We start from the raw sequence: 70,903 nt of genomic DNA on the forward strand, positions 1-70,903 counted from the left end.
ACTGATCAAGTGCATCCTGAAATTCATTTCTTAACCAAAAAAGCAGGATGTTACAAATGTATTGGATGTACTACTTGCCGATATATGGAAACAGGCCCAGATGTGGTACACCCTCATTCGGGGAGACGCATACCGCTCAAACATGTGCTCACTTGTACCAGCAAGTATATTATTTACATCATTCGCTGCCCTGTGGTCTGGCATATATAGGGAAGACTTCCTGCACAGCCCGGATCAGAATGGCGCAACATCGGACGGCCATCCGACAAGCTTTAGAAGGCAAAGAAGTTGATCAACCTGTGGCACGACACTTTCGAGACTTTTGTCATCCATTAGCTACTTTATTGTATAAGATTATTGATCATGTTCCCCTATCCAGAAGAGGAGGAGATAGGGACAAGCAACTGCTACAATTGGAGGCTTTTTGGATACATCGTATGAACACAGTATCCCCTGGTGGATTGAATGAGAACTTGTCTCTTGCTTGCTTCCTTTGAGGAGTATATTTATTTTTTTCACAGGTTGGAGTGATTTTCACACTCCTGTATGGTCAGTTGTATGGTCCTCCTATGAGTGGAGTTGATACCATTTAGTTATGTAGCCTGATCTGATCGGCCATTCCTTTATCTCTTATACTATCCTCTTTGGGCCAACACGGATGTTTGCAGAAATGCATCCATTACATCCAGTGTTTACAACCATACTAACGCTGAAAATGCCCGATCTCGTCTGATCTTGGAAGCGATACAGCGCTTGGCCTGGTTAGTACTAGGGAGGGTGACCACCTAGGAATACCAGGTGTTGTAACCTTATTTATTGGATTATTTATTGGATCACTTATGCTGCCACATATGGTTTCCTTCCAAAGTCGTTCCGTGATCAATTTCATGTCTCTTCTAATCTTCCTTTTTCTTTTCATTATAGCCGATTAGACAATAGGCCACTATTCATCAACTGACGTGTTTTTCTGATTCTCATGTATTCACAGATATTTTTACAGGTTTACTCAGAACTTGTTTGCATCAATACAGGCTGTCAAGATGGTCAGCCTATTTTTTTATTATATAGGCATCTTTTGATTAATGGTGCCGATCCCCCAAATATATTTATTACATATTTTTTTCAGATTTAATATATTTTTTCTGCACTTATTTATGTGGTCACCATGTTTGCTCTATTTCCGCATGAAAATTATTTTTGTTATAACACTTATGCTTTAGATATTTATTCTCATCATATCATCTTATGTTCATGGCCACCCATCTACACCTTTATTTTTTATATTTTATTTTTTATTCTAAAACTCCAACTTATTTGTGGCACATGTTGCTAGGACGTCCGCTTTATTTGAGTCCTTCATGTTTTGACATTATATTGTCAGTTGTTCACCTTGTTTATATAGTCTTCCTCAGGCATTCCACACTTATTCTAGTATGCGCATGAGTATTAACCATTTTTTATATGTATTGTTTTCATGTTCTATATGTATTGTTTGTATATTTATGTTTCACCTCATGTGGTTTTCTTCTTGTTGTTTTTCTACACATTTACAACATTTTGATGTCTTAGCATCACATTATTCACACTACAAATACACGCACATTTTTCACTTATGTGCCTTGATGTTTATCCACCATGCAGGTATATTCACTGTTACACTATCTCCCTCCTCTGTTGGTTACCCGGGTGACAGCGTCAGGACGTCGGCATTCTACACCTGACGTCAGGACGCTTCCGTCTTCTCGCGGGTCGCATGCCGATGACGTCAGTCGCTCGGCGCCCGGAAGGAGAGACGAACACGCTTCCCAGTACACAAACACATGGGCTCTATAAAGGTATGTTTTTACTGTTCTCACTTTGTGTTCTTGATAAAAGTCTTTGGACTGAAACGTTGGACTGAACTATCCCAGTGTGGTGTGATTCTTACATTTTGAGGTCCTGTGAGTGCCGCTGCTTTTTTCCTGTCTATTTAGTTGCCACAACTACAGAGGGCACCCGGGCAAGTACTCATGATTATGTGGAGTGCTAGCTTTTGTTTTTGCTCATTATATATATATATATATTTACCAGACCACCGGCGGCACTCTAGACTGGAAATAATCACTGAGTCATATCTTAAAGATACTAAATAAACATAGTATAGAAATCGCAATAGCTGATGCAACATGTTGCGATTTCTATACTATGTTTATTTATATCACTATGGTTACGAGTGGGGATGTTGTCACTTCTGGTGAGACAAACCTCCGGCTGATGTACGTAGTGATGGGCGGTTTGTTTGCACGTGGGGTTAGCTATTTAACAGACATGGTATGTGTATTTGCACTTGTTGGCTTGACAAAAATGCTTATAAAGGCACTGAAACGTTGCATCTTGAAGTTATATGACTCAGTGATTATTTCCAGTCTGGAGTGCTGCCGGTGGTCTGGTATATTTCAGCAGGTCTCACAGTGGACTTTCTGTGGAGGGCACCAAGCACAGTTATCACAATAAACCTTGGGAGTGCCGGATCGTGGAACTGTATATATACACCCCCAGCCCAAAACCCGGAAGTGGGAGCATATGTAATGAGCAACAGCTCAAATATATGTAATGACAATACTCACAACTTTTAAAGCATGGCCACCACCTGTAAAGCCGGTGCAGCAGCCCCCAAAGACAATGTAAATACACAGATAGGACCCGCGGCGCCGCAAACTGGAAGTAACATGCGTTCCACAGTGTGGAACGCACCTCAACTGGAGGTGACACGGCAGACCAAGCTGCAAAGTCACATGTGTAGTTGCTAAGCAGCGCTGCTACCCACTGCTGCCAGCGCCATCAAGTGCCCGAATGTAGACAAAGGTCTGAAACAGACCTAGCTCATAGAAACACATGGGCTATAGCTAACTAACACTGGTCACAAAACATCCAGCGCGGAGGCACTAGACAAATGACTAAAGCCAATCGGGCTGCTGATTATAGTAGTGGCTACATCAATAAGCATCAGGAGGAGAGGACATACCCCTATTATTGGACACAACACATAACATATAAAAACACTCAACCAGTAAAATACTGGAACAAACATATATAAATAAGATATACCAACCAAATATAAACTACTAGTGTGCCAACATAGCAAAATACACCATAGAGATGCATAGGAGGCAATCAGCACCAATAATTATCACGTGGTGTTTACGACAACCTTAAAAAATAGTGTAAGTATGCTAAAAAATTATACGCTTCACCGCAAAAAATATATATTAATATGCTCCACCGCAAAAAAATATTCTAAGGATGATATCCATTCAGGCCTTTTGGGGCCACAGTGTCCAGCTTGAATATCCATCTGGCCTCACATTTCTTCAGGAGGAGCTCCCTATCACCACCATGAATCGGCTGTGGGACATGATCGATCAACATGCATTTCAGAGTGTTTGGCCACTGGCTTGTCAGAGGTTTTAGATTGTAAGGCAGCCCTGATCATTGAATGGTGGTTAGCCATGCGATCCATGAACGATCTTGTCATACCAACGTAGTAGAGACCGCATTGACACATCAAGATATAAACAACAAAATCTAAGGTGCAGTGTAGCCTGTGGCGGATCGCTATATTCTTCCCACTATGAGGATGGGAAGAGTGAGTCCCAATTGTCATTGAATGACAGGTGATGCAATCTGTACATCTGTAACAGCTGGTACGGCGAGTTGACAGCCAATGCGTCTGTGGCACCTTAGGTTGTTTCGTGGGCCGCATTAGTAGTTGACGTAAATTTGGACCACTGCGATATGCCATCATAGGTGGTTGTTTACAAATACCCTTAAGGGCAGGATCTGTAGCAATAACAGGCCAATGACGTTTAATGACTTTGTTGGTCGCCGTAGCTGCCAAGTCATAGGTAGCTGGATATATCATTCTTGTTGTATCCATATTTTTCTTAGTGGTAATTTGAAGATGTTGTCGTCGTACTTTTGTCAAGCACCTATAAACTACTGATGGTGAGTACCCTCTTACAAGAAATCTGTCACGCATCTCCAACAGTTGTACTTCAGCTACATCATGAGCTGTGTTTTGTAGGACCCGAACGAATTGTGATATAGGAAGGGACTTCTTCAAATTGCTCGCATGATGACTTGATCCATGAAGCAGTGTGTTACAGTCTGTTAATTTGCGGTATAGAGTAGAACTCAGACCGGTGCATTTACGTGAAATGGTCATGTCAAGAAACTTTATGGAATGTTTATCTATACTAGCAGTGAAGCGCATAGGGCTGTCAAGTGCATTGAGGACAGAGACCATATCCAAAAAATCAACGTCCGGTCCTTTCCAAATTAGGAACAGATCGTCGATGTATCTTTTATAGCAAATAATCTTGGAACCGAAATGACCCAAAATATACTTTTGTTCAGATAGCTGCATATAGAGATTGGCATATGATGGGGCCAAATTGGACCCCATCGCCATACCTGACAGCTGGATATAGTGGTCGCCACCATAGCAGAAGTGGTTAGAACCCAGTATCAAGTAAATCACTGAGCTGGCAGCATACCTCGCGATAGTATGCATGCCAGCCCTGAACCACCACAGCTCCACCATTGTCAGCCGGGCATATTACCACTGCCTCATCATGTATCAATCCTTGTAGAGCTTGTCTCTGTGTGTGCGTTAAGTTATATCTCCTAGTGGCATTGAAAGCAGACATTTCATGTCCTACTAATTGTAGATAAGTTTTAATACTAGCATTGTTTGACTGAGGGTCAAATGAGCTAGGATTTCTAAATTTGCTAGAAGTAGTCATATCTCCAGAATTGGAGAAACATTCACGTAACCGCAATTTGCGTCCAAAATTGTAGTGATCGATAGACCAATTAAATTTATCGTGCTGTACCGTAGGTACGAATGAGAGACCAAGTGAGAGTACCTCAGCTTTGGCCCGAGACAGTGGTCTGCTGGAAAGATTATAAATGGGTTCTACCTCCTTGGTCATCCCCTTCCCCGCTTTTTTATATTTACCACCCTGCCTGCTTGGATATCTGGCGCGCGTCTGGGACTTAACCCCTAGCCTCTGCCTAAAAAAGAGGCTCCACTTGGAGGCCATTGGCTAGGAGATACTCTCTCTCAGTTTGATTGTGAGGACAATGTCTCAAATCGAACAGGGGGTCTATATTTAGGAGTTCCCACTTGCCGTCTGGGACAGTTATCACCCCTAAGCCCCCGATAAACTTGGTGTTGAGTATAGTCAGAGTTGACCGTTGCCAATTTTTTACATTTAAATGTAATCAGGTCCCTCTGGTAAATATTAATCTGATTTCCCCAACCAACCCTCAGTGATATCGTTGGTCAAAGTATTGAGGTGGCTACTGTTAAACAGTCTTATCTCATATCTCACTTTGGGCAGTTCAGTCCCCACCTCCTCGATGACTAATAGGATTAAATCCAGTGAACATTTGTTGAGTCCCCCACACCATTTGGTGCAAAATGCCAAGTTGTTGCGCCCAATGGTGGGGGTGTTGTTCACTCTAAATCCTCGAGGGACTCTTTTATTACGATAATAATCAGAGAGAAATTGACCATGCAAGGTAAGGTCAATTTCTCTTTTCTTAAGCCTTAATAGTTTATGGTACAAGTCTACACTTGATTCATCCGGTAGTTTGGCAAATTCTGTGTGATCAAATAGGACTTTATCAGCATCATCATCTGTAAGTGAGACGAATGTATTTTGTGCTAACTCCCATGCTGCATAGTCCAACATTTGTCCACTCTCATTGGCCATGTCAAACAACGCCAGTATAGAACTAAAAGTGAAAACATGCAGTGCGGTTCAAGGAATAGCAATGTAAGATCAAATAGAACATATCCAGTAGTTGATGACACACACTAAAATAGCACCAACAACACAACTGCTGGGTGAATCAGAGGAAATAAAAAAACAAACAATCTAACATAGAGACTGTCCTTTAAACAAACGCACATGCAAATATTATCACTAAATAGTCAAGATATGTCGAGTCCTCAATGCAATAGTCAGCCCTAAAATACTGTTGGCACACAGATATAACCTTATCATAAATTGAAAAAACAAACAGAACAAAAAATGAAACATCATATATGAACTAGGGACAGTCCATTCATGAAGGAGTCTGGGGACTCCTGGGGTCCAATGTGGGAGGAACAAATATAAAAAAGCAAAAAAAAATCCAACCTCAATCAGAAAAAAAGAGAGTGTTTAGATTTCAGGGTGCTAGCTTAAGGGTGCAAAAAATTCCCCATTATCCATTCAATCCAGTAGGCTGCACTCACTTGTCAGAGTGTATAGTCCGGAGTGCTCCATTAAAAATAATAAAGTCCAAAATACAAGTAGACAAGGATGGGCACTCACCACTCAGTAGAAAGTCTTTTTAATTACTCATGGATCACATAACATAGGTCGACGTTTCGGTCCCACAAGGACCTTTATCAAGACAGATTCACCACCACAAAGCTACCACCAAGGAGATCCATAACCCAACAACCCTCCAGCCGCCTGACGTAGCCACATCAATTAGTCAAGCCCCACCCACAGCTCAAAACCCGGAAGTGGGAGCATATGTACTGAGCAACAGCTCAAATATATGTAATGACAATACTTACAACTTTTAAAGCATGGCCACTGCCTGTAAAGCCGTCGCAGCAGCCCCCAAAGACAGTGTAAATACACTGTATATATATTCATATATATATATAGATATATATATATATAGATCCTCAATCTGGCACTCACTGTGGGAAACAGAAAATGATGGTCCGGGTGCCCTCCAACAGTAATCCTAAGCACTACGAACACTGAACAATATGTAATCCACACGGCGGCACTCCGGGTACAAAACGTAAACACCACACGGCTGATCAGGCAATGTTTCAGTGCTTTTAATAGCACTTTTATCAAGCCAATAACAAGAGACATGAATACACCTAGCCCCTTTATACAGCATAACCAGCAAGAATAGAGGCCCACCCATTCCCGTGTCCGTCGCCCGCAGGCAGTTGCACCGGAAGTGACGTCAACTGTAACCCCCATAATACTGTATATATATATATGCGCTAGGGGGCACCAGACAAAATCTTGCCTAGGGCACCAAATTGGCTAGCTCCAGCTCTGATTGTCCAGCTCTTTCCATGCATGCAAGTCCGGGCAACATACAATGACAACCGGACAAGGTACAACTCTCACCACTGCTTGTGGCTGCAACAGACACTTTTATTTGGATATTTAAAACTCTCTCCCTCCTGCAAATAATTAATGGCGGCTATACAATAGTACAATAGATATCATATTACCGGAGACTGTAAAAACAGTTGACATTTGTGTTTTATATATTTCAATATACGGTGCACTTTATTGAAAAGACTGACTACCACAATTCCGTTTTCCTGATAAAATAAACCATGCTTTAAATACAGGATACAATTGGAGACTAAAGCGATATATTCTTTCAGAGACTTGATACAAACAACATAATTACCGTTCTTGGTATAAGATACTACAGAGCCTCTCAAGCTGGGAGAGGCTCTGGAATAAGCAGTGTTTCTGTTTACAATATATACTCCTTTTTAGGATATTGATGTGTCCTTACAAATGGTTACCTTAAAGGAACCTAACACACACGAACCAAACAATTTAATCTTTAATAACAACCATTGATTGCTCCACGGATGGTGTATTGGTTAGCATTACTGCCTCACAGCACTGAGGTTGTTGGTTCAATTCCCACCATGGCCATAACTGAGTGGAGTTTGCATATTCTCCCTATGCTTGTGTGGGTTTCCTCCCACAATCCAAAAATATACTGGTAGGTTAATTGGTTCCTGTACATGTGGTGGGAAATATAGATTGTGATCTCCACTGGTGCAGGGACTGATGTGAATAGCCAAACATTCTCTGTAAAGCTCTATATAAAATTACTGGTAATAAAATAATAATAATTATACAATAATAATTATCCCTGACAGAATTATAGATGTCTAATCTCTCTGTCTATCCTGTTTGCTAGCACTATGGTTATAGAACCGTATGCTATACTATATAGGACATGGGATCATTTTTATGCTTTATTGGAATACTGGGGCTGATGCAGGGTAAGGATCTGTGCCAGTTTACGTTGCATAAATTGTAAAAAATCACTCTGCATGTGCCAGGAAAGCAGACAGTGGGCATTTGTGCCACTGCAGATTTGCATGAATCTGACACGCTCATTTGCACCTGGAGAGATGGGATGGGGAGGGAAGGTAAGGGATGGGTTAACGTGTTTGTGCAGACCAGCACATATATGCATATATGCTCATCCAAGCTGTATTATTTGCAGGTGGCGGGTGCTCCTGAGCAGGTACAAATACACAATGATGGTGATGACACCAGCAATAGTAATGTACTTGTGACTGACTGTGTGTGACTGCATAGTTAATACTGATTGGAGCATTTCTCAATACTCACGCATAAATTATATTGTTGGGCACGTGCTTTAGCACTTTTTTGTGTACGAGATGAAAAGATGCAATTGCTGTATTAGAGAGGTTTATTGAAGCCTAATAGTGAATGCGTATTAAGCAAGGAAAAAAAATATGGGTGTAATTGATATTGTATGTGACATATGCCTAATGTAAACCTGGTACATTTGATATACAGTATCTGCAATTGAGGCTTTTTAAGTGAACGCCTTTTATACCTCATATTTTAAGTGAAATTGAATGCAACAGCATCAGTTAAGCTTCCTCCTATTTCTACTGTACCCATCTGCACATCTCCTGTATAATTATTATGTTAAACATATGAAGTGCTTTCTTTACTATATCACTATACACTCTATGAAATTAGACTGTTCACACAGGAGCATAAATGGCTTACTGAGCACTAGTGTCTCTTCTAGCCCCAGTGTTAGCACACATGTGCATCTCTCTTTACTACTAGAGAATCAATATCATGGCGTTACAGAATTGACAACATATTATGCACTAGTGCAGCCCTGGACAACCTGTGGCTCTCCAGATGTTGTGAAACTACAAGTCCCAGCATGCTTTACCAGCTGATCAGGTGAGAGGGTATGCTGGGACTTGTAGTTTCACAACAGCTGGAAAGCCATAGGTTGGCCAGGCTTGCACTAATGATAACAATGCACTTGTGGTTAAACTTTGAGTGTCAATGACTTTTCCACCATTTTGAGGGGTACCCCATAAAAGGCTATTGTTTTGGACAATTTGACCATTTAAGCTCCACTGTCCTCACTATTATTTCTCTATACAAACTCTATTGACTAACTTATCTTAATTAATTATCTTAATTAACCAATCGCCATTAAGGGTACATTATTTTATCCACCACTTTATTGGTAGCAACACATCCCCCCTGATGATGTCACATGACTAAGTCCCATGATGAAACGCATTGGAAGGGGTGCTGTTGATTTCTCTTCAACACCTGATGCTATAGATGGAGTGGGCCCTTATCATATAACATAAGATTTTTTTAAATTTACTTCAACGTACATGATTTTAATCTGCTTTTTATATGTTGAGGGGTTTTTTGTTTTTGTTTTGTTTACATAATACACTATTTTGATCTATCATCATACTCCTGATGTACCTTAGGTTTTCATTGGTTGACCAGACCATGTCTGAGACAGTGAAATGTTGCAAAAGTTTAGCATATTTATTAAAAATAAACAAACTATTTAGTGCTATTGATTTATCCTCCATCCCTGATTATAGTACACGAAAGTTAACAACGTAACAACGTGTGTACCCAGCGATCCGACAGGCAACTCCCCTGCCGACGGACCATCATATCGGGCGGTTCATGCACACTGGCTGATCTGGTGCCCGACTGCCCAATATGCCGGCCCCCAATGCATAGCGCTGCATGGTATCGTCAGACGCATCGCTTGATTTTACTGAATGTACAAAGGATCAGGCAATGCAGCTGATGACCCCACGGGAGTGTGCACTACATGATGTAGTGCGTACACACTGCACGATATTAATGATTTGTCATTCTGAGGTATTGAAATCAGTTGAATCGTTAACAATATCGTGTAGTGTGTACCCAGCTTAAAGCTGGGGACACACAATTAATGACGTGTGTACCCAGTGTCGAACTCAAATAATTGGTTATGATCATTTGTAATTATTATCTGACGATCTAGTCATCTGTGGGCCGATAAAGAGTAGATCGGACGCTATTCTGCATCAGCGAAATCCGATTCGCACAAATGTGTATATGTATATCTATATTTATGCATGGTTTAGTCAGTAATGAGAAACAGGTTCTGTATACAAGTCTGTGACTAGTAATTAAAAATACACAAAGATACTGTGAGTGTTTGCCGTATACAGATACAATATGTCTGTGGCAATTGAAGTGTAACACAGAGACTGATATGCTCAGAGGAAGTGTTCTGAATGTAGAGTTAGAAACAATTGTAAGAAGTTTGACTATTGTTAGCAATTGTATGCCTTGTGTTCAATGCTAATGTGGTTAAGAATAACTGACAATTGTATTCTAAATAAGCATAGGAAAGCCTTTGTTGAGTTATCAGACTTCTGGACTCCGGCCAAGGCTTGCTATGCCACCTGTGAGCAGAACAAACTTCATTTTATATGACCTTTTGGAATTGGATTCAGACGGATATAATATCAAAAATACCAGTTACTGGATAAAGCTATATATATATATATATATATATATATATATATATATATAAATATATATACATTAATCCATGACACATATACAGATGCACATTAGCGAATAAAATATAAACTCACATACAGCACGTATTTGCATGATACACGACACATACACGCAGCGCACGTTTGCACTGCGTTCAGATGCACGACGCACACTGATGAATTCCTGTAAATATCTCACATTCATTTATGCAAGCACATATATAAAAGGTTCCCTAGCATTGAGCGTAATATTAGAGGTTTTGTTAGCTAATCATTATGGTGTAAAATGTACATATATGAAATGTAAGGCATAGAACTTAGTAGACATGTCATGTTTGGTATCATACTGACACCCTGTTTAATTCCAGATATCTGAATCTATCAGCGAAGGAGTCGCATCTTGCGTTCGGTGGTTATGGATTATAGGGAATTATTGGTTAGAATATGTAGTTTGTATGTAGTGTTATCTCATCTGGAGGGATGGACCATATCCCTGTTGTCACCATATGAACTGTCCTATGACCTGCATCGTACCAGAATGACAAGAACAAGAACCAAAGGAATTATGCCAGCTCGTTCCTATTGTGTTGTCCACTCTCTGTAAGATATATATTCAAGCGCTCTCAGTCCTGTAGTCAGTCATCTTCTTTCTTTCTTATGATGGAGGCTTCACTTTTGATGCCGGGAATCTGGATTCAGAGCGCTTGTGTATGTATTGGCTGTACCTTTTGTATTTAATTGTCTTTGCGCTAATTGTGATAGATCAAAGCGTGTAACTTACTTTTTGTTGCAATAAGAACTTTTTTTGCTTTGGAACTACAATTAAAGTCTGGAAAGCAATTATTTCTGTTTAGCGATATTGAGGTATTCATACCAGTGATGCGACACACAACCCCAGTGATGACGGGCCGACATATCAGACGGTCCATACACACTCGCTGATCTGGTGCCCGACTGCCGGATATGCTGGCCCCCACCACAGAGCGCTGCATGGGATCGTCAGCCGCATTGCCTGATTTTACTGCATGTACAAGAGATCAGGTGATGAGGCTGACGACCTCACAGGAGCGCGCACTACATGATGTAGTGCATACACACTGCACGATATTAACGATTTGACGTTCTGATGAAGAAAAAGTTTCAGGACTCTGAAATACATGTTTGGAATATAACCTTTTCACATAATTTGGGAGTGCCGCCTAATTCTTTACCAAAGGAACCTTGGACTTTGCATTGTTTTGGGAAGTCACCCCTCTGCTGACCATCTTGTCTGGAGTGCTAGGCCATATTGCACACATAATGACTGGGCATGGGTCTTGGATCCATTAAAGGTTCCTCAGGTCAATCGGAGTAGACAAAATAACGACAACATGTTTAATGCAAATATGTGTGTTTATTATGCAACAATAAAAATGCAGACATTGTCACAGACAGTGATGCATAAGGGATATAAAAGAATTTAGTGAGGAAAGTAATGCTATGGTAAATCATGTTCCTATAAATGTAAATGAATAAAACTCTACAAAAATCATACAAAAATCTTAGAATAGGATAAAGTGAAGACAAATATCATGTTATTGAGTGTTTTGTTCTAAAATTGTCATTTCTCTTAAGGAGGATTTTTATTCCACAAGTCACAGAGCCGCAGTCCTTTTTTTTTTTTAAATAAAAAATTTTGGGCCTGATTCAGAGTTGCGAGCAGTTCCAGTAACTGGTGCGTATGTCTGTGGAGTCAATGCAGCGATCTTATGCAAATGCTACTTACAGCCTTCCCCTCGTGTACTAGCATTCACCTGAGTGAGCAAGCACTGAGACGCCCACTTTCAGTATCTGGGCTATAACACCACCGGTGATTCTTGCCGCATCACCATCAGTGCACCATCGTGCACACCGTCAACACTTGCACCAGCCCTATGGCAGGTACCGTGTCTCCATCTGAACAAGGCCTCTGTGGCTGTGCGTCTAAGAACGTCTAAGAACATAGTCTCTTTCACGCAACAGATTTTTTTTGTGCTTAGTTCAGGCCACCTCCCAGTCCCCACCCAGGGACGCCATGGTTTTCCCTTGCCATTTCTGATACCATCGGTCCCGTATGCAACAGCGCATTTGTGCACACAGTCAGGGTAATGCATGCGTTAACGTGCACATCTGAATGAGGCCCTATGTGTGCAGATTTTACCCTATGTACACCATTGCATGGAGTAAGATGGGATTCTATAAATAGAACCCTGTGTATGGTGGATAACATTACAATAACAATACATAGCTGAAGAAAGGACTACTTCCCTTCTCCCGAGTGTCATTCCAAGGAATGTGCTTTGACAATAGAAATTTACATTTTGTCCATAAGGAACTGCACTTTGAGCTTGTGACTACTCCTATAGAAACATCTATACGGTATTGATAAAATCCAGGATTGGCATCATTTACTCAGAAGAAGCAAAGACAATGAAAAAAATTAGTTATTGTCCCCAAAAGATGGATGACATCTACTAAGACGTGTTCAGAGTCCTCTTAAGTTCATTCTTTCACATTAATTGCTTAAAAGACAACATTAAGATGGCATCCAGCTCGCTCTCTGCATAACAGCCTTTTCAAACAGAATATATGTACAATAAATTCTATCTTACACTAATTGTTGTGTTTCTTCATTTCATTGATCAAACTGCATGTAATACACATTGCTTTTCTCTAATATTCCTAATGGCTGTATATGGACCAGAACCTCATCAGTGGGTACCAATTGTCCAGATCAAGTCAAATATCCTAATCTCGTAGTCATGCATATTGCTGCCAGTAATATCCGGTTTAGAAACAATGTGTTTTTGGGCTCTTTACTAAAACATTATTTTTTGGCTGGTTTGGAATTTCCAAAAGTAACGAATACAACCCCAGTCTCATTTGCTTTGCTGCTGGAGTTTTCCACTGATGATACCAAATGTCTCCTAAGAAGAGGAGAAGCAGTCACTTCATAACGTGGTGGAGCAGATACAAACTGAAAGGTTGAGGAACTCTGAGTGTCCGATTGTTTTGTAACTGTGGTAGATGTTTTGGACCTTATAGTTTTGTTGCCATACTGATCGGATTCTTCATATTTTTCAGTCACAATAGTTGTTCCAATAACTTTGGGACTATCAGGTCCAGTTTTCAACTCAAGAACACTTTTTTGCCGCTGAGAATTGGGACTTGATGGTGAGTTGGGGTACACACTTTGATCATGAACTGCAGCAATGCCGAGTAACTCGGCTGAAGCGCATCGCCCGTTGTCACATGAAGTACTCCATTGGTTGTAAGGATCTGAGCACTCTTGTGGATTTAGTCCCTTCTGTCCATTACCAGTCAGGCCTTGTTTGTGATTACTTAGCAAATTTTGAGACGTGTGTTCATTTTGGTTTGAAATCGCAGCTGAAGGTAAACAGTTACCATTCTGTTGTGTTGGTTTTCTGGCAGCAGATTCTATGGTAATGAACGATGGGGATGTAGGAGAAAGGCGACTGGAAGTACTGGCCACCTCCAGTTCTGTTTTCTTATTCTCTGTTGTTTCTTGATTATTCACTGCGTCACTATACTTCTGTTCAAAAAGTTGAGTTGGTTTCTCGGGTTTTGCTTTACTGGAAACAATGCTAATTTTTCTGATGTTATTGGTTGCAGTAGATGTTCCAAGAGACTCACGGAAGAGACAAGAAAGACCTGCAATGTCAGAATCTGATTTTAAATTTGAAACGGAGAAGAGTGCTTTCTTAATCGTTTCTTCGATATCTAACAGTCTTGCCAATGTCTGCTCTTTCAAGTGTTTGATTTCAGCACTTGCCTTTTCTAGGTCCTCGAAGGCAAGTTCTACAGATGATACACTTTCTGCTTCCTCCTTTAGCGGCTCCAGTTTGTCATCTTTGTGGCTTTCCTTCTGCTTCTGAAGAGGGGTCGCTCTTTCTTTAGTGCTTCCCATCCAATCCGGAACAGTCTCAAATAAACCCCTCATGGACTTCACATCCACGTTTTTAGTCTCTTCTTCTAATTCTTTTACTTTTTTCAAAATCATCTGAAGCTCGTCTTGTTTTCTCAAATTCTCAAAAATATCGGTTGCTGCCTTAAGATTGTCTTTCATTATTTCATCCCTGTGTACCGATAATCTTTTGCGCCTTTCATCTTCCGTTTCCCTTTTCTTCTTGACTCTCATGACCACGCCCGTGCTAATATTGGGATTAAAACTGTTTCTGGATTCTGTCACAGTGACAACTGGCTTCATTGGTGCTTCCTCTTTACTATTTAAATTTTGGCACAATGCCTTTTTATACATATATTCTTCTGCCATTTGCCTCTCTTGTGCTAATGGTGCTGTGCAAGTCTTTAAGTCATTGGTTGGTGTAGTACGACATTCACTTAAGGAGTCTTCTTGGTTTTTAGTGGCTTGGATTGTCCATTCGTCCTGGGAAGTTTGATTTTCAGAGGTAACCATACGCCTTTCATTGCATATCACATGGGCATTGTGAATAAGCATTTCTTTTTCAGATTTTCCAGTCGTGTTGGCAGATGGGTAAATGTAAGTTGGTTTAGGTGCGGCATCATGTGTAGATGGGACCTGTATGGACATGTTGTCTGGATCTGTTAGTGTTTTATAATGCTTTTCATCAGTTGGAGTCATAGGATTAGAAGATGGGGATGATGGTAAGGTCATGGGAGTCTTAGCTTTGTGCCGTGGAGGGGGACCTGTACTTGGTAGCAAGTGCTTTGGTTTTGGGGGCAGGGCTGGCTTTTGTCTTTGTGGCATTTGGGATGTGCTTAAAGCAGGGGTCTTCTCTAGAAGCTTTTCACTTGCCTCTGCTACAGAATCAGGAGTCAATGCTGCAGGATCATTCACCTTTGTAGAGTCATCTTTTGTTGCTTCTACATGACTTGTGTTTGGAGGTTGGCATCTTTCTTGCACAGTCACAGCAGCTGGAGAAGGAGGAGAGTCATTATCAAAAGGTTGAACTGACTTTACCATAGCCTGATCTTTCAACTGCTGCTCATCAGTTTTCCTTTTACATGCCACGTAAGACTGCCCTGCGTTCCTGTATATCATGGCTGCTTTAAAGTCACCCTTTGATACATTTACGTTAGACTTTTGGAGAGATTGAAGGGCAGATGTTAAATTACCTCTTACAACTTCTTCCTTTTCTACTTCTTTCTGCTCTGTTGAAGCACACTGCAGTGCTCTGATCGCTCCCTTTACATCTCCCCTGACAATATCCTGATCTCTTTCTTCTTGCTCTACTTGTGTTTTATATTCACAGTCAACAAAGGGATTTAAATAGTTTTTTGCTTGTTTGGGGAACTCAACACCATCTTTTATACTGCTATTTTCTGCCCTAGATATCTGATTACGCTCCTGTGTAGCTTTCTCCTCCTCAGAAACACTGACCTGTTTGGTGGACGTCGTAGATTTCTGAAGACTTGCATAAGATGACTGTGTGTCTTGAACTTTGGTCATGACACTGGTTGTATGCTTGGCATTGGCATGTTCTTGATATAATTTAGCTTGAACTGGTTTCACAGTGTTTCCTTGTGCTTCCATACTGGAAAGTTGAATTTCCTGGGTACTTTTCTGCATCTTGCATTGTGCCTGTTGTTGAATGCTCTTAGCTTCGGCTGTGGCTTGTTTTAGATCCAACAGTGCAGCTTGTAAATCAGTGCTACTGGCAGAATTGCTCTGAACCATACTAGAGGTGGGACTTCCAACGTGACACTCTTTAAGAAATGTAGAGCTCTCCTGTTCTCCAGATGTCTGTTTGCTGGCTGTGGATTTCTGTAATGTAGTGTTGCTTTGCATTGTGTTACTCACAGTGATGTCCTTTTTTTCTACTTTGCATCCAAGTGAAGCTTTCTGGGTCTTTGTGTCTATTGTAGTATCAACCACAATGCAGCCTTTCACATTTAATTGAGGCTGTAAGGGATGGAGCACAGGGTTGGAAGTAACATACACACATTCTGAACCTGTGCTGCTTTGGTTAACTGGCTGTTTATGCTGTTCCTTTTTTAACTCTACACCTACAGGTTCGCTCTGAAAAAGTGTAAGAGCTTCTATTTCTGATTCTGCTTGGAGACTTTTCAAGTATCCTAAATCTCCTTTTTCAATGCAGCTTTTGTACAAATGGACATTTCCTTTCTCATTTTGCTCACGTGTTACTGAGACCTTTGGTTTGCTTTCTTGGCTGCAAGCGAGGAGACTTCCAATTGTAGATTTGACATCCCCTTTGACAGTATCATCATGAGCCACACTAAATGTACAGTATGATGATATTGAATAGATAATAATTTTCACAGAACCTGTTGCAGATTCCTCCATTATAATACCAGTCTTCATGCAATCATCTTCATTTGACAATATTCTGAAAACTTTAGCTATGTCATCTGTGACATATTCTTCTTCCTGACCTGCTGACTGAACTAGATCCAATAGATTCAGCTTGGTTATATTAAGTTGTCCACTACTGTTTTCTTCCACCAGTAGACTGTGGGGTTCGACATCAGCTCTGTGGAGTAGCTGTAATAATATTCTTTGCAAGTTGCCACCCACAGTTTCTTCCTTTTGAATGTCAGCAGTTGTCTGTGTCGATAAGTGATACTTTATCATGTTTACAGTCTTACCATTGATATTTTCTATGACAATTCCTGCATGCTGAATTATGTGGCAGGAAAAGAAGGCGTTAAGGGTATCTTTTACATTTATTTCTCTTTGTTCAATGCTAGCTGAGTGCTTATGGTCAAATTCATCTAGAGCTGTGCTTTCAAATAGCCAAGTGGTGCTTTTCACATTAGCCTTGGGAATATCTTCCATGGTTTCAGGAGTGGCTGGTCTTTCAGTATCTTTCAAGCTATCTAGTGGTTGAGACTCAAATAACCAAGTGCATCTCTTAACATCTCCTTTTTGATTATCTTCCCTTTGAACTTTTATAATACCACAATGCTCTTGATCCTCTCCTTTTAAACAATCAATAGGTTGATTTTCAAAGAGCCACGTTGAAGTCCTAACATTTCCCTTTTGTACATCACTGACACTAACCAGCCTGACATACTTCTTCTGGTTCACTTGTTGTGATTCAAATAGCTGCTTGTTTAGCTGGATATCACCCTTTTGAATATTGTCAACAGTTCTCCTGATGTTCTTTCCAATATCGGTGATAGAATCCAATGGTTCTGTCTCAAATCTCCACCGTGCAGCCTTGACACAGCCTTTCTCGATATCTTCTTGTGTCACAGCTCTGATGACAAAAACTTCCTCATCCTTATTGATTCTGTCAAGAGGTTTTGTTTCAAACAGCCATTTTGCACCACTCACATCCCCTTTCTGAATTTCCTCCTTCTTTACTGATGTGACCTCATGATAGTCCCCTCCTTGGTCTTGGATAGCATATAGGGGCTTGGTTTCAAAAAGCATAGTACAGGACTTCATGTCTCCTCTGGTGAGAGATTCTTGGACTTTGCTGATGTCTTTACTTTGGGATTCCTGGTGGATTTGATCCAATGAATATGTTTCAAATATAAATTTTTTCCCTCCAACATCCCCACCTTGTATCGTGTTTTCGGGGGGTACTTCTTGAAAACTTTCCTTGTTTATTTTCATAGAGTCCATTGCACAGTTTTCAAAAAGCCAAGTGAATTTATTTACAGAACCAGCCTGTATGTTTTCTTCTGTTGTAATATCTGCTTTCGATACACACTCTTTTGGTTTAGATTCAAAAATCTCCTTCACCCTGGAGACTTCACCTGATTGGATTTCAACTCTGCTTGAATACCTAATCATCTTTTTTAATTCGCTAGTAGAGGAAATGCTGTCCAAAGGTTCAGTCTCAAAAAGGTGTTTGGTAGTTTTTACATTAACACCTTCCAAATTATCTTGAGAAGCAATGTTCATTTTTATATAATGTTCTTCTGAGTCTCTTATGGAATCTAATGGTTGGCTTTCGAACATCCAAGTGTAAGATTTAACATTACCTTGAACAAGAGTTTCCTTTTCTTGGCTTTTCTCAGATTTATCATATAACATGTCAATAGGTTGGGTTTCAAACAGCCATCGACAATTCTTAACATCACCTTTTTGTAAGACTTCTTTCTGAGTTGTGCACGTTTCGTTCTTTTCTTGATGAATGACATCAACAGGTTGCGTTTCAAAGAGCCACCTGGCTGTTGCCACATCACCAGATACAACCTCTTGCTTTGTAATTCCTTTAATGATATCCACTTTGTGAATACTGTCATTACATTGATCTAATGGTTTTGTTTCAAACATCCATTGGTAATTTTTCACATCTCCACTTATTACTTGTTCCCGACTGACAGATGTGACTTCGTGGTAATTGCCCAAACTGTCTTCGATAGCATAAAGCGGTATGGTTTCAAACAAAGTTTGATTTGCCTTTACACTCCCCAACTTTATGTCATCTTGTTTAGAGACATGAACACTCCTGTTGTTTTTAATGCTATCCAAGGGAAGTGTTTCAAACAGGTTTTTAAATAACTTCACATCTCCCTTTACAATTTCTTTTGCATCTATCTCATATTGTTCTCTTGATTCATCTTCTTTGTTGGACAATCTATCTAATGAACATGTCTCAAAAATGTGTTTCCTTTGTTTAACATCCCCCTTTTCTTCGTTTAATAGCTCAACCTTTTTTAACTGACCAACTTCAAAATTGCCTTTGAGTGTTTCCATTGGTTGTGTTTCAAATAGCCACAGAGTGGACTTCACGTCACCAGAAAGTACATCTTCAGTAGTGATTCTACTGCTGTTGTTACTGTTAATGGAGTCAAGAGATTGCTGGTCAAATATACTACTTTGCTTGCTCACATCTACTCCTTGGACAGTGTCCACAGATGCCTGGAATATTCCTTCTTCTATGTGTTCTTTTATTGTGTCCAAGGGTTGAGTTTCAAATATCCATTTGGCTGCATTCACACCCCCCTTTGCTATCTCTTCCAAAGAAATGCCTCTAATAAGCTGAATATTTGAGGTATCCTTGTGAATGGTGTCCAAAGGCTGAGTTTCAAACAACCATCTTGATGTATTTACACTATTGCTCTGTGTTTCCTCTCTACAAATAGATTTAATTTCATGGATATTTCCAGTTGTATCTCTAATCGCACACAGAGGCTCAGTCTGAAAAAGTTTTATGGTTTTGCTCACATCTCCCTTCAGTTCTTGAATTTCAGATTTAAGCTGCAGAATGCTATGTTCTTCCACAGAGTTACAGCGGCCAACTTCATCTAAAGATTGAGTCTCAAAGAGGACTTTGGTGCCCTTCACATCACCTTTTTCAATAGGATCTTTCAAAACTGCTTCCTGAATGTCTGTGTCCTCAGGATAGGTTTTATTTAATGAATGAAGGGGCTGTGTTTCAAATAACCACAAAGCTGTCTTCACATCACCTTTTGTTTGATCATTTCCAAGCACTGCAGAGGAGGACCTGTTGCCATCAATGCATGTCTGGCCTTGAAATATACGAGATGTATTTTTAACATTGCCACCAAGTACATCCTCTTCTTCAGTCAGTTTTCTACTACCTTGGTGTTCACCAATGCTATCCAAATTCCAGTTCTCAAAGATCCAACGCATGGATTGTACCTCACCAGGTAGCACTGCATCCAGATTGACTGAACCTAGTTGATTAGGTTCATCAGTACTTAACAATTCAGAAATGTCTGTTGTCACAACATGCTCCAAATTCTTCCTTAGTTCTGGATGCATGTGGCGATAAAGTCTTTTTAACTCATTTACTTGCCGCTGCTCATAGAACTTGGAAAATGATTCTTTTGGGGGCGGTGGAGGCATAAAACTTTGTTCTTGTGTTCCAGTTACTGTCATTGATGGATGTGATGATTCCGGAGGAGGTGGTAAAGGTAGATCAGCTTCAATCCTTTTTTCATTATTAGCAGCCTTAGATAACTTCATGACGTTGTCTGCCATCTTAAGGAGTAAATAACAGTGTTTTAAGACCTTTTCCAATTCTTGAAGCAATAACTTAGTACTTACAATACACATTGGGGACGATTCAATTTAGTGCAATTTGAATAGCACCGGGAAGAAGTTCCCACAGCTATTCAACTGAATGGGCTGTGCTCTGCACATAGTCGGGAGATGCCGGCTACTGCGCCTTAAGCTGGGTGTGCCGGCCGTGATGCTGTTAGCACATGCGCTAAGCCGGAAACCAGCATTGCGACCCTAGTTTAGTCAGATTTCTGCTCGCACCTTAGGAGGGCATGAGCAGAAATCATCTAGTCGGGAGTTTACAGCACAGTCAATTGAGTAGCTCTGGGAACTCCTTCCCGAAGCTATTTAACATTGCAATGAATTGAATCGTCTCCATGTATTGCTGATGCATTTTTGTTTCAGCACAGAAAAAAAAGTTCTGCCCCATCATAAATGAATACTGCTCACATGAACACTCAAATATTATTGACAACATTACTTAATTTAAAAATAATAATAATAATAATAATAATAATATTAATAATGCCTCTTTAATGTAATAATAATATTGTTTGCTTAATAACATTATACACTAATTTGGACCCCCATAATATAATTATAAAATTATTTTTCCTACCTAAAAGGTAATTATTTTTATCTAGAGATTTGTAGTATACGCTAGTTAACAATATTGAGATTCATTAATTAAAAGTAAATACAGCTTTGCAGCTTGGCAATACCATGCTACACTGCAGGATGGGCAAATTTTAAATGTGAAATAGCGAAGAAGGCATGGGGAGCCACCTCAACCCTAAGGAGTCCATTCATCATCACTTAATTTTAGACATGTGCGGGTTCGGTTTTACATGGATTTACTCTTTTCGCCAAAATTACCGCAAGTTTGGACTAGTTCAGATTTATTTTATTGGCTATCCAAAACACGTGATAGCCAGTAGCCAGTAAAATGCAGTTTTTAAGATCCGAACATATCCGAGTAAATCCGAGTAAAACTGAACCCGCACATCTCTACTTAATTTCTACAAAAGCAGGTGAAAATTATAATTTTCGCCTACTTTTGTAGAAATTAAGTATTGGGACCATTCATTATAAAGGTAACGCAGGAGATATCACTGATATCTCCTGCTTACCTTTCAGCCCCGATCTGTCCCGCAGTCCCCATACTCGCGTATGGGAAAATAAATTCATCAAGCTCCGAAAATACAATATTTTCAGAGCTTGACTGCAGCAGTATTCGCCATCTTAAGATGATGTTTTCTCCCGCACCCCTGCTACCTCCCTATGTGAAGAAGCCGGGTTGCGCAGAGGGATCCTCTCGGACGCTGGAGCTTTGTGTGCCTGCTGAAGACCAGTTCATGCATATGCACGAGCACCGCAGAGCCAGAGTGTGCAGTGCTAAGTTTCATAGCTACGGAAGCAGCAGTGAAGGACATCGTGGAGACAGGTGATTTTCGGGTCAGCTGTCTCTGCACCAGAGCAATGTTGAATTGCTCCAGTGAATTTGTGTCCACTGCTAATGCTTGCAGCGAGTTAGATACTTAATTATTGGGGGCCGCCAGGTTAATAATGAATGGACCAATAAATCACAGAAATAGCATAGTGCTGCCCAGTGTTTGTGTGATATGTGCAAGAGAAGCTGGAATTCATTGCATACAAAAAAAGAGAAATGCAAAAATGTCTACTCTATCTGGGGTTTGTCATAAATCTAAATGGGGTCCGTAGTATTTAAAGTGCACCTGTTATCTAAAATGGAAGCAGGCATTTTATAGGCTGAACCGTTATTGATGAGTATGCTGCCTACTTTGAATTTACTGGAAACCATTTATATTGTAATGTTTAGAGATTTCATGCTGTAGGAACATCGTTAAAATATGCAATTCACAAGCCTCAGCCATTCCATTCACTATCACTGCATAACAAGGCAGGTGGAGCAGACTTAATTGCGTATTCTGTGTCTTTATAAAAATACTACTAATAAACGTAAAAAGAGATTTCTCTTTAAGAGCTTCTAGTAGCAAATCAAGAGCTTGAGGAGCTGAATATATTTAATCCAAGATAAGGCTTTGTTGGTGGGGGCAGTTTTTACACATTTGTAACTAAAAAAACACAACAACCAGACTGACTGACAGGTTTTCAATTACTGCTTATCGCAGCAATAAGAAAATCTGATATAATCGAAATGTATAATAAATATATTTCCAAAGTAGCTAAATGAGACTCAGCTGCCCAGCAAAACTGGATAGCAGTAGTAATAGTAGATTTATCACTTTGCCAGGCCAGTCTTGTTGAATCTATGACCCGGCTTGCCGGTTCACACATATGCAGTGGAATTAGAAGCCCTGACTCAAAAATAGCATTACTAAATATATAAACAATATTTTTTTTACAATTTACAATTTTTTCATAACATTCCAATTTGAAAAATTGCTTTATTAAAATAAACAAAAAATGTTTCATTGAATATTTCCTGCTATCGCCAACCTGACAAGGAATATTATGGCGTCACTTGGACCTCTGCAATCTTTGTTAATTATGACAGCAAGTCCGTAGCACCTGTTAGATAAGGAGAAGCCCTATCTCCAGTGAAAACACTGAATTCACTGTGATCTTTAACTTCCATTTCTGCATGTTAGCAAATTGATGCAATACAGGCTGCTCCACATATGCAGTGGTTACATCAGATAAACACGATCCTACCTTCTCTGTCCAGGGAGCGTGTGTATACGGCTGCCCTCACTCGTCCTCCTTATTGTCTCTAGGATCTCTCTAGTATCTAGGATCTGTAAGCAAAGATTATATTAGCAGACAATCATAACCTCTTACTGTAAAGAATTAATTATAACAGTCTATTCATTTCTCTTCTCTTTCACTCTAACTGACACTACAATTGTTGCTGCATATTAATGAATAGACAATTAGTGGTCTATTTACTAGCCAATCAGCTTCTAACTGTCATGTCACAGGCTGTGTTTGAAAAATGACAGTTAGGAGCTGGTTTGCTGGAACTTTATCTCCGTCCACTTTATCTCCATCAAAGGCTTAGTAAACAGACACCACAATCTTTCCTTGTTCAGTAACTACTATAATAGCCTCCAAATTGCAGGCATCAGTGACTTCCCTGCGAGTCTGGCCGATGTTTTAAAGTAGCAATCATTTAAAAGGCAAAACCAGGTTGGTTTTGCCTTCTAAATGATTGCTACTTTAAAACAACAGCCAGAGTCCAGACTCCCTGAGAAGTGGCGGATACCTGGAATTCGCAGGCTGTTACATTTACCCCTTAGTGTGGATATTGTACTATTCATGCGTTGTAAATGTTCCTTATGATGTGATTCTGAGGTGGATAGAATACTGTAAAGTGAGCAGCACTATAGATAAGAGATGAAGACAGTGGGGGTCATTCAGACCCACTCGTGAGCGGCAGTACGCTCGCAAGCAGGTCGATGTTCCCCCACTGCGCATGCGCACAACGGAGGGAGTTCCGTTGTGCGCATACGCGAGACCCGGCGAGCGACGGGCTCTCCATCGCTCCGGGTCTCGCACCAAAGGGGGCGTGCTGTCGATGTTGATTGACAGCACGCCCCCTTTGGTGGGCGTGCCGGGGGCGTGGCTGCCAGACGGAGGCATTCCCATGGGAACGCCTACCGTCTGAAGCCGGCCCCACTGACATCAGTAATGATAGAGCCAAAATCACTCCTGGGCTTGCAGAAGCGAGACTCTACCGCAGGGTTCTGTTCAAAGACCATCGCAACTATCATCATGGACGCTCGCTATAGCTGTGGGTGGTCACCCACAGCTATACGAGCGTCCAGGAGGACGCTCCATTTTCATGGAGGAGGGCCCTGATTCAGAGCGAGCGCTCTGGTCAGAGCGTTCAGCTCTGAATCAGGCCCAGTGCCCTCTAGTGAAATGTGTTTTTAAAACCACCTGTGGTCTTAAAACAGATTAACCCCCATGAAATTACACCATTCTTATACTCTACTGAGAACACTGATGCTGTGGACCCTGCTGATATTGTGAATTTATACATACTTAAGCTGGGTACACACTACACAATTCATCATATGATATATCGTTCTGATACGGATCGGAACGATATATATTGTAAACATTCTATATTGTAAACATCCTGTATTGGTTTCCTATCCAGTGGAGCTCTGACAATACTGAATCTTGTGACACCCGAGATAAATACAGACTGCACATGAATAGAGTTTTTCATGACATCCTTTATGTCAGATCACATATTATTATTATTACGCATGTCACAATTTGCGATATAAGGATAAATATAATAGCCTCCAAATTGCAGGCATCAGTGACTTCCCTGCGAGTCTTGCCGATGTTTTAAAGTAGCATTCATTTAAGTAGCAAATCATTTAAAAAGCAAAACCAGCAGTGCGCAAGCGCTAGCCCCGAAGCAAGTGACAAATTCACTCGCTCCGGGGCTCACTACAAAAGTTTTTGTAGGCGGGGAGGGGGGTTGGCTGGACAAACGGAGGTGTTCCTGAAGGAATGCCTGCCATTTGTAGGCGGCCCTACTGACATCAGCAGTGATGTCAGTAGGTAGCTTCCTGCTCTGTTAGAGCAGGAAGCTACCTGGGGTTTGCGGGAAATGAGACCTGCCCCCAGTGGCGTAAGTTCATACCAGACCCCCGGAGGCAAGTTATAATTTGGTGCCCCCCCCCCCCCCTGTCACAGTGTGCAATTGACACTGTGAAATGTGCATGCAGACAAGCTATAGATAGATGAAGGCAGCAGCTGATGCTCTGACATGGATCTCTCCACTAGTGTATGGTGGCTTCTCAGGTGCCGGGAAGGAGTGCCATGTATTAGGTGGCCATGATGTTACACTCTGGGTGCACAGTTACTGCCCTAAGATGGGAGGATATGTTGTGGACAATGGAGGAGGTGCCCCCTTCAGACCTGGAGCCCGGGCGGCAGGCGCCTCCGTTGTCTCCCATAGTTCTGCCCCTGCCCGACCCCAAGGGTCTCGTCGCAAGCCCCAATGGTCACGATAGTCTCGACCATCGCGACCATCACCTGTTCACTCGCTAAAGCTGTGGGTGGTCACCCACAGTTTAGCAAGCGGCCAGGAGGACGGATTTTAAAGAAGAAGCGGCCGCCCTCATTCAGAGCGAGCGCTCGCATTTTGCTAGCGACTCTGAATGAGGTCCATTGTACTATTCATGCGTTGTAAATGTTCATTATGATGTGATTCTGAGGTGGATAGAATACTGTGAAGTGAGCAGCACTATAGATAAGAGATGAAGACAGTGCTTTCTAGTGAAATGTGTTCTTAAAACACATGTGGTCTTAAAACAGATTATTCCCCATGAAATGACACCATTCCTTATACTCTACTGAGAACACTTATGTTGTGGACCCTGATGATATTGTGAATTTATACATACTTAAGCTGGGTACACACTATATAATTCATCGTATGATATATCGTTCCGATGCGTATTGGAACGATATATATTGTAAACATTCTATATTGTAAAGATCCTGTATTGGTTTCCTATCCGGTGGAGCTCTGGCAATACTGATTCCTATGACACCCGAGATAAATACAGACTGCACATGAATAGAGTTTTTCATGACATCCTTTATGTCAGATCATTGCTGGATTAGAATGGAAAGTACATAAAAATAACTTGGAAGAGGAATTTAGAGAATGAAATACTTACTGTGTTTGTATCTTTGGTACTATCTACAATAGACTGCAGCTGTCTTTAAGAGTATGACGATAGTTCCTCACAGACAGTTATTCCTCTGGTATGTCTATGACGGCTTTCCTTATCTAAAACATGACATCAAACTGCTTAGTGGAACATTATATTCCTTGCTGTCAGAAATAAGATCAGCTTAAACATAACAGGCCAATATGTATGTGCCGCAACACAACAATACCTTCAGTAGCAGTTCAGATGCATATAAAAAAATATATAAAATAAAAAAAAATGTATAAACTATTAATAAAAGAGAAAATATGGCATTAAGTGATGAATCTGCCAGCCCAGTAATTGTGCAGTCTTAGACCTGATCCCTCCTGATAAATAAAGTGCGTTGTTTGAGGTTTTAGGGCCTATTCATGGGGTAACCTATTTATCAAGTATTTTGTTGGTATTTGTACATGCAATACCTGTCCTGTTAATGCCATGTTAGGTTTACATTAACAAAACATAGAAGACAGAAAACATACTGGGGGAGGTGCCGTGGAGTAAACTGACATTATACAACCTATACCTACTATATGCTATTGCTTTTATATGTAAAAATGACAAAAGGAAAACCCTTTTGATATATATTTTTATTCTGTGCTACCAGCAATGGGCGAAGTGGGGTATGAACTCTGGCATTGCCTTTGAATTATGCATTTAACCTCCTAGCCCCATAGGGGATGGCAGGAAAATGTAGGACTGCCGTACGTTCGCTCTTTGCGGTCTGTTGACGCCTCTATGTCTGAATGAGCGAACAAAAAATGCGAACGTAATTTTGAAAAAAACGCCCCCTGGCCGCTCCAGGAATGATGATGTTCGTCCATGTAAGATGATGTTTAGCCTCTTTCTGAGTTCCGTTTTTTTGGAGGGAAAAATCCGAACTCAACGTGCAAACTCGAACCTATCCGAGCCTGCACATCCCTAGATTAAAGTAACACTTGAAAGACTTTTAGTAGCTTTCAGTAACTAAAGGTTGCTACGATTTTAAAGGCCACTAAGTTAGTTTGGATTAAGCAAATTAGGTGCAAATCTCAGTACGGTATGTATGAGCCAAAAACCATTGTTGTTTATGATGGAAGGTAAATTCCAGTTGGAAGGTTAGTGCATCTGACTATGTATAGTATGGTAATTTTCGACAGCACTGGTAGTGCCCCACCTTCTTATTGAGTGTTGTCTCTGAGGGTATCACAGCCCCAGGGGCATAACTAGGTATTTGAAGGCCCCATAGCAAAAGTTGATAAGGGCCCCTATGTACCACCAATTGTGAAAAATGCATATGACACATGTAACTTTGACAAGGAAATTGGGCCCCTCACAGCTCTGGGCCCCATAGAACCTGCACCCCTTGCACCTATGAGATATATATATATATATATATATATATATATACGCCCATGCCCAGCCCAATTTATTTATATATAGTAGAAGTACATTTTTCATGCTTTGCTTATTATAGTACTCTTAAATTCGATATAACGGATAAAAGGTTTTTTAAAAATAAATATATACCTGTATATATTTTTTTTTCTCCAGAATATTATAGATAAATGGGGAGTTTATTATTATTTTCTGCAAATGTCTCTACTACAAAGTGCTTCTCTTTAGTTGGAAATAATTTAAAAGAATAACAAATTCACCATGCTGTTGTTAACTACTTCACATTGTGATGCTGATTCTGAGTTAGGAACAAAGCAAAAAAGCAAAGGCCCCCATAAACTAGCGACAGACTTCCGCAATTCCCGATCCCCAGATGCCTGGTTAGGGCATTAGTGAAATCAAACATGATGAATTTCACTATATAGATGAAAACATGATTATGATCAGAAAATCTGCATTCTTTCAAAGGATCGGCGATCATTGATGGCCGCCAGTCAACATTTCTAAACGGTGGATCGGCGGTTTTGGCTCGATCAGGGGGTCGGTGAAATGGCAGGCGTATCAGGCCCTTAACTTTGCACCTTGCTAAAACCATGTTACCCTACAGGTGGGGAGATGTGTAATGTGCAGAGGAGAGTAATGGTGCGTACACACGGTATGATAAAAATGCACGATATGAACGATAACGATATCGACCATATCGTTATCATTAAGATCGTTAATTATTTGGTGCCTACCAACCCACAAACAACCAGCGATGCACTGGCACGTATGGACGATAACGATATCGACCATCGCCCGTGCATTCAGGCCAACCTGGTCGATATCGACCAGGATACATAGGGACCCGCGATCGCTTGCCCGTCATTGGTGGTGTGGTGGATGAACGATAGCGATCATCCAGCACACCGGGATGGTGCAGGACAATCAATCAGTGATATCGTTATCGCTGACTGATCATACCGTGTGTACGCACCGCTAGATTTGAGAAAAGGTCAAAAGTCTAAACTGAAGTCTAAATTGCAGTATAAAAAATTAAGCTGACCAGTAGATGAGAGCTACAATTTGTGTGCTACATGCAAAAGCAGACAGTATTTATCATGCATGCAAAAACAATAAATATATGGGCACCCCTTGTATTGCAATATAAATTGTTTTTGTGTGATTTTTTTTTTTTGTAATAAACTGATGTGTTAATCCATTAATAGTGCCTGCATTATATCCATCTGCATTATATCATTGGGCAGTCTGTTATTTTAGTTCAGCCAGCTTGTCCTGCACACATTCCACCAATAGCTAAACAAATTTAGAACAATTCTTTATCACCATCCACAAGATAAGCTGGCCTAAAATAAGCAGCATGTGTCTTTAAAATATTTTAAATATGCATTTCCCCAGCCTGGGTAATGACAGGATGCTCTGCACTGGAGAAACAACAGAGTTACCTCTGAATTCTACTCACTTCATTATAACTGTTCTTGCAGATCTAAAATACAGAATCCCAATGCGTTGTCTGACCCAAAAAATGATTTGATATAAAAAAAAAGCATAAACCAGAGATTATTGAATGTACTGCATCTGTGGCCACTCTTCTTATTATGTATGTATGGAGGTAATAACCAGATGCAGGCAATGTGCTTTACAGAGGCTGGTGAACTAGAAGTCCCTGCATGTCCTGTCAGCCCGAGGCTGATCTGGCTGAGTAACAACAGCTGTACTGCTGCAGGTCAGACTCAAGGTCCACCTACTGTATGAGTATATATATATATTAGTGTTATTCAGGTGCAGACAATTTGTGACTCAACAACAAAACCACTGTTCTAACTTATATAAATATATATCATGGAGACCTTTTACACTAAACAGTAATTGTACAGTAGAAGTTTGAGTGAAATAATGCAAAAACAGTGTAACGTGATGTTATTTGCAAAGTGAAATTATTACTATACATCCTGGAAATATATCTACAATTAAAAATATAGTTGGTGGTTTTCCCTAAATTTTACTATCCCTTCAGTGTAATGCTAAGAATTTCTGTGAGAGACACACACCCACCTGTACAGAGCCATCATGGTCTTGTGTTTTTGTAGAGTGTCTAGGAACACCAACAGTGGTGCCCTGCCTGTGTCCATAACACAAAGTGCAAGCTCAGCACCAGCACACACAGGCTGGGCAACCAGAACTTGTCTGCAGTCACCTCCTGTAATCCCCATCTGAGTGACTGGACACAATGCAGCTCTGCCAGTTCCATGTTATTACTACACCCAGTGTAAGCTCTATGCCTCTGCCAGCCCGAGAACAATGTTATGTGTATCATATGTAGGCTATTAACTCTGATAGAAAGTACTGGTGGGGGGGAACATGGTGTAATTACTTTCTTAGTACACAATACTCTTCTAGATATTCCCAACATTTTCTTTAAATGTATATAATAATTATAATAATAATAATAATAATAATAATAGTAATAATAATAATTTATTATTATTATTATTATTATTATTATTATTATTATTATTCAAGGAATACACTAGGGACATACAATTAGCCATGATCCCCTTAGCCTTGAATCTGCTCCTGGCATTAATAAGTATAAGTAACATATTACCTTAAATATATTATTTGACTAATAGCATTTATTGATTTGTCAAACATACAGTATATACCCTTTCATCAGTGTATAAATTGTATACATTTTTATAAACTATGTGTTTGTGACTTTTTAAAACCACATTTATTTTTACATTTTCTTTCTTTATTGACATGTTTTCCCCCTCATTAGGTAAGTCACAACTTATTCTGGGTTCCGTAAAAGCAAGTGTAAAAACATGCAAGAGCAGGTTCCTAGAGATCATTGGCACCTAGGATCATCTTACAACAGGGGTGGGCAATAAGAGGGGGTCGTTAATTGCCCACCCATATCTTACAGCATGTTAGCATATGCTCCTACATTTCTGTTATATCTGGAGAGAAGTGATGATGTCACTGGATTCTTATATGAAATGGAACTGCAGCCACACACTGCATACACACGTTCTGTACAGAATGTATTGGTGATCTAATGACTTGGAACTCCTACAAACACATCCCAGCTGATGTACACAAAGCACAGACTGTCAATGCCCTGATCAGGAGAGAAGGTGGTGCAAACCTCACCAGGCAGATAAAGACATTTATACAGATGAGTCCTCATACATCTGGCCTCAATACACCATGCAATGTGACTTGCCTGGCGTGAGTGAGCCGCCAGGTCCCGTGCTACTCTGATATCGTTGGGCGTCTTTTTTCAACAAAAATGCATCCAAGTCGCAATGTGATACAACTATGGCGCTAACAAAGTCTCACTGTACCTGGCGCGCAGAGAGGTGCTTTTTAGGTCGACTGCAACAAAGATGTATAAAGAAAAGAGTGGTTTAATAGAGGAGGGGGTCCGTGTGAGGGCCCCTCCTCTCTCGCCGGCGCATGTCTCGAGTAGACTCTGGGACTGTGCTAGAGTCTATTGCTCATGTGCTGATCTCTAGGAAAATGGCACCAACAGCATTTTCCCTGTGATTTCAGTATTGTGCATGCACAGATCTTCGACAAAATGGTTCCCAGTGATTTCTGTGAAGCCCGCAGAGAGGTAACTATCATGAATGAATGCAGAGTGCGCAGTGTATGCCCAGCCGGAAGCAGGGGTCAATGTGCAGCACTGTACACCCTGCGCCCATGAGGTCTGCTAACCTCTCAGACTTCCTGTGTTGTCCACCAGAACCCATTTAGTTAGAATATCTTGAATTATATGTATGAAAAATAAAAAAAATTGAAGATGTTTTAGTGCTAAAGGTGACAGTTTGCCAATATGTGAGCTGGGTGTAATGTGCCTGGCAGTAAGTGATGAATGCAGAGCGGCTGTACACATCCTCCCTCATACTGAATGACAATATCTGCACTGACAAAGGGCCCAGTAATCTCTGGCGCCTCTGATGAGGCCAGTCTTGTGGAATTCTCATAGATGGCTAGGCACTCATAATAGCTGGATAAGAAAGCAGCGTGTCTGTCTAATCTATGAGACTTTATAATGGTGACAGATCCAATTCATGGTCGTAAAACATTTTGTAGGGATGCCTGTAAACCACTGTTACAGATGCAACACATAAATGAGTCCTACAGTGTTTGTATCTGACGCGCAGGACTTCTACTACAAAACTGAAAATGATTCAATCGCATTTGGAAAGATTTATATTTCTTATGGTGTCTGATCATGGGCCTGATTCAGACTTGGGAATAGAGAGAGATATCTCTCTCAACTGATCATCTTGGTAAAACCATGCTGCACTGCAGGTGGGACAGATTTAAAATGTGCAGAGAGATTTAGATTTGGGAGGAGTGTTTCCAACTGACATCTATATTGTAGAGTAATAATAAAGCCTTGCAGTATTTGTGGGCTACATGCAAAATCAGCCAGTATTTACCCCACATGTAAAAAAATGTATGTATTTACACCCCTTGCATTGCAATATGGTTTGTTCAGGTTCACAGTTGAGAGAGATATCTCACTCTATTCCCAACTCTGAATCAGGCCCCATGTGTATAGTGGCCTTTGGAGTCAGCCATAGTGTCACTTTAAACTCCCAAAAGTCTTGACCAATGTTTGCTTCTTTTTTTTTAGTTTAGTGACGCATGTTTTTGTCATTTTGTACTACTTTCTTTCTATACAAAATATGTTTTACAAGATATTGAAAAAACAAAAAAACCTTAGTATTGAACAGCAATCGCCAAATTTCCTCCCAGTACCTTTCAATTTCTGGGTTATTTACTAAAATGAAGGTTTTTTAAATTGGAGATGTTGCTCATAGCAACCAATCATTTCATATCTAGCACCTTCTAGAATATAATAGCTACAATCTGATTTGTTGCTATGGGCAACTTCTAAAAACCTGCACTTTAGTAAATATGGGTGGGTGTCTGTCTATGGGGCATCTACATTATTGTCAGTTTATTGAAAAACATGCGACAAATCGCCATTTCGACATCTTTCGTTGCTTTTCAGAGAGATATTGAAGTTAAAGATTGCAATTTTACTGCAGTTCAGAACTGATGGCAGTGAGTGGCTTGTCAATTTTATCAAGCTCTGAAAATACTATTTTTCTGAGCTTACAGGCTTTAGATGACTTTGGCTTCTTTCCACAGTCGACATGTCAGAGAGGGATCTTTCCAGATTCCTCCCCTGTGACCCTACAGCTCCTCCTTTGCACCTCCATCGACCATGGCTAGCCTTAGCAGCAACAAAGATATATATAGTAATCTTCCGCAATTATATAGATCTTCCTTAATTTAATAGCCTGGACTAATCGTAAAAAAATTTTTTATTAACAACTCATAAGTTAAATAATACTTTTATGGAAATCATGGCAAGGAGTATGTTAAAACAGTAGTAAATACGAAATGGGAATGTTACCCAATACTCTTACTTGTGTCATGGACACTCAAAATAAATGTTAATTAATAATAATCTAGCTGTATGATAATATTAATAAACTGCCTGTATGATAATAATTGATAATAAACTGGCTGTATACACATGATGAAAACATAGTGATGTATTTCGCAATTGCAAGAGACTGAGTTGTGGGGTCTTCACCAGGACAGCGGTTGGAAAGACATTGATAAATACTGCATAATTACATTCTTTGTGACGTATAATGAGGGGAAATATATCAATATTAATAAATAGGCCCCTATATATTATACCAGGGTTTCTGAACTCCAGTCCTCAAGTATTAAGCCGGGTACACATTACCTGACATGCCAATCCGACGCCCGATGGTCTGATGGAACGATATATCGGGCAGGCAGTACACACTGCACGATCCGGTGTGTCCAACTGCCCGATACATCGTTCACCTGCACCATTCACCTTTATGGCGTTGTCTGCTGGGTCGCACCATCTGCCGTGCATGCACCCCCGATGGAACGACCCCATTGCTGTCACTGTTAGGATATTCTATTGTTAAATCATATGTTCAAAAGATATCATATATTGCATGCTAATTCTTATGATGCTGTGTAAACTTGCTGGAGGGTGAATAGAGGGGGAAAAGTGGGCATAATTCTGAAAAATGTGACCCTGTCTATGTTTTGCCCAAATGCTATCCTCATCCTCAGAGAAACAATCACTGGTATGGCCATATGACCACCACAATGGGTCTATCCCGCCATCATGTATGGGCTGCTTTGATTTGCATACTCAGTGATTCAGCATAATTTTACAGTAAAACAATACAATTAATTGCATTTAAATATATCACAGCTCACCAGGTCATGTGAGAAAATACAGTGCAGTGTTTTAAGGCAAGAGATGCAAGGCAAGGTTTAGCAGAAGGGGGAAGCAATCGGGAAGCCGACTGCCTAAATACCGGCAGCCGGCTTCCCGACTGTCTTATCCTGGCATGGGTGAAATGCCGGGCGTCTAGATGTAGACGCCCGCATTTCCCCGATGCCGGGAGACCGGCGCCTGGCATCACGATCGTAGTGATGCCGGGTGCCGCGAGCGGACAGCCGCGGAGGGGAGGGTTAGGTTTAGGGCTCCCGGGGGGGACTTAGGGTTAGGCCCCCCCCCCGGGAGGGTTAGGGTTAGGCTAGGGGGAGGGAGGGTTAGGCACCCCTGGGGGGGACTTAGAGTTAGGCACCCCCCCGGGGGACTTAGGTTAAGGCAGCGGGGAAAGGGGTGGTTAGGGTTAGGCACTTAGAGGGGGGATTAAGGTTAGGCACTTGGGGGGGAAGTTAGGGTTAGGTACCCCTAAGGAGAGTTAGGGTTAGGGGGGTTAGGTTAGCAGATACTTACCTAGCCACGATCGGGATTTCCAGCGCTGTCGAGCTTCCGCTGCTTCGCACTCTGCTCCTGTCGGGCTGCCGCTGACGGGAATCGAACCGCCGGCCGTGTGGCCGGTGGTATATCATACCCATTCCGCAGAAGGACACCCTGGTCGTTGCAAGGCATAATGGGCCTCCTTCATTACTAAATGAATATATCAATTATTGTGTAGTTTATAGCCATTATCAGTGGAAAATTAATATTTGAATTTGCATAGGTTTATTAAATATTGTACATGTTTCAATAACAGGAGATCCGGGCTCTTACAGGCCCATCAGATGGACATGTTGCATCTCATGTATTTGTACTTTCCATAAATGTCTGTCATCTCTCTATTAGTCTTCATGCTTTATTTGAGAAAGGTTTATGGGAGTTTACCAAATCCCCTACTGGCCTGGCTTGCTATGTTGACAACAAAAAAAGCCAGAGTTATGTTGCCTCCCGCCTAGTGACAACTGGTGTCTAAGATGATGGAAGTAAAATAGAGCATACTATATTTTAGTCTTTGCAGAATTATGTCTAACCCTGGAATGTGGGGATGTATTCTAAGAACAGTGCTGCGGGGAGTGCAGCTGTCATGAGGCTCCAGGAAGTGGCCTCTTCTCCCACGAGGCATCTGTCCTTAGCAGGTCCCTCTTCTTCAGGGAAACATCTCAGGCATTTTAAACAGAGCTTTATGTGATTGCCCCCAATTCTGTATTTACCGCACCAATGCCAACTTTAAATCAGTAAGTATCCACAGACATGAAAGATGACCTAAAATATATCCTATGTAGGCATGGGAGAGACATAATGTATGATGCTGAAAACTGTAAATAACTGTACGTGGGGCTCTATATTATAAGATGTAATTGTGGGGCCACTGCAAACATATATCTAAACTAGAAAAAGTCAGTGTCTTTAGTGAAATGTGAAGGGCGAGAGTGAAATGTCATTATACTAAGTAATTTTATTCCTATGACTTTATGTTCCCATTGTTTTTATTCCTTTTAGGTCTACATCCCGAGACTCTCCAGCTGTACTATAAGTCCCAGCATCCTCAGGCTTGTAATACCACAACAGTTGTTATGTTTGTAACCTCTAGTGTAAAGGTCCCTCACGTCTCCTATTTCAATTTATGTTCCTGTATTGTAATCAACAGGTGGTTTTTACTTTGTCTCCCTTATTGTACTGGGTTGTAGAACATACTGTTTTGGTGCTTTATAACAAAAAAAGACATCATACTGTATATTTTGTATAATTTCACTAACGTTTAATTTCCCTATTTTATCCACTTTCCTACTACCTGTCATAATTCCTTCCCACTTACCATGTTGTCTTACTGTATGTCTTTCCAGTACTGTCTGATGCTATAGTCTCTACTTTCCTTTTTCATCGCTTCCTCCTGAGATCTACCCAACACTCTGCTAGTATTTATTACAGCTAGAACTAGTGCAGTACTTTTAAGAAGGGACACTTGGAATGTAATATGTAACACAGTAACTGAGTCTGTGCATGATCTGTAAATAGTGATTCAGGGGTATTTACTGTATGTAATCCATAGCGCGCAATCAGAGCGCATGTCTAGAGAATGAAAACTTGTAAGAGAAAGATATTTTACCCCAGTGCCAGTGATGGTGTGTGATTAACTCCCCTTCTTGTGTACAATGGCAGCATACCCACTGGAAGTATTGCCAAACTTCCAACATAAACAGAGATTAAAAACAAGAATAGTAGGCGGCGCCCATGAACACAATTCAAGGATTGTAATATAAATTAATCTTTAATATAAGATCATATACCTGATTTTAAATAAACATGCAAAAACATGAAAAAAACTCCCGGGAGTATAAAATTCTATACACAGTATCTCTTAGGATCAAATGTAATATGTAACACAATAACTGAGTCTGTGCATGATCTGTAAATAGTGATTCAGGGGTATTTACTGTATGTAATCCATAGTGCCCAATCAGAGCACATGTCTAGAGAATGAAAACTGTCTGGGCAGCACAGATGGTGTAATGGTTAGCATTACTGCCTCACAGTACTAAGTTCATGGGTTCGATTCCCCCTATGGTCCTAACTGTGTGGAGTTTGTATATTCTCCCTGTGTTTGCGTGCATTTCCTCCCACACTCCAAAAATATACTGGTAGGTTAATTGGTCCCAACAAAACTTAACCCTAGTCTGTATGTGTGTGTACAAGTGGTAGGGAATATAGATGGTAAGCTCCACTGGGGCAGGGACAGATGTGAATGGCCAAATCTCTGTAAAGCGCTGTGGAATGTGCGTGCGCTATATAAATAACTGGTAATAAATAATAAATAAATATCATCTTATTGGTTGTTGTTATTGAACACAACGGTGTATCTATGAGCATTTAACTAAATGTTCTCTGCTACCAGCTAATCTTATGACATTACTTCCATCTGAAATTATCAATTTGCATTTTGTGATGGAAATATCATATTTGTAATATCTAAATTTTTTTTATTTCCATTACTATTTTATTATTATATCATATTACTATTATTACCCTAGTTTGACTCATTTATTTTTTTTAATGCAGTGGACCATCTCTTGTCCACTGTTACAGCAGGCAGGACATAAGTAGATGGTTGCATAGTAAGGTAATTGACAGCTATTATTTTATTTCTGGGAGAAATCAATATATTGGCAGTATTTTTTATTTATTAAAAATTGGTTATCATACACATTTTGTAACCCTTTTAAAGTTGTACTTTATAATAGGAATTGTTTAAAACACTACAGTTCATCATTAATTCCCAATAAAATAGTTTGTCTTTGTACTGAAGAGCAAAACACAATACCCTGCAATAAGTACCACATAACCCACATCCATACGTTCTATCTTAGCATATACTTTCATATGTAATAATATTCTGCCTCTTCTTCCGACTGGATGATCTTGACCCTTGTTATGAACTATATCAACTATAAATTTTTCCAAAACAGGCAAAAATATAATTAAATAAATAAATAAATAAATAAAAAATGCCTAATAAGCAAAAGTAGCCCCAAACAATAAGCCAAAAGAACAACTAGTAGATTATCTAAACAATGTTGTAACTATATAATAACTAAACAGAGTCTTCTAAAGACAGCAATTATATGGTCAGTTATTTTAATTTAAAAGTCTTGAATGCTATATAGAATATACTGAAATACAAATGTAACAATGTGGATAACACAATTAGATAATATAATGTTCTGCATATTCCTATTAAACATCAGTGAAATATGAATATAGTAAAGCTTTGTGGACTTACATGAAAGGTGTGGTTCCAGATAATGGTGAATGGAAAGTCCCCGAGAGTGTTGGTCAGTTCCCCTGTTTCCCTAGCAGGGCCTGCTTCCCTCTGTGTCTGGCTCAAGCAAGTCGCAGCTGTTTTTATCAGGGAGCTGAGCTATGTTGGGACTGTGAATCTACAGGTCTATTTTTAGGGAATTGCAAGTACTATTCTATTCTATCTATTTGAGTCAACCATTACTGTGCTGAAACCAAAGGAGGGAGAAGCGTCAAGCAGCAGGTAAGCAGTAAGGAACTTTAGGCTTACGAGTACTCACAAGTAAGGATGTTATGTCTCTCACTGAGTCATTGTCAGGCACCTTGATACATGATGTCACTATTTTATGATCTTCTACCAGGAACCCCATAGAAGAACTTGGGAGCTGCATGAACCAGTGGTTGCTGTAAGAAATACAGTAGAGGGGCCTTCGTAATGATGGGCAGATTTAAAGAAAACATGGAAGGACGTATAGGACGCTGATGCCAGTTTAAATATTTTTACCATCGAATCCTGCTGTAAAAACAGATGTGTATACATACAGCTATATCCTATTCACTCATTTCCCAATTTTTGGCATTATTTGTCAAATTCTCACACGAGCACAAAGGGGTAATTGCAAATACACAGATTGTATGGTGTACATTTTTTTGGAGTAAGCAGAAAAATAATAATAATAATAATAATAATAATAATAATAATAATAATAATAATAATAAACTGTGCCACACTTATTATTATTATTATTATTATTATAATCTTTTATTTATATGGCGCCACTAGGGTTCCGCAGCGCCTTACAAAGTACATAAACAAAGTACAGAAACAGTACATAAACAGTTGAACAAAACAAGAAAACAGTGACATACAGTACAAGACATTGCAGGACAAGTACATGGTATATAAACATTTGGAGTATAGAGTAGATAACGATCTAAGTTAACAATATTTTGTACATGTATGTGAGGGCACCAAACACTATTACTGTATGCTTTTTCGAATGCCAGCCTAAACTTAACCTCCCCCCCCCCGCAGCCTAACCATCCCCCTAGTGAATAACCCTTACCCTAACCCTCCCCCTAACCTCCAGTGGCAAACGCAGGATTTCTAAAGGAGGGTTTCCAAGTGCTTGATTTTAGAGTGAGTGTGGCCAGTCCATGAAGAGGGCAAATTAGCACTTATCCAGCTTTAATATGTTACATACAATGTGTATTGTGTTGCATAATTCCAGCATATACAGGACCAGCGATCACAGTAAGCCATTAGATGCGGCAGTAGGTCCTTCCTATCTGAGCAGAATGTTTTTCTTCAGATGTGGGCATCATTCCAGGGCATGGGAGCAAGTCCGGGAGTCTGAGGGAGCAGCAGAAGAACCTAGCACTGCCCTTAACATATATGTACATATCGGTCTCCTTATGTACTGGATAGTGTATTATTATACAGTATTAATTATTAACCCTATTGATGGTCTATACCAGTGCACCCCTAACAGTGCATGTTTTCCACATCTCCTAGTTGGTGCACAGGTATATTTATTACTAGCTGACACATTTTAAAAGATCTACAGGTGGTGCTAATCATTTCATTTGTGGTACTGAGAAGAACATTAAGCGCTAGTAACATTCTATTATATTACTATTTCTATTGTGTTCATGGTGTGTGCTGGGGAGGGGGCTTTCCAGGCAGATGGAAACCCCCTCTGCGTTTGACTATGACTAACCCCAGTACTTACCTTTGGGATTATGGCGGTCAGGATGCCGGCGACGGTTTTCTCATAAGTGTCTGGGTTCCGGCATCGGCATTCTGACCGCCAGAATCCCAGCAGTCGGCATTCTGACCGCATCCCCAATTCTTCTGCCACTCGTATAGCACTTTACACATTTTATACTGTGAAAGGGCTAACAGTGTACTTTCTCTTGCAGGGCAGGGCGTAATTACTAATCTCCGTTCCCAGGTCACAAAAATTCCTTGTTACGCCTCTGGCTAACCCTAATACCTACCCCTTATGAAGACCTACAAACATTGAAGTCACACAGAAAACACAGAAAGAATTATTTTATTTGAAATTAATCTGTGTTATCTGGATAATTATCAGCATTCCCCATATCTCTGTTGCTAGCCAGGACAAATATGCCACTTTCCCCAAGGATATTTATTGCCCGAATGTAACATGTCCACACATGTTCTACCCGACCGCCTTTCCTGCTGTGAATATTGAGTATTAGGAACTTGGAGTGGACACTGAGCACCAGCTGAGTAACATGAGGCTAAAATAACATATCTGCTACAAGGAATGTAGAGCAGTAAATATGAAAGTTAGAATAATAGTTTAATGAAGAACATGTAAGGGATATTATCAGCGAGTCACTCCAATTTATACAGTAATGTGTTTTTGTTGACTTAAGAACTTTGTGAGATTCCATTTAGGCTTTTCATAGAACATAAATATTACATCTACGACACTCATACTTCAAATATCTGAAACAAACACAGAAATATGTACCAATAGGGGGCATTAAAACTTGAACTTCAGACTCATTAGTTATTAGTTAACATACAGTCAGGTGCATAAATATTGGGACATTGACAGAATTTTCAGATTTTGGCCTCTATTCACCACCACAATGGCTTTGAAATGAAACAAACACGATGTGCTTTAATTGCAGACTTTCAGATTTAATTTGAGGGTAATTACATCCAAATCGAACGGTGTAGGAATTACAACGGTTTCTATATGTGCCTCCCACTTTTTAAGGGGCCAAAAGTAATGGGACAAACTAAACAATCCTAAATCTAACTTTCACTTTTTAATACTTTGTTGCAAATCCTTTGCAGGCAATTACAGCCTGAAGTCTGGAACGCATAGACATCACCAGACGCTAGGTTTCATCCCTGGTGATGCTCTGCCAGGCCTCTACTGCAAATGTCTTTAGTTCCTGCTTGTTCTTGGGGCATTTTCCCTTCAGTTTTGTCTTCATCAAGTGAAATTCATGCTCAATCGGATTCAGGTCAGGGGATTGACTTGGCTATTGCATAACATTCCACTTTTTAGCCTTAAAAAACTCTTTGGTTGCTTTTGCAGTATGCTTCGAGTCATTGTCCATTTGCACTGTGAAGCGCCGTCCAATGAGTTCTGAAGCATTTGACTGGATATGAGCATATAATATTGCCCGAAACACTTCAGAATTCATTCTGCTGCTTTTGTCAGCAGTCACATCATCAATACATACAAGGGAACCAGTTCCATTGGCAGCCATACATGCCCACGCCATGACACTACCACCACCATGCTTCACTGATGAGGTGGTATGTTTTGGATCATGAACAGTTCCTTTCCTTCTCCATACTCTTCTCTTCCCATCACTCTGGTACAAATTGATCTTTGTCTCATCTGTCCATAGGATGTTGTTCCAGAACTGTAATGGCTTTTTTAGATGTTGTTTGGCAAACTCTAATCTGGTCTTCCTGTTTTTGAGGCTCACCAATGGTTTACATCTTGTGGTGAACCCTCTATATTCATTCTTGTGAAGTCTTCTCTTGATTGTTGACTTTGACACATATACACCTACCTCCTGGAGAGTGTTCTTGATTTGGCCAACTGTTGTGAAGGGGTTTTTCTTCACCAGGGAAATTATTCTTCTGTCATCCACCACAGTTGTTTTCCGTGGTCTTCGGGGTCTGTTGTTGTTGCTGAGCTCTCCGGTGCGTTCTTTCTTTTTAAGAATGTTCCAAACTGTTGATTTGGCCACACCTAATGTGTTTTGCTATCTCTCTGTTGGGTTTGTTTTGATTTTTCAGCCTAATGATGGCTTGCTTCACTGATAGTGACAGCTCTTTGGATCTCATATTGAGAGTCGACAGCAACTGATTCCAAATGCAAATGTCACACCTAGAATCAACTCCAGACCTTTTACCTGCTTAATTGATAATGAAATAACGAGGGAATAGCCCACACCTGTCCATGAAATAGCTTTTGAGTTGATAGTCCCATTACTTTTGACCCTTTAAAAAGTGGGAGGCACATATAGAAACCGTTGTAATTCCTACACCGTTCACCTGATTTGGATGTAATTACCCTCAAATTAAATCTGAAAGTCTGCAGTTAAAGCACATCTTGTTTGTTTCATTTCAAAGCCATTGTGGTGGTGAATAGAGGCCAAAACATGAAAATTCTGTCAATGTCCCAATATTTATGCACCTGACTGTATATATGGATTTGTATAGGATCACCTGCACCATCATTTATTATTAATTCATTTATTTATTTATTTATTAAACCTATTGGGAGCATTGGCACAGTGGGTAGCACTACTAACTCACAGCCCTGTGGTCAAGAGTTCAATTTCTGATCAAGGTACAATCTGTGAGGAGTTTGTATGTTTCCTCCTATACTCAAAAAAAACCTACTGTTAGGCTAACTAGCTTCTAAATAAAATTTACCCTAGTGTGTATGTGCGTACATGTCATAGGGAATTAAGATTGTAAACTCTATAGAGGCAGGAATTGATGTGTATTGATTAAATTGGAACTGTAAAACGCTGCAGAATATGTGCACACTATAAATAACTGTTAGATATAGTGCCAGCATACCCTGCAATACTTTATATTTGGAAACAAGTGCAATTTACTAAAGTGTGATTTTGAGTCAGTCAATGTATGGGATTTGGTATATAAATTATAATCAAATTCTGCCCATGTGTGAAACAACACAGACACATTCAAGCTTAAATTGATACATTTTAACTTTTTAAATGGGGAAAATTCTAAGTGTTCGCTGCTTAAATGAAAAAATATTGTTTACATTGTATTTAAAAAATGAAATTTATTATAATTTTTTTTTTAACTTGTACTAGGAACCCTGTACATGAGCTGCACATTTTTAACTGCACAAATCTATTGAAGATTATACCAGGAGCATGTTAACTGTTGACTTTAAGTTACAAAATGTGGTGGATGCCTCTATCCCATTTCGCCAAGCACAAGTGGTTGCAAATATTTGATTGACTCAACTACAAATACAACTGTTTGTCCGAGATATCTCCTGCAATCTCCCATTTGTGCGCGCAAAAGTAGCCCAGATAGCTTTCGCCATTGTAGCCTATAGGCTAGACTTTGCAGTAATTACTGGGAAAGGGATCCGTTGTATCCCTGCGCGGCAATGACTGCCTGCGCATGCCTGGTTCCCGAAGAAGAAGGCTTGCGATCACATGAGTTGCATGGGTTGCAATCACATCTTAAGCCTTTCGGAACCCCTATCCTTGTAGGTCATTTTTAATACATTACCACAATCCTTAATTTCATATAGAAACTGATAATTATTAAATATGCCCCAAACTCACTGATTTTTTTTACACTTCATGAAAACCTAACATTATAATCTAGAGCAGTGTGCCCCACACACATTTATTTCAGATTATTCAGTTTTATGTCAACATCGATTTACTATCACTACCTAGATAAATAGCACAATGCTTGACTAGGAGTAGTATGTCTCTGGGTCATAGGCAGATTAAGAGCGGAGCGGGTCCGAGGGCAGTCTCCATGCCCCCTCCTCTCTCCACCGCACTCTGCCAGAGTCTACTGTACAGGTCTCCAGGAACATGGTGCCTGTGCCATGTTCCTGGTGATTTCTGTACTGCACATGGCAAATCTCTGGTGGAATAGGGTGGCCGATATCCTGGCTGCCCTTTCCAGGAGGAGGCAGCCAGATTGACAAAGCAAGGGGTGTGGCCGGCATTTGTGGCTGGATCGGGGGCATGACTACCGGTATTGTGAAGCAGGGGGCGGGACGAAAATGACGTGATTCAGCGAGAATCGCATCACCGCCCCCCTTCCCTGCTGCGGGGGAGTCTCTTATAAATGCGCGGGGGGGGGGGGGGAAAGAAGGAGCAGAGGGAGGCTTGCCTGCTGGGGTGTGGCACCCGATTTTTGGGAGGCTCCCAGTAGGCAAATATGTGGTAAAATGGTTGCTGCTCCATTTTTCGGGTGATTTGTGCAGCACTGTCCAGGGACTCTGGAGAGGTAAGTATACTAAATGGGTGCAGGTTGTGTGGTGTATGCAACTCATGCTTAAGGGGTGTGGCCGTAACTAGGGAGGTGCGACATGTGCCACCACACAGGGCACCTTCAGTCGGTGATCTACACTGCCGGCTCCAGGCTTGTGCACAGCTGTTCTGATGGACAGATCCTGCTGTAGGTGCAGCTTTACCAGTACTCTCCTACATCTAGAGCTGGTGAGTTATACTGTATAATTATTGTGTATCATCACTGCAGTGCAGCCATTGGATTCACACTGTATTTGGCACTGACACCTGGATACTAGTGGTTCAAAGGGATTGGTACCCCTTCATCATCGTATGGGACAAATCAGATTTGTCATGCCCCTTCCCCATGAGGCCACACCCCTTTTTCAGGAGTGCATCATATGTCCCTATTGGCAAAAATGGGGGGGCGCCAATGGTCTTTATGTCCCAGGGCACCAAAAAGTCTAGTTACAGCTCTGAATGTACAATTCTAGTGCACGGTCTAGATCCTGACATTAGTGGAGGGGGTGGGGCCCTCAGGCGGTTCCCCGTACCCCTGTGGGCCAGTCCGACCCTGTAGATACAACACTGCTCTGGATATTATTATTGTGCTGATTTATTCCTAAACTACTGGCATATTATGCATCGCTGTACATGAGGGGATCATGACATAAAATAAATAACATACAATGACATAGAACCAAGATCCTGCTCAAATGAGGTTAGAATCTGAGAGGCCTTTGGAACAATTGTTACATGAGGTAATGGAATAAGAATTATAGCTAGAGGTGGGAAAGTGCAGGCGGCAGCGACAATATCAGCTAACAGGACACAGCGGAAGTGGTAACATGAAATTTGAACACTTGTTGTAGAAATTTGAATATACAATAGGCAGCTGCTAGCAATGATTTCACTGTTTGTTTTAGCTGAACCAGCTCCCTCTTCTGGACATGAAGATGACTATGGTGCAAATGGATAAAGTCGCTTTCACTGGGAAAATGGTTTATTACAGCTTCAACAAAATGTATTAAATCTGAGATTTCTCAGGCAGCATCTTCAGGCTCTGCTAACAAACCCCACTGCCATAGCCAGCTATGATGGCATAGCATGATATGGCACTTACTAAGTGACGGAAAGCTCAGCTTCTCTTTGCTTGCCCACTAACACATGGTGCCATCTGCTTACTTACCAGCCCAACCCCCACTGGATGCATTATTGTTTTGGCACCATGCATACTGCTCAAGGCAGAAGGCCTGATTCTGAATCACACAAGACTCTGAATGGACCGCATCTAGCAATTTTGTTTAGCATACAGCACATCCGTCATAGACTGCGCACGCCTCTTTACGAAATTACAAGCAATTCAGAGTTGTACACCTCATAACCATTTATCTGCGGCCGCTGAATGGGCATTACTGGATGGCAACTGGGCAGAGCCGTAACTAGTCTTTTTGGTGCCCTGTGCCAGAAAGAGCATTGGCGCCCGCCTCATTTTTTAAGGGACATAATGCACCCAAAAAAGGGGAATGTACACATGGGGAAGGGCCAGGGAAGAGATAGGGGAGGCCGCCGCACTACCCTAACTATGGCCCTGCAACTGGGGGCAGAAAACGGGGGTATGCTATGCTCTTAAGTGACCCATTCAGTGTGTTTGTTGGAAGCATGTAGCCAGAGTTACTCAATATTGTTGTTGCATATGCAAAGTGGACGGATCTCCTGCACAAAGCATAGTGTAGGTGTAACTGCAGTGGTGCAATCATATAGTTGTGTACAACTCATAATACAGAGGGATAGTCGCATTCTCATTATGTTCACTGCAGCCATCCGGAATTGCGTTCGCGCTCACATTACATCCGCCTCAGGATCAGGCCCAGGGCCACTACACGTCCCCCATGTCTGCAGTAGTTGCTGCTGCTACTGACACCACAGAAACCACTCAGGAGAAACAGAGATGGGAACAATAATGACAGTTGAACTCACTGGGTCCAGCATCTGAATTTAGGAAATATTCCAGAAGATCTTTAAAACAATCCCGTCTTTGCGGCCTGGTTCAGCATGGATCGCAATTGCAACCGTGTATGCAGATCGACCGATTGCTGCGTACTGCGCATGAGTACGCACTGCACATACGCTTCAATCGCACTGCGATTACGCGATTGTCTGCAATTATGCACGGAGACAAGAATCCATGGCAGAGTGGGTGACAACCGTTAGAGTTTGGGGGTGGTGACGGGGGAGTGGGTGCGTTTCGCAGTCGTGCCTGTCCGTTTGAACGCCATTGCATGGGCGTACATAAATTAGCCACTGCGATTTCCTGCGCAGCCTGAGGCCTCACTGCGTGCGACGAGGCTTGCGATTTCTGTGATGGGTCAGACATGCTTTAATTGTGCGTGAGGGGCCGACATGCTTCGATGTTACCGATGTATACGTAGGCCTGTGAGGTATTACAGATGTGAGAAGGCAGTAGTGGGTGTCTCTATGCTGGCTGAGCGGTGGCAGACATTAGCATATTTTTACAGCTTCATTGCGTGCAATTATGCAGCTGCGATCCATATGTAATCAGGCCCTTTGTGTGAAGAAACTCCTCAGCACTACTTTACACTAATGTCATTTACCACTGCCGTCACCGATTAGAGCGGCTTTACATTTGTGAGTAGATTATTATGTGGGATTATGAGCTCAGCCACATCTGACATGGGTCATATTGAAGCTCTGTGAGACCTGCAGTTATATGGTAAATATAGAAACAAGGCAGTCTCACATTGCGCTCTAGATTGTCCCAGCAGCATAAATCGTGATCTTGTATTGTACTTAGTGTTTTCTTTCAATTATGTCATTCATAAAAAACAAATGCAAAGAAAAAAATGCAATAGTATAATAGCTCCACATGTGAGTCATTCAGGAAAAGGGTAGATGGATAGGTCCCTGCCACAGATAGGATTCCCCAATTCTGTTCAAGGCACCCCACACATCTCTCACTCTGTCAGTTTTCCTACACGAATGCTTACTTGCATAAAAATGGTGGTAAGCTCATAAAGGTTTCTGTATAGCGTGGTTCAACTTTCAAAGGTGGTCTCCGATAAAGGAGTGTCTCCATTCAATGTGTATGAAAAGAATCAAAACCTATGCTAGAATGTAGTAAAAGTATCTCTGGACATTTATCATTATAAAAATATATAAGGGGGTATAAATGACCACACCATGTAGAAATGATGGTAACAATTCACTGGAGAAGATGGAATCCGGTCATCCTCATACATTATGGTGTGGTAAAGGAGTTTACCGCTCCCTGTATAAAATAGCCACTCAAATCAACGCATGTGGAACTGTTTTATATAACGATATCATACTATTCTGTTTTTTTTATTTGTATTTATTCTTTATGAATGACATCATTGAAACTGCAGTAGTTACACTACAAGATCACGATTTATGCTGCTGGAACAATCTATAGCGCAATGTGAGACTTCCTTTTTTCTATATTTATCAATATTGTTTAAGTTGGTGATTTAATTTGGAGGTCTTCTGCTGCTCTTGGAGTGCAACACCAGGGTTGTGATTATTTTTCTATTCAGCTATATGTTGTTTCCTCTGAACTCTAAATGCTTTTTTTTTTAAATTAACTTTATCCATTTTCTTTTATTATTTACAGATTGTTTGTGGGCCATAAACTGCCCGTAATCCAACTAATGCCTATGGGGCCGGTGCAGGGTTGAATATAGGCCTGTTGGCGAAGTGTATCTGTGCATGCTTCGGAACTGAGCACACATGTGTACGGGTAATGCAGAGCAGTACACATTTCTAATGCATCTACATGTACTGTACAACAGTAGAGGTGGAACTGGGCTCTAGCAGAGTGTTCTAACGTAGTTCAGGTGCAGTGAGGGTGTTGCAACAGAACCGTGGGCTCTGCAAACCTGCATGGAAGTGTAAATATGCCAGTTTCCTCCAAACCCCCTTTCCAAACACGCACGCACACACGCCGACTTTTGAAATTAATAAACATAATGTATTTATTATTCATGGCACCAGATTGGGCATGACTATCGGGATGTAGTCCGGAGGCCAACAGTCTAAATGCCGACCGCCGGCTTCCAGACACTGTAATCCCGACTAGGGACGAATGACAGGCGTCTAAATCTAGACGCCTGTCTTTTGAGCGACGTCGGGAGACCGGCGCCCGGCATCCCGCTCGGGCGAATGCCGTGCGCCGCAGCGGACAGCCACGGTTTGCGCGTGGGTGAAGGTTTACGTTTAGGGCTCCAGGGCGGGACTTAGGGTTAGGCACCCCCCCTGGAGGTAAGGGTTAGGCTAGGGGGAGAGAGGGTTAGGCACCCCCGGGGGGGAGGTTAGGTTTAGGCACCCCACCAGGGGACTTAGGTTTAGGCAGCAGGGAAAGGGGGGTTAGGTTTAGGCACTTAGAGGGGGGAGGGTAGGGTTAGGCACAGGGGGGGGGGGGGGTTAGGGTTAGGCACCCTAAAGGAGGGTTGGGGTTAGGGGGTAGAGTTAGATTAGTTTATACTTACCTTTAGGACAATCAGGATTTCCTCCTTTGTCGGGCAGCTGCTGTCGGGATTTGAACCATGCCATGTGGCCGGCGGTAATACATATCACACCCTGACTATGATGTAAGTGGCATGACTATAATTTTAGCCAGTACTAGGCATCTTTCAAACTACTTCCTATAATATTCAAACACATGGACGACGCTGAGTGCACTACCTTTAGGTGTATGTAATTCTACCATCCCAAGAAGAGCATTGTGGAGTAGTACATGGCTCCCAATTGTCCTGTTTTCTCCTACCTGTTTTTACAGCGATCACTACCTGCTGCTGTTCTTGTCTGTGGTCAGTGGCTGCTTGTCTGGATAAAGCACAGTACATGAAAGTTTAGCAATAAGTGCATACTGTTGGCCTGCAAACTCAATCAGCCCCGACATTAAATAAATAGAATAGAATCCATGTTTAATAATGAGGCCTCAAACAACCCTAGCAGTAAATTAATAGTATTCAATATAATTAGTAAATAGACATATTTACTCCCAAAACACCTGAACTAAAATGAATGAATTTTCCAAATTTACTATACAACAGTTTATAGTGCCAGTCATTTCATTTTTTCTTTAAAATGAATGATATTCACATTTAATATATAAACCTATGTTCACTACATACAATCCAATATTAAATAATTTGTATTCATATTTAATAATTAGCCCTCTTTCACCCGAAAATCAGTCCACAATTTTATTAACTGCAAACAAATCACCCCAACAGTCAGGGCCGGCAACAGAAATCTTGGAGCCCGGCACACTCATGTCTTTGTTGCCCCTCGTCACCTTCCAGTAGGTTGGCCACCCATCCCCTATGCCTTGCAACCCCAGCCCCTTTGCTTCACAGCGCCAGCCCCTGTGCCTCACAGCCCCTTTGCTTCACAGCCCCAGCCCCTGTGCCTCACAGCCCCTTTGCTTCACAGCCCCAGCCCCTGTGACTCTGTCTCACAGCCCCTGTGTCTCTTGTTAACTTAAAACAACAGCCAGCCAACCCCATTATATTAAAGGGCCATCCAGGTCGGTGCAGCAAGGGGCGTGACGGCGGTATAAGTGGGGGGTGCTGGGGCATGGCAGCACAATCACGTCATCGTGGCACCCGCTCCCCCGTTTTACAATGGCAATATTACTGGCATTATAAAGCAGGGGAGGGGCTATAATGACACAATTCAGCATGAATCGCGTCACCATCCCTCGCAGACCACACACCTTTGCTCGATAAGTGGGTGCGGTGGGGGGGCACTGGAGGGTGCCGGGGGTGGCGGCCAATCTGGGAGACTTGGCTTCTCTTGATGTGGCTGGGAGCACCTCTGAATTTTTGGGGGGCTTCTTGCCATTCGGGAGAGTAGGCAAGTGTGAGCATGTGGTAAGGAATAAAGGCCCTCATTCAGAGCCGTACGCTCTGAGCAGAGCGCACGCTCTGAATGAGGGCCGGGCTCCATTTTCATAGAGCGTCCTCCTGGACGCTCGTATAGCTGTGGGTCACCACCCACAGGCTATACGAGCGTGCTTTGTGATGGCCGCGATGGTCGAGACCATCGCGACCATCGAAATTGCGAGCCGGAGCCTGCGGTTGAGGTTTTCAACCGCAAGCTCCGGAGTGATTTTGGCTCTATGGGTTGGCTTCTGACTGGAGGCGTTCCCGTGGGAACGCCCCCGTCAGGGAGGCACGCCCCCCAAAGGGGGCGTGCTGTCAATGTTGCACGCCCCCTTTGATCGGACACAACGAGCGAAGGACTTTCCTTCGCTCGTCGCGTCTGGCGCATGCGCACGACGGAGCTCCCTCCGTCGTGCGCATGCTCAGTCCATAACATCGACCCACTTGCGAGCGGACAGCCGCTCGCGAGTGGGTCTGAATCAGGCCCAAAGATTGTAAGCTCCACTGGGGCAGGGACTGATGTGAACGTCTGAAAAATTCTCTGTAAAGCGCTGCGGAATATATATAAATAAATATAAATAACTGTTAGTAAATAAATATTACATATACTACCATGTAAGGCAAGTTACTCATGATATTTTATAATGAAGCAACAGATACTCCATATAACAGATGATCACTGATAAGAAATTGTTCTTTAATAAATCTTTTTACAGAGTCACTACTGAGTCACTGCAGGGAAACACACTGACCTACAGACTACATTACCTTCCTAAAATAAGTCTCATGTTCTGTGATGTGTGACATACAGAGCAAAATGAATCAACATTATTTTTAGATGGGGTCTTGAACTTGAATTGCTGAAGACCTGGCGTGATTAGAACATAATTAACAGCCCAGGGTATATATTTCATTACTGTGTGCCATATATATTGATCATATATTGGAACTAGAGATGAGCAGGTCCGGTTCTCCGAGAACAGGCTCGGGCTGCAGTACATAAGGGGCTGCTGCTATGTTGTCCATAAAGGGGCTGCGGCTGCAGTACATATAGGGGGACTGCAGTATATAAAGGGGTGCTGCTGTGTTGTCCATAAAGGGGCTAGGGCTGCAGTACATAAAGGGGTGCTATGTCGTCCAGGTGTGCTCTGTCAATCCAGGGGTGCTCTTTCCCAGTATATAAAGGGTGCTGTTGTGTTGTCCAATCCATCAAGGGGCTGAGGCTGCAGTACCATTAAAGGGCTGCAGTACATAAAGGGGGGCTGCTGTGTTGTCCATAAAGGGGCTTGGGCTACAGTACATAAAGGGGGGCTGCAGTACATAAAGGGGTGCTGCTGTGTTGGCCTGTCCATCAAGATGCTAGGGCTGCAGTACATATAGGGGTGCTGTGTCATCCAGGGGTGCTCTATCAATCCAGGGGTGCTCTTCCCCAGTGTAAAAAAAAATTAAAAGTTTAATAAAACTATCATTCCACAAAAAATAAAATAAATATTTTTTTCATGTTTTTTTCTGTGTGTGCTAGCTACGCTATTATTGTTAGGTGACACTGCCGGCCAGATCGCAGTTTATTATCCACTAATTGTTCTCGGATCCCCACTCCTTCCTATGGGAAGGAGTTCCGGGGATGCGAAGAGGGATCCGTGCGGATCCCTCTCCGCCGCCTCCACACCAGCTCACCTGTGGCTTTGTGCATGCGTTGCCGGGATGACGGGAAGCAGGTAAGCAACGCAGTTACAGAAGTAGCTGCAATACTAACTATGGGGACAACTGCTTTTTGGAGCAGTGTCCCCTCACCGGAACAATGATGAATTGCTCTGGTGTCACTTTTCCCCCGCTGCGAGTTGGATACTTAAGTATCCATCGCAGCGAGATCAATCCTTATGGCCTCTGATGAGTGGTAGCGCAGTGTGTTATAAAGTTAGCTGCTAAAATATTTTATTATTGCAGCCCCTTTTCCATAGAGCAGCCGGGCTCACCATTACTCTGGGGTTGTTGCACTGGCAATGTGGCTACGTGTTGTCCTGGAGAAGCATCAGTATGAAAGTGCACCCAGAGAGTCCCTGTTGGAGGGGGCATGATACAGGAACCTCATGTGACAGTCCACTGTGTGATGTGATGTGTCAGAGCCTGCAACCTGAGATGCTGTGGCACTACTGGACCCAGAATGTCCTTGTGTGTACTGCTGTCTGTTTCTGCAAGGTTATTCCCTTTGTAATAAAGTACTGTGCTGGAGGAAGTTATAGTGTCCTACCAATGTCCTGTATAAAATTACCTACTATGTAACCATTATGCTTTGAGCTGGAGGAGAGCAGTTTTATTTTAAAAAGTTTGCATTTTGCTTTTATGAAATAAATTTATACCTTGTTTTCACCATGAGATGGCGCGGTGGTAGCGCCTAATTACTTTGAATGCACTACACTCAGGGCCGGATTAAGGCTTGTGGGGGCCCTGGGGCAACTAAGTTGTGGGGCCCCCACCAAGCCACATGGAGCCTACCACCCCTCCCCCTGCCACATGTTAAACACTCACACATATATATATATATATATATATATATATATATATAATATACTGTATATGTAGCAAACATATATATTATATATAAAATACACACTAACACACACATACTGTATACATACACACACAGACACATACATGCACACTACATGCACACTAACACATAAACATACACAGTATACACACACTAGCACATATATACACATCAACACATACATACACACTAACACATACACAGTATACACACGATAACACATACTGTATATTATGGATGATCGGGTTCGGATTTCCAAAATCCGAACCCCCCCCCCCCCCCCGATCTGAGCCCGGAACCGAGTCCGACTTGGGTTTTCCCGCCAGACTTGGTTCCCGGAACGAGGCAAAACGTCATCATCCCACTGTTGGATTCTCGCGGGTTATGGATTCAATAAAGGTCCCGTGATCGCCGCCAATTTTAATTCCGGCTGTGGGGCATGCAGACTCGGGAGCTGTTGGCTACTGTTGTGAAAACTTTTATATAATAATATAGTACTTATATTATATATATAAATTAAATATTGGGCTGGCTGGCTACTGTGAAGAGGGAAGGAGCTGTTGCTAACGCTGACCATAGGGGCTGGCTGGCTACTGTTCTCCATATACATAGGGGCTGGCTACTGTTGTCCACACAGGGGCTGGCTGTTGTCCTGTCCATAGGGGCTGGCTGGTTGCAGTGCTGAGTTGTCCAGGGTCTCTTCACCCACCCCCAGTGTGAAAAAAAAATATATATTTTTTTTTTGTGTGCGTGCCATGTTAGCCACACCTGTCATCGGCATAGGTAGGTGTGCAGGGAGTCTGTCAAGGGGCTGCTGCCCAAAAAATATAAATAATTTTTACAGGGGCTGCCCTGTGTGGTATAGGGTTATGTTGCCCTTCATCAAAATAATGTTTACAGGGGCTGTCCTGTGGGTTGTACACTGCACTTCATCAAACTCATTTTTACAGGAGCTGTCCTGTGTGGTGTAGGCTGCCCTTCATCAAAATAATTTTTACAGGGGCTGTCTTGTGGTGTACACTGCCCTTCATTAAAATAATTTTTACAGGGGCTGTCCTATGTGGTGTATGCTGCCCTTCATCAAAATATTTTTTACAGGGGCTGTCCTGTGTGGTGTACGCTGCCCTTCATCAAAATAATTTTTACAGGGGCTGTCCTGTGGTGTACGCTGCCCTTCATCAAACTAATTTTTACAGGGGCTGTTCTGTGTGTTGCACGCTGCCCTTCATCAAACTAATTTTTACAGGGGCTCTCCTGTGTGGTGTACGCTGCCCTTCATCAAACTAATTTTTACAGGGGCTGTCCCATGTGTGTTGCACGCTGCCCTTCATCAAACTAATTTTGTACAGGGGCTGTCCTGTGTGGTGTACGCTGCCCTTCATCAAAATAATTTTTACAGGGGCTGTCCCATGTGTGTTGCACGCTGCCCTTCATCAAACTAATTTTGTACAGGGGCTGTCCTGTGTGGTGTATGCTGCCCTTCATCGAAAATATTTTTACAAGGGCTGTCCTGTGTGGTGTACCCTGCCCTTCACCAAAATAATTTTTACAGGGGCTGTCCTGTGGTGTACGCTGCCCTTCATCAAACTAATTTTTACAGGGGCTGTCCTGTGGTGTACACTGCCCTTCATCAAAATAATTTTTACAAGAGCTGCCCTGTGTGTTGTGCGCTGCCCTTCATCAAACTAATTATTACGGGGGCTGTCCTGTGTGGCGTACACTGCCCTTCATCAAACTAATTATTATGGGGGCTGTCCTGTGTGGCGTACGCTGCCCTTCATCAAAATAATTTTTACAGGGGTTATTTACTCCATAAAAATAATGCACTCCATAAAAATAATGGAGGACAAAAATTTGGAGGATAAAATAGGGAAAGATCAAGAACCACTTCCTCCTAGTGCTGAAGCTGCTGTCACTAGTCATGACATAGACGATGAAATGCTATCAACGTCATCTGCCAAGGCCGATGCCCAATGTCATAGTAGAGGGCATGTAAAGTCCAAAAAGCCAAAGTTCAGTAAAATGACCCAAAAAAATAACATTTAAATCGTCTAAGGAGCAACGTAACTTGCCAATATTCCATTTACGACACTGAGTGGCAAGGAATGGCTGAGGTCCTGGCCTATGTTCATGACTAGTGGTTCAGCTTCACATGACAATGGAAGCCCTCCTCCTCCCGCTAGAAAAATTAAAAGATTTAAGCTGGCAAAAGCACAGCAAAGAACTGTGCTTTCTAAGAAGATATCACAAATCCCCAAGGAGAGTCCAAGTGTGGCGGCGGTTGCGATGCCTGACCTTCCCAACACTGGAATCTGAAGAGGTGGCTCCTTCCACCATTGGCATGCCCACTGCAAGTGCTGGAAGGAGCACCCACATTCCAGTTGCTGATATTAAAATTGAAGATGTTACTGTTGAAGTACAACAGGATGAGGATATTGGTGTAGCTGGCGATTAGGAGGAAATTGACAAGGAGGATTCTGATGGTGATGTGGTTTGTTTAAATCAGGCACCAAGGGAAAGAGTTGTTGTATGTAGGATGAAAAAGCCCATCACAGTCATGCCTGGGCAGAAGACCAAACATTCCACCTCTTTGGTCTGGAAATATTTCTATCCAAATCCGGACAACAACTGTCTTGCCATATGTAGCGTATGTAAAGGTGTAATAAGTAGGGGTAAGGACTTTAACCACCTAGGAACATCCTCCCTTATATGTCACCTGTACTTTCATAAAAAGTTACTGTCAATTTCAGAAACTGTGGCTAAGACCGTAAGCAGTCAAGGGACACCTAAATCCCTTTGTCCTGTTGTATCCAAGTGCCTGCAAACCACACCAGCAAATCCCTCCTCGTCAATTTCCTCCTCACTCAGGATTGGAAGTAGTCCTGCAGGCCATGTCAATGGCATGACTGACTCCTCTCCTATCCGAGATTCCTCCGGAGGATCCTGCATTGCTATGCCTACTTCTGCCACTGCTGCTGTTGCTGCTGGGAGTCATTCATCATCCCAGAGAGGAAGTTGGAACACCACTACTTCTCTTACTAAGCAATTGACCCTTCAACAGTCCTTAGCAAGGAGGATGAAGTACGACAGCATGCGTGCCAAAGACTGGAGCACCAGCAAACACTCTTGAACCTGCCATCACGTGAAGCAAGAGGTTGTAACACGGTGGAACTCAACCCTCTATATGCTTCAGAGGATGGATGAGCAGCAAAAGGCCATTCTACCCTATACATCCACCTATGACATAGGCAAGGAGGGGGTATGCACCTGACTGAAGCGCAGTGGAAAATGATTTCTGTGTTGTGCAAGGTTCTCCAGCCCTTGCCACATGTGAAGTCAGTTCAGACACTGCCAGCTTGAGTCAGGTCATTCCCCTCATCAGGCTTCTGCAGAAGCAACTGGAGAAAGTGAAGGAGGAGCTAAGTCAGAGCGATCTGCTCGGTATATGGGACTTGTGGATGAAGCCCTTCATTCGCTTTGCCAGGACTCGAGGGTGGTCAATCTGTTGCAATCAGACCACTACATTTTGCCCACCGTGCTCAATCCAAGGTTTAAAGCCTACGTGATGTCTCTCTTTCCGGCGGACACAAGTCTGCAGAGATGCAAAGACCTGCTGGTGAAAACACTGTCAGCTGAAGTGGAACATGACATGGCAACAGCTCCTTGTTCATTTTCTCCCACTGGTGGTGATGCAGGGCAGACAGGACTAAGTTTGGACATTTGGTCCAGACTGAAGGACCTGCAACAATTTCTGACATGATGCTGTCACCATTGAAAGAATGGTGGAGGATTACATCGGTGACAGCATCCAAGTAGGCATGTCAGACAGTCTGTATCTGTACTGGCAGGAAAAAGAGGCAATTTGGAGGTCCCTGTACAAACTGGCTCTATTTTGAATAAGTTGCCCCCCTCCAGTGTGTACTCCAAAAGAGTTTTTAGTGCAGTCGGGAACCTTGTCAGCGAAAGGTGTAGGAGGTTGCTTTCACAAAATGTGGAGAAGATGATGTTCATTAAAATGAATGATCAATACTTCCAGGAAGACCAGCCTCCAGAAAGTACAAAGGTACCTGTGGTGGTGGATTCCAGCGGGGACAAATTAATACTCTGTGAGGATGAGGGTGTACACAACACTGAAGAGGGTGAGGAATCGGTGGATGAGGATGAGGATGACATCTTGCCTCTGTAGAGCCAGTATGTGCAGGGACAGATTAATTGCCAGCTTGTTTTGTGGGGGCCCAAACAAACCAATCATTTCAGCCACAGTCGTGTGGCAGACCCTGGTGCTGAAATGATTGGTTTGTTAAAGTGTGCATATCCTGTCCAACATAAGGGTGGGTGGGAGGGCCCAAGAACAATTCCATTTTGCACCTCTTTTTTTTATTTGCATTATATACTCTTCTTTTCAAACTGCCATCCTTTCTGCCACTGCAGTGCCACTCCTAGATGGGCCACGTGTTTGTGCCGCCCACTTGTGTCTCTTAGCATAGCCTTCCAGCTACCTCGGTGCAACCTTTTGGCCTAAAAACAATATTGTGAGGTGTTCAGAATAGACTGGAAATTAGTGGAAATGAATGTAATTGAGGTTAATAACAGCATTGGAACCAAAAACAAACAAATTCTGTGATTTTAACGGTTTTTATGCTTTTCTCCAAAAAAATACAAATCCAAAACCAAAACACAGAACCCGGAAGGGTGGTTTTGGCAAAACCAATCCAGATCCAAAACATGAAGAAAGATCCAGATCCAAAACCAAAACACGAAAAGTGGCCGGTGCACACCCCTACTGTGTATACAATAACACATACACATATATACACATAAACACATACATACACATATATAAACAATAAAACAGTACACATACACTTACATTCTATGCAGCTGCTGCTCACTTTATTAGGCCCCGCCCCCTAATGCCGCAATTCGCTGGTCATATGGGGACAGGGCTTGTTGTGTTGGTTCCACCCCCATTTCGGCCAAGGTAGAAGGGGGAATTGGTCCGTCAGGGGGGTTTCCAAGTACTCTGAAACCCCCATGCGTGCTTTAGTGGTGGGGGCCCTGGGATGACCGCCCCTGTTGCCCACCTCTTAATCCAGCCCTGACTGCACTTTATGACTTATGCCCACTCCACTATACCACACCCTGTCTTACCCGAGTATTCAGGGGCCCACTGTTACCTATGTTAAGAAGCGTCAGCTCGCTTCGCAAAATTAGCCCAAGGTCTTTAAACGAATAGTCAGATAAATCCCACTCCCAGAATACAAGAAACCTTAATGTATACCTGTCAGTGAAGCTATGGTTGAGCCCCTGTTGTCTAGGCATTGAGGGCTTGGTTCAGAGTTAGAGATATGCCAGTTTGAGCATCATCATATGCATTTTGTCACACAGTAGGGGAGTTGTATCAAGCCTTGGAGAGAACTAAAGTAGAGTAGTTGCCAAAAGCAACCAATCAGTTTCTAACTATCATTTCAAAGACTGTGCTAGATAAATGACAATTATAGGCTTAGTTATCCACACAAGGCTTGATACATCTCCCCTGTGCATACTCAGAATGGTACCATAACAGGAGTATGCAAGGTATGGTTATTCAGTTTCAAAAGAATCTTACCTGTACGACTTGCACCCATACACCAAGGGGCAGATTTATGGGTCAGGTTGACCCTAGGCACAACAGTAATACCGGCCACCATCTGCCTAATTTTATTATTTCCATTGTTTGGTTATAAGCCCTCATTTGATGATTGTCAGTTTAATACCATTACAAATACCCGGTGTTGCCTTGCTTAAACCAAAATTTCAAATCAGAGACTCAACTGCCTACTTAGTGGGCTCCATGTAGACCTTCACGGCCCTGACTATCTTCAAACATAGCCAAAACCCTAATCCTGGTCAAACTACACCACCATGCCACATTTGATGGAGCTAGGTACAAAACTCTGGAGGTGCATAAAGGTAAAACAGACAGACACACACATACACTTTCTCACTTATTATATAGTTTATGTATACACTAGTAGAAACTAGGGGTGAGCGGGTTCGGATTTCTGAAATCCGAACTCCCCCGAGCCCCCCTGATCCGAGGCCGATCCGAGTCAGGCTCGACTTTTCCCGCCTGACTCGGATCTGAAATCGAGGCAAAACGTCATCATCCCGCCTTCCGAGTCTCGCGGGTTTTGGAACCTATATAAGGTACCTGCGTCGGCGCCATTTTCTCACTCGGCTGTGGACAGTGAAGAGGGAGGGTGGGAGTTAGGGCTGACTGAGCTGTGTAGTGTAGTGTAGTGCAGAGTAGTGTTGTGCTGTGCTGCGCTGTGCTGCTGTTGTCCACTACTTCAAAGTCCATAGGAGCTGGCTGTGTTGTGCTGTGCTGCTGTTGTTAATAGGGGCTGTGTCCACTACTTCAAAGTCCATAGGGGCTGGCTGGACTGTGTTGTGCAGTCAGTTCTCCATAGGGGCTGTGTCTACTCCAAAGTCCTGTGCAGTGTCCCAGTCCTAAAGGGGTGCTGTAGTGTTGTCCAGGGGGTGCTCTGTCCATCAGGGGTGCTCCCCCCAAGTGCTAAAAAAATAATAATTTTTGTGTGTTTGTGAATTGTGTGCGCAGTAGCCGCACGTGCATCAACAAAGTAGTGCCAAGCGTGCACCTGTGTCATAAGTAAAGGGCCGGCTGGCTTGACCGTTAAAGGGTGCTGTAACCCCCAAAGTACACTCCAAACCAAATAACAAAATATTTTTTCTGTGTTTGTGAATTGTGTGAGCAGTAGCTGCATGTGCATCAACAAAGTAGTGCCAAGCGTGCGCCTGTGTCATAAGTAAAGGGCCGGCTGGCTTGACCGTTAAAGGGTGCTGTAACCCCCAAAGTACACTCCAGTCCAAACCAAAAAAAAAATTATTTTCTGTGTTTGTGAATTGTGTGCGCAGTAGCAGCACGTGCATCAACAAAGTAGTGCCAAGCGTGCACCTGTGTCATAAGTAAAGGGCCGGCTGGCTTGACCGTTAAAGGGTGCTGTAACCCCCAAAGTACACTCCAAACCAAATAACAAAATATTTTTTCTGTGTTTGTGAATTGTGTGCGCAGTAGCTGCACGTGCATCAACAAAGTAGTGCCAAGCGTGCGCCTGTGTCATAAGTAAAGGGCCGGCTGGCTTGAACGTTAAAGGGTGCTGTAACCCCCAAAGTACACTCCAGTCCAAACCAAAAAAAAAATTATTTTCTGTGTTTGTGAATTGTGTGCGCAGTAGCAGCACGTGCATCAACAAAGTAGTGCCAAGCGTGCGCCTGTGTCATAAGTAAAGGGCCGGCTGGCTTGACCGTTAAAGGGTGCTGTAACCCCCAAAGTACACTCCAGTCCAAACCAAAAAAAAAATTATTTTCTGTGTTTGTGAATTGTGTGCGCAGTAGCCGCACGTGCATCAACAAAGTAGTGCCAAGCGTGCGCCTGTGTCATAAGTAAAGGGCCGGCTGGCTTGACCGTTAAAGGGTGCTGTAACCCCCAAAGTACACTCCAAACCAAATAACAAAATATTTTTTCTGTGTTTGTGAATTGTGTGCGCAGTAGCTGCACGTGCATCAACAAAGTAGTGCCAAGCGTGCGCCTGTGTCATAAGTAAAGGGCCGGCTGGCTTGACCGTTAAAGGGTGCTGTAACCCCCAAAGTACACTCCAGTCCAAACCAAAAAAAAAATTATTTTCTGTGTTTGTGAATTGTGTGCGCAGTAGCCGCACGTGCATCAACAAAGTAGTGCCAAGCGTGCGCCTGTGTCATAAGTAAAGGGCCAGCTGGCTTGACCGTTAAAGGGTGCTGTAACCCCCAAAGTACACTCCAGTCCAAACCAAAAAAAATATATATTTTCTGTTTGTGGATTGTGTGTGCAGTAGCCGCACGTGCATCAAAAAAGTAGTGCCAAGCATGCGTCTGTGTCATAAGTAAAGGGCCGGCTAGCTTGACCGTTAAAGGGTGCTGTAACCCCCAAAGTACACTCCAGTCCAAACCAAAAAAAAAAATATTTTCTGTGTTTGTGAATTGTGTGCGCAGTAGCCGCACGTGCATCAACAAAGTAGTGCCAAGCGTGCACCTGTGTCATAAGTAAAGGGCCGGCTGGCTTGACCGTTAAAGGGTGCTGTAACCCCCAAAGTACACTCCAAACCAAATAACAAAATATTTTTTCTGTGTTTGTGAATTGTGTGAGCAGTAGCTGCACGTGCATCAACAAAGTAGTGCCAAGCGTGCGCCTGTGTCATAAGTAAAGGGCCGGCTGGCTTGACCGTTAAAGGGTGCTGTAACCCCCAAAGTACACTCCAAACCAAATAACAAAATATTTTTTCTGTGTTTGTGAATTGTGTGCGCAGTAGCTGCACGTGCATCAACAAAGTAGTGCCAAGCGTGCGCCTGTGTCATAAGTAAAGGGCCGGCTGGCTTGACCGTTAAAGGGTGCTGTAATCCCCAAAGTACACTCCAGTCCAAACCAAAAAAAAAATTATTTTCTGTGTTTGTGAATTGTGTGCGCAGTAGCCGCACGTGCATCAACAAAGTAGTGCCAAGCATGCGCCTGTGTCATAAGTAAAGGGCCGGCTGGCTTGACCGTTAAAGGGTGCTGTAACCCCCAAAGTACACTCCAGTCCAAACCAAAAAAAAATTATTTTCTGTGTTTGTGAATTGTGTGCGCAGTAGCCGCACGTGCATCAACAAAGTAGTGCCAAGCGTGCGCCTGTGTCATAAGTAAAGGGCCAGCTGGCTTGACCGTTAAAGGGTGCTGTAACCCCCAAAGTACACTCCAGTCCAAACCAAAAAAAATATATATTTTCTGTGTTTGTGGATTGTGTGTGCAGTAGCCGCACGTGCATCAAAAAAGTAGTGCCAAGCGTGCGCCTGTGTCATAAGTAAAGGGCCGGCTGGCTTGACCGTTAAAGGGTGCTGTAACCCCCAAAGTACACTCCAGTCCAAACTAAAAAAAAATTATTTTCTGTGTTTGTGAATTGTGTGCGCAGTAGCCACACGTGCATCAACAAAGGAGCAGGCCAAGCGTGCGCCTGTGTCCCATAAGTAAAGAGCCGGCTGGCTCATTTCTTAAAGGCTGGTGTAACCCACAAAGTGCACTACTCTCCAGCAAAAATAAAAAAATATTTTCTGTGTTTAGCCGCACGTATATATCAAATCGATATAACATAAATGGAGGACCAAACTTTCTCCGATAAAAATAAAATAGAGAAAGATCAAGAACCACTTCCTCCTAGTGCTGAAGCTGCTGCCACTAGTCATGACATAGACGATAACATGCCATCAACGTCGTCTGCCAAGGCCGATGCCCAATGTCATAATAGAGGGCACATACAATCCCAAATGACAAAGTTCAGGAAAATGACCTTGAAAAAAACATTTAAATCAGCTGAAGAGAAATGTAAACTTGCCAATATGCCATTTACGACACGGAGTGGCAAGGAACGGCTAAGGTCGATCCCTAGTATGTTCATGACTAGTGGTTCAGCTTCACATGACGATGGAAGCCCTCCTCCCACTAAAAAAATCAAAAGAGTTAAGCTGGCAAAAGCACAGCGAAGAACTGTGCTTTCTAAGAAGATATCACAAATCCCCAAGGAGAGTCCAAGTGTGGTGGTGGTTGCGATGCCTGACCTTCCCAGCACTGGACGGGAAGAGGTGGCTCTTTCCACCATTTGCACGCCCCCTGCAAGTGCTGAAAGGAGCACCCACAGTCCACTTGCTGATATGCAAATTGAAGATGTCACTGTTGAAGTACAACAGGATGAGGATACTGGTGTAGCTGGCGCTGAGGAGGAAGTTGGCGAGGAGGATTCTGATGGTGATGTGGTTTGTTTAAATCAGGCTCCGGGGGAGACAGTTGTTGTCCGTGGGATGAAAAAGCCCATCACGGTCATGCCTGGGCAGAAGACCAAACATTCCACCTCTTTGGTCTGGCAATATTTCTATCCAAATCCGGACAACAACTGTCTTGCCATATGTACCTTATGTAAAGGTGGAATAAGTAGGGGTAGGGACGTTAACCACCTAGGAACATCCTCCCTTATACGGCACCTGCAGCGCGTTCATAATAAGTTACTGTCAAGTTCAGAAACTTTGGCTAAGACCGTAAGCAGTCCAGGGACACCTAAATCCCGTTGTCCTGTTGTATCCAAGCGCCTGCAAACCACACCGTCAACTCCCTCCTCGTCAATTTCCTCCTTAGTCAGGATCGGAAGTAGTCCTGCAGGCCATGTCACTGGCATGACTGACTCTCCTATCCGGGATTCCTCCGGAGGATCCTGCATTGCTACGCCTCCTGCTGCCGCTGCTGCTGTTGCTGCTGCTGGGAGTCGTTCATCATCCCAGAGAGGAAGTAGGAACACCCCTACTTTTACTAAACAATTGACCCTCCAACGGTCCTTAGCGAGGAGGATGAAGTACGACAGCAGTCATCCTGAAGCAAAACGTATAACTGAGGCCTTGACTGCTATGTTGGTGTTAGACGTGCGTCCGGTATCCGCCATTAGTGCAGTGGGATTTAGACAATTGATGGAGGTAGTGTGTCCCCGGTTCCAAATCCCGTCTAGATTCCACTTCACTAGGCAGGCGATACCGAGACTGTACAGAAACGTCAGAAAAAGTGTCCTCAGTGTCCTGAAAAATGCCGTTGTACCCAATGTCCACTTAACCACGGACATGTGGACAAGTGGAACAGGGCAGACTAAGGACTATATGACTGTGACAGCCCACTGGGTAGATGTATCACCTTACGCAGCAACAGCAGCAGCGTCACCAGTCGCAGCATCTCAATCTGTTGAAATCAGACCACTACATTTTGACCACCGTGCTCGATCCTAGGTTTAAAGCCTATATTTTGTCTCTCTTTCCGGCCGACACAAGCCTGCAGAGGTGCAAAGACCTGCTGGTGAACACACTGTCAGCTGAAGCGGAACGTGACACGTCAACAGCTCCTTCTTCATTTTCTCCCGCAACTGGGGCTGCCAGGAAAAAACTTAGGTATCCTAAGCAACCCGCTGGCGGTGATGCAGGGCAGGCAGGACCAAGTTTGGACATCTGGTCCGGACTGAAGGACCTGGCAACAATTTCTGACATGTCTACTGTCACTGCATATGATACTGTCACCATTGACAGAATGGTGGAGGATTACATCGGTGACAGCATCCAAGTAGGCATGTCAGACAGTCCATACCTGTACTGGCAGGAAAAAGAGGCAATTTGGAGGCCCCTATACAAACCGGCTCTATTTTACCTGAGTTGCCCCCCCTCCAGTGTGTACTCCAAAAGAGTGTTTAGTGCAGCTGGGAACCTTGTCAGCGAAAGGTGTAGGAGGTTGCTTCCACAGAATGTGGAGAAGATGATGTTCATCAAAATGAATTATCAGCTCTACCAGGGAGACCAGCCTCCAGAACGTACAGAGGGACCTGTGGTGGTGGATTCAAGTGGGGACGAGTTAATACTTTGTGAGGATGAGGATGTACACACTGAAGAGGGTGAGGAATCGGTGGATGAGGAGGATGAGGATGACATCTTGCCTCCATAGAGCCAGTTTGTGCAGGGACAGATTAATTGCCAGCTTGTTTTGTGGGGGCCCAAACGAACCAATCATTTCAGCCACAGTTGTGTGGCAGACCCTGGCGCTGAAATGATTGGTTTGTTAAAGTGTGCATGTCCTGTTTATACAACATAAGGGTGGGTGGGAGGGCCCAAGGACAATTCCATCTTGCACCTCTTTTTTTTCTTTGCATTATGTACAGTTTGGGGCCTAGTTTTTCAAACTGCCATCCTGTCTGCCACTGCAGTATCACGCCTAGATGGGTCACGTGTTTGTGCCGCCCACTCGTGTCGCTTAGCATAGTCATCCAGCTACCTCGGTGCAACCTTTTGGACATAAAAACACTATTGTGAGGTGTGAGGTGTTCAGAATAGACTGGAAATGAGTGGAAATTAAGGTTATTGAGGTTAATAATAGCATAGGAGCAGAAAAACTAACACATTCTGTGATTTTAGCTGTTTTTATGCTTTTTTTCAAAAAAATACAGATCCAAAACACAAAACCCAGAACCCAAAACACGGAAGGGTGGTTTTGGCAAAACCAATCCAGATCCAAAACACGAAGAAAGATCCAGATCCAAAACCAAAACACAAAACACGAAAAGTGGCCGGTGCACACCCCTAGTAGAAACCTGTCAAAATTGGCAGTTATTTTTTTTAATAGAATAAACTCATATCCAGCAACTAATGTAAACTTTATTTGATTGACTAAATTATTTTATAAATTAATTTAAAGACTTCAGTAAAGACAATATTTTGAGTCCATCCATTTGCGGCAGGTAATCCAGGTGCATCTTCGTGAGTGATCTTTACTACAACAGAGGGCCTGATTCAGACCCGCTTGCGAGCGCTCGCAAGCGGGTCGATGGTGCCCAAGTGCGCATGCGCACGACGGAGGCGGCTCCGTCGTGCGCACGCGCGAGACCCGAATAACGATGGCCAAGCCGTCGTTAAGGGTCTCGCACCAAAGGGGGCGTGCTGTCGATGGTGATTGACAGCACGCCCCCTTTGGTGGGCGTGCCGGGGGCGTGGCTGCCCAGACGGAGGCGTTCCTATGGGAATGCCTACCGTCTGGGTCCGGCCCCACTGACATCACTCGTGATGTCAGTGGGAGTGCTTTTGGCTCTGATAGAGCCAAAAGCACTCCTGGGCTTGCGGCAGCGAGACCCTACCGCAGGGTCTCGTCGCAGTTGCGATGGTCGCTCCAAAAGGTAGGGGCGTCCGGCTCTGAATCAGGTCCAGAATCCTTTGATCTTTAGGACAACGTAGAGGACACCATTTGAGAAAACTGGTTCTGGGTTATGAGCTTTTAAATATTTTTCTGTTCTATGAACAATACAACTAAAGATCATGTGACTAGCTACACTTAAGGTTTTTACTATTGTGCCCTGTGGCTCAAGCAGGTACCTAAACAATCCTATTTCTTACCTGTGAGAATGGCAACAACAACACACAATTTAAATAACACTAATGACTTACAATACAATAAATGACAAATAATGAACTTGCGGACAAATAAGTTCACTGTAATTCACGAATATAATAACTTCCAATATAAAAAATGTGGTCTCACGCAATGCCACTTGAAATTTTCCCTGCCTAGGCTTGCGTCGGTGCACAAACATGAGAGCAAGTAGAAAGGCACTTCATAGAACATATTTGATGAACGGAAACTGTTGAATTTCTCTGTAACTTCCAGTGGATATTAACTTAACACAATCTGGCTTAAATACAGTGAAGACTGGGATGGTGCTGTCACAATTTAACAAACAATGCTGCCTCCAGTGGTCACAGGCACTTAATGACAAATATCTTTAAGGGTTGCACAATTAATTAAGCTGTCCCTTTAAATTAGGGGTGTGCACCGGCCACTTTTCGTGTTTTGTGTTTTGGTTTTGGATCTGGATCTTTCTTCGTGTTTTGGATCTGGATTGGTTTTGCCAAAACCACCCTTGCGTGTTTTGGGTTCTGGGTTTTGTGTTTTGGATCTGTATTTTTTTGAAAAAAAGCATAAAAACAGCTAAAATCACAGAATTTGTAGGTTTTTCTGCTCCTATGCTATTATTAACCTCAATAACCTTAATTTCCACTCATTTCCAGTCTATTCTGAATACCTCACACCTCACAATAGTGTTTTTATGTCCAAAAGGTTGCACCGAGGTAGCTGGATGACTATGCTAAGCGACACAAGTGGGCGGCACAAACACGTGACCCATCTAGGTGTGAAACTGCAGTGGCAGACAGGATGGCATTGAAAAACTAGGCCCCAAACTGTACATAATGCAAAGAAAAAAAAGAGGTGCAAGATGGAATTGTCCTTGGGCCCTCCCACCCACCCTTATGTTGTATAAACAGGACATGCACACTTTAACAAACCAATCATTTCAGCGCCAGGGTCTGCCACACAACTGTGGCTGAAATGATTGGTTCGTTTGGGCCCCCACAAAACAAGCTGGCAATTTATCTGTCCCTGCACAAACTGGCTCTACGGAGGCAAGATGTCATCCTCATCCTCCTCATCCACCGATTCCTCACCCTCTTCAGTGTGTACATCCTCATCCTCACAGAGTATTAATTCGTCCCTGCTGGAACCACAGGTCCCTCTGTACGTTCTGGAGGCTGGTCTCCCTGGAAGAGTTGATAATTCATTTTATGAACATCATCTTATCCACATTTTGTGGAAGCAACCTCCTACGCCTTTCGCTGACAAGGTTCCCGGCTGCACTAAACACTCTTTCGGAGTACACACTGGAGGGGGGGCAACTCAGGTAAAATAGAGCCAGTTTGTACAGGGACCTCCAAATTGCTTCTTTTTCCTGCCAGTACAGGTACGGACTGTCTGACATGCCTACTTGGATGCTGTCACCGATGTAATCCTTTAACAGACAGACGCACGCTTGTCGCTGCTGCTTTGAGGATTCAAGTGCGGCTACAGCCCACACAATTCACAAAGACAGAAAAAAAAAAGAATATTTTTATTGTTTGTGGAGCACACTTTGAGGGTTACACCACCCTTTAACAGACAGACGCACGCTTGTCGCTGCTGCTTTGAGGATGCAAGTGCGGCTACAGCCCACACAATTCACAAAGACAGAAAAAAGAAGAAGAATATTTTAATTGTTTGTGTAGAACACTTTGAGGTGTCACCACCCTTTAACAGACAGACGCACGCTTGTCGCTGCTGCTTTAAGGATGCAGGTGCGGCTACAGCCCACACATTTCACAAAGACCAAAAAAAAAAGAACAATATTTTAATTGTTTGTGTAGAACACTTTGAGGTGTCACCACCCTTTAACAGACAGACGCACGCTTGTCGCTGCTGCTTTAAGGATGCAGGTGCGGCTACAGCCCACACAATTCACATAGACAGAAAAAAAAAGAACAATATTTTAATTGTTTGTGTAGCACACTTTGAGGGTGTCACCACCCTTTAACAGACAGACGCACGCTTGTCGCTGCTGCTTTGAGGATGCAAGTGTGGCTACATCGCACACAAGTCACAAACACATTAAAAAAATAGTTTTTTATTTTTTGGAACACTTTGAGAGTTACACCACCCTTTAACAGACAGACGCACGCTTGTCGCTGCTGCTTTAAGGATGCAGGTGCGGCTACAGCCCACACATTTCACAAAGACCAAAAAAAAAAGAACAATATTTTAATTGTTTGTGTAGCACACTTTGAGGGTGTCACCACCCTTTAACAGACAGACGCACGCTTGTCGCTGCTGCTTTAAGGATGCAGGTGCGGCTACAGCCCACACATTTCACAAAGACCAAAAAAAAAAGAACAATATTTTAATTGTTTGTGTAGCACACTTTGAGGGTGTCACCACCCTTTAACAGACAGATGCACGCTTGTCGCTGCTGCTTTAAGGATGCAGGTGCGGCTACAGCCCACACAATTCACAAAGACAGAAAAAAAAAGAACAATATTTTAATTGTTTGTGTAGCACACTTTGAGGGTGTCACCACCCTTTAACAGACAGACGCACGCTTGTCGCTGCTGCTTTGAGGATGCAGGTGGATTTGGAACCGAGGACACACTACCTCCATCAATTGTCTAAATCCCACTGCACTAATGTCGGATACCGGACGCACGTCTAACACCAACATAGCAGTCAAGGCCTCAGTTATACGTTTTGCTTCAGGATGACTGCTGTCGTACTTCATCCTCATCGCTAGGGACTGTTGGAGGGTCAATTGTTTAGTAAAAGTAGTGATGTTCCTACTTCCTCTCTGGGATGATGAACAACTCCCAGCAGCAGCAACAGCACTAGGAGGAAGTGGTTCTTGATCTTTCCCTATTTTATTTTTATCGGAGAAAGTTTGGTCCTCCATTTATGTTATATTGATATATATACGTGCGGCTAAAGCGCACACAAACACAGAAAATATTATTTTATTTTTGCTGGAGAGTAGTGCACTTTGTGGGTTACACCACCCTTTAAGAAATGAGCCAGCCGGCTCTTTACTTATGGGACACAGGCGCACGCTTGGCGCTGCTCCTTTGTTGATGCACGTGCAGCCACAGTGCACACAATTCACAAACACAGAAAATAAATTTTTTTTTGGTTTGGACTGGAGTGTACTTTCGGGGGTTACAGCACCCTTAACGGTCAAGCCAGCTGGCCCTTTACTTATGACACAGGTGCACGCTTGGCACTACTTTGTTGATGCACGTGCGGCTACTGCGCACACAATTCACAAACACAGAAAATAATTTTTTTTTGGTTTGGACTGGAGTGTACTTTCGGGGGTTACAGCACCCTTAACGGTCAAGCCAGCCGGCCCTTTACTTATGACACAGGCGCACGCTTGGCACTACTTTGTTGATGCACGTGCGGCTACTGCGCACACAATTCACAAACACAGAAAATAATTTTTTTTTTGGTTTGGACTGGAGTGTACTTTCGGGGGTTACAGCACCCTTAACGGTCAAGCCAGCCGGCCCTTTACTTATGACACAGGCGCACGCTTGGCACTACTTTGTTGATGCACGTGCGGCTACTGCGCACACAATTCACAAACACAGAAAATAATTTTTTTTTCGGTTTGGACTGGAGTGTACTTTCGGGGGTTACAGCACCCTTAACGGTCAAGCCAGCCGGCCCTTTACTTATGACACAGGCGCACGCTTGGCACTACTTTGTTGATGCACGTGCGGCTACTGCGCACACAATTCACAAACACAGAAAATATTTTTTTTTTTGGTTTGGACTGGAGTGTACTTTCGGGGGTTACAGCACCCTTAACGGTCAAGCCAGCCGGCCCTTTACTTATGACACAGGCGCACGCTTGGCACTACTTTGTTGATGCACGTGCGGCTACTGCGCACACAATTCACAAACACAGAAAATAATTTTTTTTTTGGTTTGGACTGGAGTGTACTTTCGGGGGTTACAGCACCCTTAACGGTCAAGCCAGCCGGCCCTTTACTTATGACACAGGCGCACGCTTGGCACTACTTTGTTGATGCACGTGCGGCTACTGCGCACACAATTCACAAACACAGAAAATATATTATTTTTTTAGCACTTGGGGGGAGCACCCCTGATGGACAGAGCACCCCCTGGACAACACTGCAGCACTCCTTTAGGACTGGGACACTGCACAGGACTTTGGAGTGGACACAGCCCCTATGGAGAACTGACTGCACAACACAGTCCAGCCAGCCCCTATGGACTTTGAAGTAGTGGACACAGCCCCTATTAACAACAGCAGCACAGCACAACACAGCCAGCCCCTATGGACTTTGAAGTAGTGGACAACAGCAGCACTACACTACACTACACTACACAGCCCTAACTCCCACCCTCCCTCTTCACTGTCCACAGCCGAGTGAGAAAATGGCGCCGACGTGGGTACCTTATATAGGATCCAAAACCCGCGAGACTCGGAAGGCGGGATGATGACGTTTTGCCTCGATTTCAGATCCGAGTCAGGCGGGAAAAGTCGAGCCTGATTCGGATCGGACTCGGATCGGGGGGGCTCGGGGGGGTTCGGATTTCAGAAATCCGAACCCGCTCACCCCTACTTTAAATACACTGTTATAGTTTGGGGCTGGGGCGTGCTTTGTATTACTTGTAGGCAGGAACATGAACCTGCACGTGGCACTACTGCTGCAATTTACTTAACAAATACTCTTTCAGCTGTGGATTACAGGCGCAGGGTAATGTCCCACTTGAAATGCAGGGAATGTCCCTTGTAGGGAGGAGCTCTATGGGGCAGATGTATTAACCGCCGAAGCAGCATCAGAGCACATGTATGATTGGTGGGCTGGGCGGTAAATGACAGGGGCACCCCTGTCATTATCGGCGCTGCTATCTATAAGATAGCAGCGCAGATAGGCAGGGCAATGTATGAACGGTTAGTTTGCCTGACCATTCCACCAGCTCCAAGTATCGATATCGACAGCATCAGCTTGGCGATGCCCTATCCTCACAGCAGGGACAGCGCTGTCCCTGGTGTGAGGGCTGCCGGCTCCAGGGCTGCTTGCAAGATCTCGCAATGCTTGTGAGATCCCGCGCATGCTCAGTGAAGCTGGCCAGGAGTGAGACACAGCGCATCATCACTAGGCTGATGCGCTGTGAGCTCTAGCAGGGATAACCGGAGGGAAGAGTTAATACATCTCATGGTTAGTGCTAGGCAGGAAGAGTTATAGCAGCACAACTCTTGCCCCACTCTTTTGGCACCTTACAGCATCTCCCTGCAGCCCTCACCAGCGTCTCTCTGCAGCCACACCAGCGTCTCCTCTCTGCAGCACTGCACTCCAACTCAGCTCTGCGACCAACACACTTTCGGGACCCAATACTTTTGGCACCCCTTGGGACCTAGCGTCTATAAACTTTGTCCTTTAGCACTGGCTGATGTCCGCAGAGTCCTAGTGTTCTGCTCTCTGCTCTCTTTATTAGTGTATCTGCGACTTTATGCTAACACTACTATTAGCCCTTCCCATGG

General features: G+C 42.8%; 1 protein-coding gene and 1 pseudogene across 2 annotated transcripts; one reads left to right on the plus strand and one right to left on the minus strand.

Moving 5' to 3' along the window:
* The first annotated feature begins 690 nt into the window (after positions 1-690).
* Positions 691-810, plus strand: LOC148506668 (5S ribosomal RNA; annotated as a pseudogene).
* An 11,250-nt stretch (positions 811-12,060) lies between these two features.
* Positions 12,061-37,967, minus strand: XIRP1 (xin actin binding repeat containing 1). Of its 2 annotated transcripts, XM_088446427.1 has the most exons (4): positions 37,879-37,967; positions 26,342-26,454; positions 23,349-23,431; positions 12,061-20,630 (listed from the first exon to the last, which is right to left on the minus strand). In XM_088446427.1, the coding sequence occupies exon 4, from the start codon at positions 20,628-20,630 to the stop codon at positions 13,533-13,535; it is 7,098 nt and encodes a 2,365-aa protein (XP_088302553.1). In that variant the 5' UTR covers positions 23,349-23,431; positions 26,342-26,454; positions 37,879-37,967; the 3' UTR covers positions 12,061-13,532. The 2 variants fall into 2 exon arrangements, with proteins under 2 accessions (XP_088302553.1, XP_088302554.1); XM_088446428.1 differs by lacking the exon at positions 26,342-26,454.
* Between the last annotated feature and the right edge of the window lie 32,936 nt (positions 37,968-70,903).

This window comes from Taudactylus pleione, unplaced genomic scaffold (assembly GCF_031769625.1).
Source record: "Taudactylus pleione unplaced genomic scaffold, aTauple2 ptg000398l, whole genome shotgun sequence".
NCBI classification, from domain to species: domain Eukaryota; kingdom Metazoa; phylum Chordata; class Amphibia; order Anura; family Myobatrachidae; genus Taudactylus; species Taudactylus pleione.

Bases quoted from the DNA above. Each gene is read 5' to 3' on its own strand.
- XIRP1 (XM_088446428.1), bottom strand. From the start codon at position 20,630: ATGGCAGACAACGTCATGAAGTTATCTAAGGCTGCTAATAATGAAAAA.